Source organism: Haliotis cracherodii, unplaced genomic scaffold, assembly GCF_022045235.1.
Source record: "Haliotis cracherodii isolate W230 unplaced genomic scaffold, xgHalCrac1.p SCAF_43, whole genome shotgun sequence".
Classification (NCBI taxonomy): domain Eukaryota; kingdom Metazoa; phylum Mollusca; class Gastropoda; order Lepetellida; family Haliotidae; genus Haliotis; species Haliotis cracherodii.
The window spans coordinates 79,163-147,381 of record NW_027266301.1 but is presented as its reverse complement, the minus strand read 5'-3'; the positions used below and the strand labels follow the sequence as shown (position 1 = coordinate 147,381).

The following is a 68,219-nucleotide window of genomic DNA, read 5'->3' as shown; positions in this document are numbered from 1 at the left end:
CTTGTCCCCACTGCATGGCCGTCCAGCGTAGACGCTGACAACAGTGTAGACATGCTTGACGGTGGTTTCCTGTCAAAATGGGACTTCTGGTGGGTCTTCTGGCGACAATCCCTGCACATCTGAGGTGGTGAGGTACGGTTTGTGAAGATATTTGCTTCTTGCAGTCACTGTTGCTGGCTGAAATCGATTTCGTAGGTGTATTGTTCAAATCCAGTTGTCTTGTCGATTATTGGTTACGCATGGCCTGCCACTGCGAGGATGGTCTCTGACTGCAATCGTCTGTTGCCAATGTTGCCATAAACACCAAATTGCTCACAGGCGCTCATTTTCGGACAAGCGGGGCATTTCGTAATGTGGAATAATTGCGTAAATTTGTTGTTTTTCTGAGTGGTTGTTGTCAGCACGATGCTAAACAATGCACATGGAATCCAGTTAACACACATGTTTTTATACCCATTCTTGGGTAGTGAAATGCATGGGGCTTGCATAAAAGTCAACTTTTGCATCGAATGCATGCTTTTTCTGTAGCAGTTGCGTTTTTGTGACTAGATTCCATACATGTACTACAATATTGAAAACCAAACTTCACTTGTTTGAAAAATACACTAAAATATTGGTGTCACAGGAACTTTTGTTGTTGAGTATAGTACCTGGCAAATGAAATGAGAACAAAGAAGTACTGCTTATTACCATAGTTAATGTAGAGATCTACTTGAATGTTGAGGTAAAATGTACATATTGATAATCTATGTCAGGCAGAATAGTTTCTTTTTGTCTTTGCTTCAGGAGTTCACAAAGTATTAGTAAGAATTAGTCTTCAGGCGAATCATATGTCCTGTGAAGAAAATATGAGGGCTATATTGAATTTTACTTATCGCGTACATGATGACACTTTCAAAGACATGTTAGGAGGGGTTACTTTGATCAGAAACATTATTCTTCAAGGTCAAATTGTTGGTTCTCAAACTCGCTCCAAGAGAGCATTGCTACCTTTTATTGGTGAATTCTCACACAATTTATTTGGTGCCGCCCTGACAGCGACGTGAACATAATACGACAACATATCAATATCTTATCAAACAGAATGAGAGCTGAAGAAGCAGCTTTTAATGTGTCACAGGATTACATGGGTTTGTACATATTTAAGGCTAATGACAGAATGGATGGTTTGAAGCAAGGTATAATTCAAATAATTCCAGTAAAGTAAAATTATTTTTTTCTGCTACAACATTAACAATATGAGCGAATGACCTTGCTTAAATTTACACTGAGGTTCTCACACCCTTCATAGAGATAGTTCCTCCTTGGAATTCAAGTATCAACAATCTCCTGAGCAGTAAGAGATCTGAACAGACAACTAGTCAGTAGTAATTAGGGAATCATCTTGTGACATGTTTATGGCTAGTGTGTCAGGTCAGTGCTAGCAGTAGCTTGACTGTATTCAGTTGTTTGAGCCCTCAACAGACCAATGAACCCTTCAGTATAAACTATCAATTTCCACTTTCCCCAGTTTGGCTTTAGCAAGTCTAGAAATAGACAAATACACATATCCATGGAAGGTGGTAATACATCAATCTATACAGATGTTCACAGGTCATAATCAACCTAGGACATTTTATACACAATATCATCATACAATCTACACTAAATGGAATGTTAAGATTTCTTCTTGGCTGATGATAGTAAATCACATTTCAAACTTGTGAGCAGAACCTGAGTGTTATGGGTCAATGTCTAATTTTAAGAGATTTTTTGCTATTTTATTACTCATATCCCCTCGACCAGAAATGGGATAACACCTATAAAATCTACAGTTAACGGAATCTGAAGATTTTCTTTTGGCTGCGGATAGTAAATCACATTTCTAGCTTGTGAGCAGATTCTGAATGCTATGGGTTAATATTTCTAAGTTTAAGAGATTTTTTACAATATCATTACTCATCTCCCTTCAGCCAGAAATGGGATAAAGTCTATAAACTCGACAAATAATGGAATCTTAAGATTTCTTCTTGGCCGATGATAGTAAATAACATTTCTAGCCCGTGAGCAAAGCCTGAATACTTTGAGTCAAGATTTCTAATTTCTTGTCGGTTGATGATAGTAAATAACATTTCAAACCTATGAACAAAGGTCTAAATGTAATGGGTCAGTATTTCTAATTTTAAGAGATTTTTGACTATATTATGACTCATATCACCTTGACCAGAAATGGGATAATGCCTTTAAAATCTACAATTAATAGAATCTAAAGCTTTCTTCTCGGTTGATGATAGTAAATAATATTTCACACTTGTGGACAGAATCTTAATGTAATGGGTCAGTGTTTCTAATTTTAAGAGATTTTTGACTATTTTATGACTCATATCACCTTGACCAGAAATGGGATAATGCCTTTAAAATCTACAATTAATGGAATCTTAAGATTTCTTCTTGGTTGATGATAGTAAATAATATTTCACACTTGTGAACAGAATCTTAATGTAATGGGTCAATAATACTAATTTTAAGAGATTTTTGACTATATTATGACTCATATCACCTTGACCAGAAGTGGGATAATGCCTTTAAAATCTACAATTAATGGAATCTTAAGAATTCTCCTCGGTTGATGATAGTAAATAATATTTCACACTTGTGGACAGAATCTTAATGTAATGGGTCAGTGTTTCTAATTTTAAGAGATTTTTGACTATTTTATGACTCATATCACCTTGACCAGAAGTGGGATAATGCCTTTAAAATCTACAATTAATGGAATCTTAAGATTTCTTGTCGGTTGATGATAGTAAATAACATTTCAAACCTATGAACAATGGTCTAAATGTAATGGGTCAGTATTTCTAATTTTAAGAGATGTTTGACTATATTATGACTCATATCACCTTGACCAGAAGTGGGATAATGCCTTTAAAATCTACAATTCATGGAATCTTAAGAATTCTCCTCGGTTGATGATAGTAAATAATATTTCACACTTGTGGACAGAATCTTAATGTAATGGGTCAGTGTTTCTAATTTTAAGAGATTTTTGACTATTTTATGACTCATATAACCTTGACCAGAAGTGGGATAATGCCTTTAAAATCTACAATTAATGGAATCTTAAGATTTCTTGTCGGTTGATGATAGTAAATAACATTTCAAACCTATGAACAAAGGTCTAAATGTAATGGGTTAATATTTCTAAGTTTAAGAGATTTTTTACAATATCATTACTCATCTCCCCTCAGCCAGAAATGGGATAAAGTCTATAAACTCAACAAATAATGGAATCTTAAGATTTCTTCTTGGCCGATGATAGTAAATAACATTTCTAGCCCGTGAGCAAAGCCTGAATACTTTGAGTCAAGATTTCTAATTTCTTGTCGGATGATGATAGTAAATAACATTTCAAACCTATGAACAAAGGTCTAAATGTAATGGGTCAGTATTTCTAATTTTAAGAGATTTTTGACTATATTATGACTCATATCACCTCGACAGAAATGGGATAATGCCTTTAAAATCTACAATTAATGGAATCTAAAGATTTCTTCTCGGTTGATGATAGTAAATAATATTTCACACTTGTGGACTGAATCTTAATGTAATAGGACAATATTTCTAATTTTAAGAGATTTTCTACTATATTAATACTCATATCACCTTGACCGGAAATGGGATAAAACCTACAAACTCGACAAATAATAGAATCTTAAGATTTTCTTTTGGCTGATGATAGTAAATCATATTTCAAACATGTGAGCAGAATTTGAGTGCTTTGGGTCAATATTTCTTATTTTAAGAGATTTTTGACTATATCCTTACTTATCTTGCCTTGACCAAAAATGGGATAACACCTTTAAACTCTACAATTAAGGTAATCTTAAGATTTTCTTTTGGCTACTGATGGTAAATCACATTTCTAACTTGTGAGCAGAATCTGAATGCTATTGACCAATATTTTTAATTTTAAAAGATTTTTTGCTATTTTATTACTCATATCCCCTAGACCAGAAATGAGATAACACCTATAAAATCTTCAGTTAACGGAATCTGAGGATTTCTTCATGACTACTGATAGTAAATAACATTTGAAACTTGTGAGCAGAATCTGAATGCAATGGGTCAATATTTCTAATTCTAAGAGATTTTCTACCATATTATTATTCATATAACCTTGACCAGAAATGGGATAACGCCTTTAAAATCTACAATTAATGAAATCTTAAGATTTTCTCTTGGCTGCTGATAGCAAAGCACATTTCTAGCTTGTGAGCAGAATCTGAATGCAATGGGTCAATATTTCTAATTTTTAAGTGAGTTGGGTTTAACACCGCTTTTAACATTATTCCAGTTATATCACGGTGTGTCAGCTTAATGTGGGAGGAAAGCCCGAACGAAGTGATGGTGCTGACAAACCTAGAAGCATTATTGGGGTGAACCGGGATTTGAACCAACCATCATAGGTTGCTGGCGGATCAAAGGGACGCAACTCTGCACAGTGAATCGCGGCGCCTTAGACGACACGGCCACCTGTGCCCCCTCTAATTTTAAGAGATTTTTTACTATATCATCACTCATCTGCCCTTGACCAGAAATGGGATAACACCTTTAAAATCTACAATTAAGGAAATCTTAAGATTTCTTCTTGGCTGATGATAGTAAATAACATTTCAAACCTGTGAGTAAAGCCTCAACACTTTGAGTCAAGATTTCTAATTTTAAGAGATTTTTTTACTATATTATTATTATTCATATAACCTTGACCAGAAATGGGATAACACCTTTAAAATCTACAATTAATGAAATCTTAAGATTTCTTCTTGGCTGATGACAGTAAATAACATTTCAAACCTGTGGACAAAGCCTCAACACTTTGAGTCAAGATTTCTAATTTTAAAAGATTTTTTTTACTATATTATTATTCATATAACCTTGACCAGAAATGGGATAACACCTTTAAAATCTACTATTAATGAAATCTTAAGATTTCTTCTTGGCTGTTGATAGTAAATAACATTTCAAACCTGTGAGGAGAATCTGAATGCTATGGGTCAATATTGCTAATGTTAAGAGATTGTTGACTATATTATTACTCACATCCCCTCAACCAGAAGTGGCATAAATGTAATGCTTTCAAGAATGAAAGGAATCTTGAGAGTTTTGTTTTCTGAACATTGTCATTCACATTTACAACCTTTGAGAAACATGTACTTTGACAATAAGCTGTGCATATGAAACTACATAGTTTAAAAAAAAGCTTCGTCCCCTTCACACCTGTAATAGGCTAACTGATCATCATGGAGGGACTGACTGCACAATGCATGACATTGTGCTAGGTCTGTACCTGCCTTGATAGAAACCACAGAAAAAAGGTAAAAAGTAAAGGTATAATGACTTACCTACACATTCTCGTCTCTCAAAGAAATATTATCTTAGAAACTTCAGCCACTTGGCCTTCAACAGCAAGGACCAGACGACCATTTTGATCAAGTTGTAAAGGGAGGATAACTCTTACTGTTGCTTTGTCTTGCAAATTTTAATGTCAATGGTTACAGAGCATGAGATAACAAGTTCAGTTCTCTATTAGTAATGGATTTATTAAATATATGTTATCTGTCTTAAGTTGGTAATTTTAAAACCTTTCTAAATATTTCAATCATATTAAATAATATCATTTAGATTCCATATCGTCTCCCCAGAAATATGAGGACATTTTGCTGGCAAAACGGTTATGAAAGCTTCAACGTTTTTATGTCAATAACCTACCAGGAATGGTTCAATGAGTTTCCCAGTTATTTTAATACTGACCAGGAAGGAGATTTTGTCATACCGGGTATTACATATGTATTTTTTCCTTTAAATCAATGAGAAAAAGAATAGTGTGGTGGGTGAATCAAAGGAACATTAAAGAAATGTTTTTTTAACAAGAGAAATCTTTTTCAACAATTTCTACTCTAATATTTCTATATGTAATTAGTTTCTTTTATTTTTTAAGTTAGACTTCTAAGATGAAGCACAAACTTTCTCACATCCTGCATCTGCTATGCCTGGAAGCAGTTACATGTACCTCCACCATTAATATAAGAAAATAGTTGCTTTTATCATCATGTACACAATAATCAAATGGAGTGATTTTTATTAATTGTTACCACTAAAATCTAACATGCTAATGATAGTAATATTTACAAAAAATGACTTTGGGACTTGAGAATACAAACAAAAATACACACATCAGTTGCCAGAGGGCTGTGAGGTGTTGTTGCTTAGAAATCCCTTGAACAGTACAAATTTAACTGTACCCCTTTCAACTCTGACATGTTGAGTATTCATTGTTTGATGTTTAATGACACACTTAGTTATATTCAAAATAATTAATATTATTATATTGATGTACATACCCTCCCACATATATTTTGTGAACATCATGGCCTATTGTACAATGTCATGAGTATTTATTCCTAGACATTTACCTGCTGTTTTACTGTGTATGAGAAGAAATATGTCCAACTCTCATAACTCTTGCAAAATTGCATAACACAAACATCCTAGGAACTTGAATTATTACGCTTGTATCCCCACCAATGAGTGGCATAACAACTTTAAAATACATAAATTAGAGAATAATTTTATTTTCATTTGGCTTTTGCTATTTTGTAGGAAACACTGTGTTCAGAAGTGGCCAAGATATCTATTTAACAGAAAATTTACTCTGTTATTAAACATGTCACCACCTCACAAAGGTTATGATATGATAGACAATTAAATAATACATTTGGGACTGATATCATGGTTAGAAATTAAACAGGGCAATGGGCAGTAATTACAGATAATAAGCAACGCGACCATTTTTATAGGAATTGCATTTTGTCATGAGCAATATGCATAAAAAGAAGAAATTGTATTCCGCTTTAGTTCCGCATTACCACTTTTATACGCTGCTATATTTAGCTGCAAATGTCGGGCATCGAGTCAGTAGCATTGCCATTGGCGCACTTTGCAGAACGGAGTAAAAATACAAAACACAAGAAGTGCAGATGATTTTGGGGAGTAGTGCACTTTACCGGGCGCACTTTTTCAGATCCAATTAGCTCTGTGGGGGCTCGAACGCGCTTCGCCGGCTCACCGGTTCTGCTAATTAATGCGTTAATTAGCCGACGCTCTACCACTGGACCACAGGAGCTATCACATGTAATCAGTGCTCGTTCAACGGGTCATTAGAATCCCCATTGACATGCTCGCGTAATCAGTAAACAATGAATTGCGCATGCGTATGACGTCACGGTCCGCGCTCCCATTCATGTTTTCTTGAAACCACACCCGCAATTGTTTTTGTTAGCATGACCCACCAATGGGATTAAAAGGGTTAACGCTTGTAAAGGTAAGAATTTATGGCTCACCCTTGCCCAAAGCAGGCTAACCCTAATGACCGAAAACGGGTGTTGGATCGTAAAGACGTGTAAGTTTCCCTAAGACCGATAAACGGGTGTTGGATCGTAAAGACGTGTAAGTTTCCCTAAGACCAATAAACGGGTGTTGGATCGTAAAGACGTGTAAGTTTCCCTAAGACCGAAAAGGGGTGTTGGATTGTAAAGATGTGTAAGTTTCCCTAAGATCGAAAACGGGTGTTGGATCGTGAAGCGAGAGTCACCAGAGCGTGAGGCACGGTAACGGTATAACGAGACAGCGGTGGCACTATAGCGCGGTAATTGAGCGGATGGTAGAGCTCGGGCTGCGCCCGGTAAACTGCATTGTTGCCTGATTTTGCTCTTTTTAAATGTTTGTCAATTAAACACATAGTTGCATGCCACAGATATAATTCTCTACGGTGTTTATCCCAGTTCTGGTCGTATCCCAGTTCTGGTCGCTACAGACGCTTTGCTTCAAGTCGGGCCGGGCCGGGCCGGGCCGGGCCAACGTACTTCTTGGCTAAATACTTCATTATAGGCGATCATAATTACATGCTATTTATTCAACGTACATTTGTGACATAAGTAAGTAATAACACACCACAAATCTGAAACATAATTAAGTAATTGGGAGTAAATCACTATAAAAACAGGAAGTGAAGCGGTCTGTGAGCGTGGTCGAGCCGGTTACATTAAAAGCGGAATCGTTAAACGAATTAGGAATTGAAATCGAATACTTTCAACATTGGTCATACAAATTTCCATCTGCTCGGAACAACTTTGTCTTACTATATTCGAAGATACAATTACACGATATACGGCAGTAAATATAAGTGCACACACGCAAGGTATTAAGAGGAAGTCAATTTTCTCTCTCATCTTAGAGGATTGTATCTAAAGTCTTCTACCACCTTACCCGGGTCGCCAAAATCAATTAAAACAAACCAGATATATAATGAAATGTGTTTAGATCTATAAAACAGTATTTAATCTACCCAATTACTACTTGAAAAGACCACAGAAAATCGTATTTAAAACGAACTATTCTCCCTCTTCACTCTCAACATTGTCTCTGTCAGAAGTCTTTGTTCGTTCCGACTAGGATCATGCATCTGCGGAATATTTTGTAATTCTTTAGTGGAAGCTTGTAATGCATGGGTACGCTAAGACAGTTTATTTGTGAAATGTAATCCCAAATATTTATAACAGTATGTAATCTCTCTCTCTCTCTCTCTCTCTCTCTCTCTCTCTCTCTGCTAGTACATGGTACACATGTAGTGTCTTGGCGTGATTTACTCGCATCGGTCAATCCTGTACAAACGTATTTCTGGTATATATATAGGGACGAGTGAGTGAGTGAGTATGGTTTTACGCCGCTTTTAGCAATATTCCAGCAATATCACGGCGGGGGTCACCAGAAATGGGCTTCACACATTGTACCCATGTCGGGAATAGAACCCGGGTCTTCGGCGTGACGAGCGAACGCTTTAACCACTAGGCTACCCGACCGCCCTATATAGGGACGATGTTGATAAAAGGCTTCACTTTATTGGACGTATTGTGATTTAACTTGTATGCATGTGCGTATATGTTGTTTTCTATATGTTCAAATAAAACAGTAAACTTGCTGACTAGTAATCCTTATTGTGTAAACGCCGGATGCGCGATTGATATGTCTTACCATCCGGTATTGTATGCAGCTACATAGTGATAGATACAACCATGTATATATGTTTCATTTTGAATGATGGTAGCACTTTATATACATCTGATTGATGAGAATTACATTTGATTAGTGTATTGTCCTTTATATAGTATTCGACCGCCTCCGTGGTCTAGTGGTAGTGCGTCCGCCCGGAGAGCGTAAGGTACGGGGTTCGATCCCAGGCCCCGTCATACCAAAAGACGTTAAAAGATGGTACTTGTTGTTACCCTGTCTGACGCTCGGCATAAAGGGGCTAAAACAAGGACTGGTCGGCTCGGAATCAGTGTACTGTGTCTGAGTGGGATATTCAAGTTAAACTGCGGCATGGTATCTCAGTTAGCTAGCACTATAAATCGGCATCAGTCCGGACTAGTACATGACTAGTACATACACACACACACACACACACATGTACACGTACACACGTGCATGCACGTCGCTATATAAGTGCAATAATCTTATACGCGACATTAAGCCCCATGTCACCTCAGCTTATAAGGCACCCAGCAGCCAACATGAGCCAAAATACTGAATGTTGGCTGCATGCTGGGTGCGTGGACACACTCGCGTGTCACACATAGGGTGGGCTTCATTGCATTCATTGTTTAGTTTGTTTCAGTATCATGTCATGTGTTGATATGATATTCTCTATGTGAACACGTGATCATCTAAAGTCACCTGTATAATATTGTATTATTGTGTAATAATGTGTTTTTCTGTACTTTGATAATGAAGATGATACGTGTTTACCAGGCGTTACATTCTAGTATGTAATGCAATTATAATTGTGTAATTATTGTTATTACAGAGTGTCTTCAACTACTATTCACGGAATAAACAAATATCACTCTCACAACCCGGCGTAGCCTGTGATTACTGAAACACCTTCACACGCTATGTAATGGCTGCAACAAATTATTTATTTGTTGCGACATTGCAAGGGAATAAGGCATAATAGTGATCAGGAATAATCAACACATTAGGTAAAGCATGTTTAACTCTTGAGTGAATGATCTTTAAATACATGCTTAACTTATGAGTATGTAGACACTTTAGTTTTGTGGCTAAACCGTGTTATCTATATGGGGGGGTGGGGGGGTGGATGGTGGGGGGTGGGGGTGGTGGGGGGGGGGGGGGGGGGGGTGGTAAATTTAACAGGCCTCGAAATTGTTGACGACAGTTGATAAGCAGTTATTAACACTTCAGTCCCTTTAAAATTTGTGAATATCCACCTAAAAAACCTCACGTTGATTAATGGGACGTGAAACGTCAACGCCAGGGAATCACCAATCTCGATTCTTCTTGGATATACAGTTTGATTTTAGGTCAATTCCTTCAGCTAAAGTATACTTCAGATATGTCCTAGACAGTTTTGTAGAACACATTCAAACTGCAGTGTTTGGTTGAATACGTGGCGGATTATGAACAGAAACGATGTCTATCATTTTCATTTGCACAGTTCATTGATTGGCATGCACATCTAACTGAAAATGTATCCCTATCATAGTTTATTGCAAGAACGAGAAAATGCATTTACGTTTCACATTAATAAGGTTATAGTTTCTTCGAGTTTCTTGTTTTACACAAAAATGTTTGGTCCACACATGCAGACACACATACATATATTTGTGTGTATATGTATAACTATTTATATAGACACATACATATCTATACACACCTATCTGTACACACATTCATCTGTATTTGTGGACACTTGATATACTAGTGCATTTGCCCGGGTTTGCACCTTACGTTTTAATAATCTGCAATCCATTTTTAGTACTATCCGATGGCCCGGTCCGGTCCGGTTTTCTTGGCCCAACTCTCAGGCGGTCCCATACTATACAATGTTGTATGTTGTTCTCAGCCGTGATGTGCAGGGTCATCTCTTGAGTGTTTCGACACTATCGGAAGGTAGTCAAAGGTATGGATACTGACTAACACAAGTGAAATCTTTGGCTCCAAACCTTCCAACGAAAGAGTGGAGTGTCAGTTCCCGTTTAGAGAAAATGAACCACTTTCTACAACTGATAGCGATTGTGTCATTGCAGTATGGACCTATCGTCGGTAAGTCACTATAAGTCATTTACAACAACTCATGTTTATAGATTGTACTGCCTAAGTATCCGAATACTGTACGTGGTAAAACTTCCGTCCGTAACCCCTGCCTCGAAACCCTATTTTAAATACAGGGTTAAAATAAAAATTTAAAGTAGGAGTTAAAGGGGCACTGATCTAACGCAATTCCCCGGACTGGTTGTTGCCTTTGTTATTGTTTTTTCCCCCGTGAGTACCCGGATGATACGCAACGCAACTGAGCGTGACCAGAGACTGGTCTACTGTCTGTAAGGACAGCTCAATAAACTTGGAGGCTGGAGGCAGTATTTGTTTTACGCACTTTTGCATAAACACTGATTGGTTAACTGTGATCTATAAAGATTTCGACAAAGGGCGCATGTTAATTAATTTCTTCAGCCTAAACCAGCAGACAAAAAGAACAGCGGAGCTGAGCTTTCGGCTTGCGTCGATAATACGATTACTACTCCCTTGTTGTCATCCACGTGTTCTCGTATAACCTACACTTGTGTATTTGTCGTCATTCACTTGATGCTCAGTTAATGAATTTATTACAGGTACAATTAGTGGCAGCACCACTTAGATTACCTGACAAAGGTTCCCATTTGGCATTTATTGTGTCTGGGGGTAATTATTCAATCTAAATCCAGGTTTGAAGTGAGGTGAAATGTGTGTTATGTAATATGCACGTGGCAGCCCAGCAAGAGATGAATGATCAGTTGATTTATTTTATTTTGTAAATCAACGGATCGTTCCTAGTCATCAAAGGATTAACAGAAAATACGTTGATTGATTAATCACTGTTATCTTGCACAGTGGATATGTCAAGAGTGAGTGTTTACATGTCTAGGTTTACTAAAACAAAGGGAATACACTCATATCATGGCGTGAAGTGCCGATGTAAAAACAACATACTTTGTTCAAAGGGTTAACTGATAATACGTTGATTGATTGATCATTGTTATCTATCACTCAATGTATTTTTTAGGAACCGTGGACGTTATGAAAATAGTTGTCACGTGGGCTTTCTCAGCCGACCATTTAGACTTGACACCTATGTAAAACACCTGAAAAAATCCAAGTGATCTGTTGAGAAACGAACACGGGTTATAATATCCCGAAACGATATATATCTTTTAAAATATTTGATTGTTACTGAGACACGTGACATCGAATAAGTTTTTTTTGTACAGCTGCAGACGAGTGGGATATTGTTCCTTTGTATGGATATTCTACGGATACATTCCTCGAACAAGGAAGCTGCCTAAAATTTATACACATACCTTTGGTAGGTTGTAATTATGATGTTTGCATTTTGTTTTCCTTCATTTGAACCGATTCGTTCTTGTTTCTCTACGTTTTGGTTGGGAAATTCTTCAATGCGCGACAGACATTGTTTTCACAGGTCTTTTCCTTTGTAAGCGTGTATATATTACCGTCAATTTGTAAAATGTGATTCTCTCAGGCAATTTATAAAATGTGTAAATATTTCAGTCATTTTGACTAAAAAGTCTGTGTAGATTGATTAAGACGATCAAAAGGGCCTACAAACATCACAACAGATTATTAGAAGCCAAACAACATAGAAATGTACTTTTCAACGTAACATTTTCAGTCTCTTGGTGATGACATTAAACATCAAAATGTTTGGAATTCGTTATCATAATAATACAGATGGAAATGTTTTTCAGTCACTTTGTAAAATAACTGAATATTTAGACGTTTAATAAATTTGTTACACATTTCACAGTAAAAAAATATACACACTATAAAAAAAGCAATGCTCAGGTGAAATATTTACTTAGTGTTGCAAGTCAAAATAGTGTAAACGAAAATCGCAAAATTACCAAGCAAGTGACTTATCAAAACTTCGTCACCATTACCGATGCTACCCACAAAGATACCTACATTTCCTTATTATCTCGAAAACTGTATTTCATTTTGTTGATCAATGTGACCATACGCCCTTATTACTACCCATAAAAGTGACTAATGCGCTTACGAATGGCGCAGCAGAGGTCGCGAACTAGTCTAGATTTCTGCTCTACATCCGGGTACTCACTGGGAAAAAACAATAACAAAGGCAACAACCAGTCCCGGGGAATTGCGTTAGATCAGTGCCCCTTTAAATGTGTGGAAGTCTTTTTGACGAAATATTTTGTAGAGACTCGAGGTAACATCTATTTCCACCCAGGCTGACATCAGTGAAAGCACATGGTTTGGGAAATTCATGTCAGAAAATTAAACAAAATAAGAATAACTAAAAAAGAGATTGTATATTCAAAAATCTCGATTTCATCTGCTGAAAATAGCTTCTTAAAGGGGCACTGATCTAAAGCAATTCCCCGGGGCTGGTTGTTGCCTTTGTTATTTTTTTTTACCCGTGAGTACCTGGATGATATAACAGAAATCTAGATTAGTTCGCAACATTTGCTGTGCCATTTGTAAGCAAATTTGTCACTTTTATTGATAGTATAAGGACGTATAGTGACATTGATCAACAAAATGAAATACAGTTTTGGAAATGATAAGGAAATGTAGATATCTATACAGTGTATGTGGGTAGCATTGGTAATGGTGACAAAGTTTTGATAAATCACTTGCTTGGTAATTGTGCGATTTTCGTTTACACTATTTTGATTTGAAACACAATATTTCACCTGGGCATTGCTTATTTTATGGCATTTATATTTCTACAGTCAAAATTGTTCAAAATTTTCACTTACGAAATGTATTTAATGGCTAAATATTCAGTTAATTTACAAACTGACAGAAAAATATGTCCATGAATTCCAAACATTTTTATGTTTAATATCATCACCAAGAGACTGAAAATGTTAGGATTAAAAGTACATTTCTATATTTACTATATCCTTTAGTGGTCAGAATGTGCTTGGATCTGAGCAGAGATTGTGGAGTTTCAAGTTACAAAATGACATTCCATTAACAGAATCAGTGCTGGTCCTTATGCAGAGGGGCCTAGGGATGGTGGATCTTTAAGACAGATAACAGAGATCATATTACCAAGCAAAAACCACTACAAAGTATTGTTGGCTTCTAATCCAAGCATAATTAATCTATTGCAATGTTTTTAAGCCCTTTTGACCGTCTTTATCATTTTTAGTCGATCTGTTAAATAAAATGCCTGAGTGAATCACATTTTACAAATTGATTTTAATATATACACGCTTATAAAGGAAAAGACTTGTACTGTGAAAACAACGTCTATCGCAAATTGAAGAAATCCCCAAGCAAGACGTAGAATAACAAGAATGAATCTGTTCAATGCTACAGCAAATGAAGGAAAACAAAATGCAAATATCATAAGTACAACCTACCAAATTTATATGTATAATTTTAGGCAGCTTCCTTGTTCGAGGAATGTATCCCCAGGTAGCACGCCATAATTGGCCTTGCATCAGCCCAACGTTGGCTACATCATAAACTCAAGTTTTGCTCATTGGATCGACATTGGCCCAACGTCGGCAAACTTCATCGGCACTGCACTGGCCCAATATTGGCAAACATTGTCGGGCTGATGAAGTTTTGCTCATCGAATCAACATCGGCCCGACGTCGTAAATAATTATCGACTCAGCATCGGATTGACATTGGTCCAACGTCGATAATAAGTATCGATGCAGCATTGGGTTGACATTAGCTCGACAGTAATTAATTGGTTTAGAATCAGCCTTGTCCAACCTCTCAAATCCTATCACCACTCAAGCATTGGTCATTCAGAGTTCATCACTTTTTCTCTTCTTTGCCCATTTACAATGGCAGTTGGGATGTTCAGTATTTTTACCTTTCATAATATTTGATGGCAATTCTTGATTTTCTTCGAAATAAATCCATGAAGTATGAAACAAATGGCTAACAACTTGCAAGTATCATTCAGAATGATCGATATCTACAAAAATAGTCAAAGCATCCAAACTTTATTTTTTTTCCTCATGCTTAGTTAGTTTTTTCATCTGCCATTGTCTTAAATAGGCTGATGTTCTGTAAAGTAGTTGCCTGCAGTAACATCTCATCCTAATATTTCATGTAAATGATGCCACAATAGAACTTTTCCAAGTGTAGTGTCTGATGTTAAAGTTACATTACAAAGAGAAAAGGAAAAACTAAATTAAATTTGATCATGGTTTATACTTACACAAGAGTTTGAAAACCAACCGTAAGTAATATGATTACGTCTAGCTGTACAAAACAATCAAAATGCTAACACCATGTACACTAGTTTAGTACTGTTTTTATGTACCCTAATACATGTGTAGTTATACTTATAATTAAACACAAAGAGCAGAATAGAATGATAAATTTTATTATTATTTACAAGAAAACAGTGTTACTACCTGTCACAAGGTGGGTGTGAAACATACATTCTCAAAACCAGTTTTAAAACTCAGTCTAAAACATATACTCCTCAAATTGGCCTGCAAAATTTCAATTATGTGGCTTCAATGGTAGGAGAGATAAACTTGTTTCCCCCATTCCATCAAGTTCAAAAAGCATGAAGCAAAGGCCATAACTCCAATACCAAAAATGTTCTTAAAACCATCTTTTGGAGTTTGTACTTTAGATAAGCATGGAAAGTTTCATTAATAACTTCAGTAGTGTCCAAGAGAACCTGGCAGTATATGTACCAAGTTAAAAACATCTAGCAAGGGTCATAACCCTGTGAAAAATAAGTTGTCAACACCAACTTTTTGGATTTCCTTGTTCCTTTGCAATGCAGCACTTTTGTTTGCAGATACCCTATCTGCATCTCTGTTTTTCATTACACTTTCATTATGCGTTATTTCTAAGCCTTGCTCCTGGAACTCGAAGCCATTCTTTTACATGGGTCACCATGTCCTTGTCTGTGACTTGTAAGACCCCAGCTGCAGGCTTCCTCCTCAGCTTCTGTTTACAAATGATAGAAAAAAAGTCAGTGTGCATATTATAAGTAATTTTATGTACTCTGACAATTACAAGTAATGAACTTCACAAGTGTGTCAAAACAAGTTATTGATAACGTAATGGAATAATAGAATAACTAATATCCTGTTCACATGCACCTCCATACATGCGTGTATATATTATTTCAAGTCTTGACACCTGTTAATAAGTAAATTGATGAGAGTATCATATGTGTAAATAAGTAAATTGAATTATATGTAATGATAATTGATATGCAAATAATGTAACCCATCCCGATATCGCATGGTAGGTCCCTAATCAGTTCCCTATGTCAATTAAAAGGAATTTTATAATTGATATATCACACTATTTACATACCTCAATAAACATCCCCAATAACCTCCATTCTTGCTGGAGAACAGTTTTTAGGTGTGCAATCAATCTTGTGTGTCCATCACAAATAAGTTAGCATGAAATTTCCTAAGTAAGTGTCAGGGGCCCTTAATAGGGGAAACTTGATATTAAATATATGCTTATGAATATTTCAATCAGAAACATGTATCAGACTTGGAGTAAATTTCCCATACTTAATACACCCGAAGTAATTTAATCCATTCACTAGTGCTCTCTCAGTTGCTCCATTTTGGAAAAGCTGATTCCATTTTTGCCAACAGGCAGTGGCTGAACATCTGATTTTCTTAAATAGAAATATAAGAATATCATGGGTTAATTTTTATAAGATGCTCTAAAGTTTATGTAGCAGCAGTTAGTTTTGTTCATGATGATAATGAGTTTGAGGGGAATGTTGCTCAAAATAATAAAGTAACATTTGAATAAAGCTTTGGCCATACAGGGATATCAGGTATGTTCCTTAATTCATACATCTTATCTCACATATTTGCATTTGTACATACAGCCCTTGTCTGGAGCCATGTAGCAGAAAAAATAAAACAGATTTCAATTATTAGTTGATACATTATATATGTTTATTCAGTGTGTTTATTCATGTATGGGAGGCCATAGGCCCATGTACATTTCAGTTCTATATAGTAATATACAATTGAGACAATCTACATTGCAAACAATCTTAGGGTATAATATTACGACTTGGTACGTAATAATAGGGCTTCCTTCACATACTTAGCTACATTTCTGAGTATACAGTCATTTTTGCTATTTAAGAGATTACTAAAAGTCTTAATACATGGATTGCTATAGAATCTTACAGGGATAAACTTTTGTCTTAATGTTGCGTAAAACGGGCAGACAAACACAAAATGGACTTCGTCCTCAATACAACCATTGTTACATAGCCGACAAAAGCGTTGTGAAGAATCAATATCCTCTCTTCTGCCCAGATTACTCCGTATAGGCAATTCACTTAATCGCAACAAGCACATCATACGTCTATGGTCTCTATTTCTGAAAGCTGTAACATAATATTCCATATCCAATAATATCTTGACGTGTGAATAATACCTTAATTTACGAGACTCATAAATTTTCATCTGTATACTCTGTTTGTTGCAATCCAACAAACGTTGTCTAAACAGCTGCAAGAAACACTTAACATCACCAATATTCTGTTTGTACCACACATTACCAAATCCATATATGTCGAGTAAATATTTAACATGAGTTGCCCAAGTAATTCTACCACATTCATCCAGCTTCTTCATTAACAAATAACACTGTCGGGGATATCTTTCATCATTCATTCTAATCAGTTTACACCAGTATTTAACACACTTCATATGATAATCCACATGCAAACCATTTCTTCCACTTTCAGCTAATATTGCCGTACTTGATACATATTTACCAACTCCTAAAACAAATTTACAAAACTTAGTATGAAAAGTTTCGACAATTTGACTACCTTTGCAGCCCCAGATCTCAGCACCATAAAGAAGAATGGGCTTTATCTTAATATCAAACAATTTAAATAAAATATTAACTGGCATATTTACAAAGTGAAATTGCAATTGTTTAATGGCAAACAAAGCCTTATTGGCTTTTATCTTGAGAGTATCAATGCATTTAGTCCAAGACAATCTATTTGAAAACAGAACACCCAGATAACTATAGTAAGTACTAACATTTATACATATTCACCCGAAGTAATTTAATCCATTCACTAGTGCTCTCTCAGTTGCTCCATTTTGGAAAAGCTGATTCCATTTTTGCCAACAGGCAGTGGCTGAACATCTGATTTTCTTAAATAGAAATATAAGAATATCATGGGTTAATTTTTATAAGATGCTCTAAAGTTTATGTAGCAGCAGTTAGTTTTGTTCATGATGATAATGAGTTTGAGGGGAATGTTGCTCAAAATAATAAAGTAACATTTGAATAAAGCTTTGGCCATACAGGGATATCAGGTATGTTCCTTAATTCATACATCTTATCTCACATATTTGCATTTGTACATACAGCCCTTGTCTGGAGCCATGTAGCAGAAAAAATAAAACAGATTTCAATTATTAGTTGATACATTATATATGTAGACTATATCATGGTAAAACAAAAGTGCAAATAAATGTTTATCATTAAAAGATCTGCTACTAAGTTATGTATATATTACAAACACTTGTATGCAAAAAATAGCAGGAAAGTATCAGGGACAAGCCGAACAACTTGGTACTTGGGATACAAAGGTGACCTTGTAAGCAAGTTCTGCATATTTGCCATGTATTATTATCCCCCGCCATGAAGTGGAACGGGGATATAGGAATGGGTGCCGTCCGTCCGTCACATTTCGTTTCCAGAGCAGATCTTGAAAACCGTACCATATTTTTTCACCAAACTTGGCACATAGATAGATCTAGTGGTAAAGTGGTGCCTTTTGATAGTTTGGGATTTTAAATTTTTTAAATTTTTTCGAGTTTCCATGGCAACGACTTTGATTTAGACTGATTATGGTGGTAGTCCTCGTTTCCGGGGCAGATCTTGAAAACCGTACCATATTTTTTCACCAAACTTGGCACATAGATAGATCTAGTGGTAAAGTGGTGCCTTTTGATAGTTTGGGATTTTAAATTTTTTAAATTTTTTCGAGTTTCCATGGCAACGACTTTGATTTAGACTGATTATGGTGGTAGTCCTCGTTTCCGGGGCAGATCTTGAAAACCGTACCATATTTCTTCACCAAACTTGGCACATAGATAGATCTAGTGGTGAACTGGTGCCTTTTGATAGTTTGGGATTTTAAAAAAAGTTATTTTTTTAGTTTCCATGGCAACGACTTTGAATTAGACTGAAAATGGCTGTAGTCCTCGTTTCCAGAGCAGATCTTGAAAAACGTACCATATTTCTTACTCATACTTGGCACATAGATAGGTTTAGTGGTGAACTGGTGCCTTTTGATAGTTAGTGATTTTTAAAAACAATATTTTTCGAGTTTCCATGGCAACGACTTTGATTTAGACTCAAAATAGTGGTAGTCCTGGTTTCCGGAGCAAATCTTGAAAACCGTCCCATTTTTCTTCACCATATTTTGCACATTGATAGGTCTAGTGGTGAACTGGTGCCTTTTGATAGTTTGGGATTTTTTTTAAAAGCTATTTTTTCGAGTTTCCATTGCAACGACTTTGATTTAGACTGAAAATGGCGGTAGTCCTCGTTTCCAGAGCAGATCTTGAAAACCGTACCATATTTCTTCACCAAACTTGGCACATAGATATATCTAGTGGCGAACTGGTGCCTTTTGATAGTTTGGGATTTTTTTAAAAGTTATTTTTTCGAGTTTCCATGGCAACGACTTTGATTTAGACTGAAAATGGTGGTAGTCCTCGTTTCTGGAGCAGATCATGAAACCGTACCATATTTCTTCACCAAACTTGGCACATAGATATATCTAGTGGCGAACTGGTGCCTTTTGATAGTTTGGGATTTTAAAAAAAGGTATTTTTCGAGTTTCCATGGCAACGACTTTGATTTAGACTGAAAATGGCGGTAGTCCTGGTTTCCGGAGCAGATCTTGAAAACCGTACTATTTTTCTTCACCATATTTTGCACATTGATAGGTCTAGTGGTGAACTGGTGCCTTTTGATAGTTTGGGATTTTTTTAAAAGTTATTTTTTTAGTTTCCATGGCAACGACTTTGAATTAGACTGAAAATGGCTGTAGTCCTCGTTTCCAGAGCAGATCTTGAAAAACGTACCATATTTCTTACTCATACTTGGCACATAGATAGGTTTAGTGGTGAACTGGTGCCTTTTGATAGTTAGTGATTTTTAAAAACAATATTTTTCGAGTTTCCATGGCAACGACTTTGATTTAGACTCAAAATAGTGGTAGTCCTGGTTTCCGGAGCAAATCTTGAAAACCGTACCATTTTTCTTCACCATATTTTGCACATTGATAGGTCTAGTGGTGAACTGGTGCCTTTTGATAGTTTGGGATTTTTTTTAAAAGCTATTTTTTCGAGTTTCCATTGCAACGACTTTGATTTAGACTGAAAATGGCGGTAGTCCTCGTTTCCAGAGCAGTTCTTGAAAACCGTACCATATTTCTTCACCAAACTTGGCACATAGATATATCTAGTGGCGAACTGGTGCCTTTTGATAGTTTGGGATTTTTTTAAAAGTTATTTTTTCGAGTTTCCATGGCAACGACTTTGATTTAGACTGAAAATGGTGGTAGTCCTCGTTTCTGGAGCAGATCATGAAACCGTACCATATTTCTTCACCAAACTTGGCACATAGATATATCTAGTGGCGAACTGGTGCCTTTTGATAGTTTGGGATTTTAAAAAAAGGTATTTTTCGAGTTTCCATGGCAACGACTTTGATTTAGACTGAAAATGGCGGTAGTCCTGGTTTCCGGAGCAGATCTTGAAAACCGTACCATTTTTCTTCACCATATTTTGCACATTGATAGGTCTAGTGGTGAACTGGTGCCTTTTGATAGTTTGGGATTTTTTTTAAAAGTTATTTTTTCGAGTTTCCATGGCAACGACTTTGATTTAGACTGAAAATGGCGGTAGTCCTCGTTTCCGGAGCAGTTCTTGAAAACCGTACCATATTTCTTCACCAAACTTGGCACATAGATATATCTAGTGGCGAACTGGTGCCTTTTGATAGTTTGAGATTTAAAAAAAAATTATTTTTCGAGTTTCCATGGCAACGACTTTGATTTAGACTGAAAATGGCGGTAGTCCTGGTTTCCGGAGCAGATCTTGAAAACCGTTCCATATTTCTTCACCAAACTTGGCACATAGATAGATCTAGTGGTGAACTGGTGCCTTTTGATAGTTTGGGATTTTTAAAAACAATATTTTTTGAGTTTCCATTGCAACGACTTTGATTTAGACTGAAAATGGCGGTAGTCCTTGTTTCCGGAGCAGATCTTGAAAACTGTACCATATTTCTTCACCAAACTTGGCACACAGATAGATCTAGTGGTGAACTGGTGCCTTTTGATAGTTTGGGATTTAAAACAAAATTATTTTTCGAGTTTCCATGGCAACGACTTTGTTTTAGACTGAAAATGGCGGTAGTCCTCGTTTCCGGAGCAGATCTTGAAAACCGTACCATATTTCTTCACCAAACTTGGCACATAGATATATCTAGTGGCGAACTGGTGCCTTTTGATAGTTTGGGATTTTAAAAAAAGGTATTTTTCGAGTTTCCATGGCAACGACTTTGATTTAGACTGAAAATGGCGGTAGTCCTGGTTTCCGGAGCAGATCTTGAAAACCGTACCATAATTCTTACTCATACTTGGCAAATAGATAGGTTTAGTGGTGAACTGGTGCCTTTTGATAGTTAGTGATTTTTAAAAACAATATTTTTCGAGTTTCCGGAGCAGATCTTGAAAACCGTACCATTTTTCTTCACCATATTTTGCACATTGATAGGTCTAGTGGTGAACTGGTGCCTTTTGATAGTTTGGGATTTTTTTTAAAAGTTATTTTTTCGAGTTTCCATGGCAACGACTTTGATTTAGACTGAAAATGGCGGTAGTCCTCGTTTCCAGAGCAGATCTTGAAAAACGTACTATATTTCTTTACAAAAAGGCCCAGTGAACAAAGTTCTATCATGGTATAACATTTATACTATGTTATCGTATGATAATTAGATCCACATCAAGTGCTTTTATGAGTTATCATGGTGTAATATTTATACATCATTTCATATAATTATAGTTTAGCAAGTAATACTTATCATCAGGTAAAATGAATATATTAAATATCAGTAGTTTCAGTTATAGCTTTTGGTAATGGGAGCGCATCTCCTAGACATACTATTCAATAAAACAAGTGTTACGTCTACATAGTTTAATTGATTTGAAGCTTTTAGATAAATGCTAGCCTAAGGTATCAAGATCCCATCTCCCAGACAAAAGATATGTCTACATAGTCTTATAGATTACCTTGAACTATTTTATTTAAGTAAATCTGTCATCACCTATATTAGAATAACATTCAGCAATTACTTCAATTTAGACTAGGATTAATTTAAGGATTAGCCCCCATACAAGCTCGTCTATAGTGCATTAAGGATTAGCCCCCATACAAGCTCGTCTATAGTGCATTAAGGATTAGCCCCCATACAAGCTCGTCTATAGTGCATTAAGGATTAGCCCCATACAAGCTCATGTACAGGGCATTAAGGATTAGCCCCAACACAAGCTTGTCAATAGTGACACCCTAATCTCTTTCAAAGCATCCAGTAAATATGTCAACAAGATTAGTGCCAGTCCAACAGGATTAACAGGATTAAGTATTCCCCTCTGTCTAGCCATTCATTTAGCATAGGACAGAACCCATCGTGTATCAACCAATCATATTTCATTTTATTGTTCTAATTTTTGTTAAATACATACAGAAACCTTGTTAGGGCAGAGAAGGGGTTTGACTCTCTTACAAAGCAGACCTCTCTCCCACAGCCCAGAGTGTTCTACCGACTCTCTGTGGCACCCTCAGTTATTTTCTAAGTATATTGGAAATTGTTAATTGTTCTTGTAAATAGAATTGTGATTAGTCTCCTGTGTCTCCGGCTCTTTGCTGACTAATTCCCCAAGAAAACCAGCACGCCATTTGGAAGGTATTGTTCACCCAGAACAGTTCCATGATAGTTCACAGGAGCTAATGGATTGCACACACCCGACATGTCATATTGTTTGTTTTTTGTTCCAATCCTAACGTCAAGAACCAGTTCCCAGAAGCCCTTAAAAACATTACCAAGGTCCCTGTGGTCCTGAAGTTATATCCACAAAAAATCTCAAGGCTCTGGGCTCAAGGACTAAGGGCAGATAATTCAAAATCAATAAAAGAAATGCAATTTTACTGGTCATATCTCAGAAACTAAAAGTCTGAAAGCTTCCAAATTTCTTGTGCAGCTGCGGAATTAGATGCCCAACAATTTCATCTGGACATCCAAAGACGCTAAATGGCACTGTTTGGCACCAATAGTGGATTGAAGGTTTGGGCTTTGTTTTTCACCATTTTTCTCAATACTTGTCTCCCAAATTGTGCTGAGATCAAACTAGCTGCTCAAATGCTTCTAAACTTTCCATACTCTCTGTCCTTGCACCACTTTTGACAGGACTTCTTTAGGAAATTCTTGCATTGGAAACTTATCAGGTAAAGGACTTGAAGAACCTCTGTCATATGTTGCTATGGTTGCTGAAGTTCTGTTCTTCAACTTATGTGTAAAGTGTGACTGATAGCCCAGGTCCTGGCAAATCTAACCCACTCAGCCACCGAAGCTTCCAAAAAAATGAAAGTCTGACAACTGGTAGTCTAGATCACGTACTTTGAGTACCCCTCTGACAAGTGTAAATTGGCACGGCTCCCATGGCCGAAAACTATGAATACACAATGCCATTTAGAAAGTGGTCAAATGTAACATTTGTTATATTTGGGATAACACTTTCTTACTAAATATAACATATGTTACATTTGACCACTTTCTAAATGGCATTGTGTATTCTTGCTATAAACTACCATAAACCAGACCTCTGAACACCTGTAACTCGGCTACCACTGGCACGATTGCGACAAAATTTTCTATGTGTATGTAGATTAGGCTTCTGGAGGACTATGGAGAGATATAGGTAAGCAGCTTTTAGTAAACAATGACTTGCACATGCATATTATTGATCTCGAAGCTTGTCAGCTTGCCTAAGAACCATGAAGATGGGTCAGTCGAGTGCATATTGGAGCGGGAGTACGGTCTAGAAAGGTCTGCGTAAGCTAGTATTGGAGCTACTGTCAATCTATACTTTAACTCCTCAATTGCTGTATCAGATTGTTCTGTCCAGTCAAATTTAGCGTGTTTTCTCGTCATTGCCGTCAGTGGCTTAGCTAACTCCGAGAAGTTTGGGATGAACTTCCTGTAAAATGATAGGAAACGACCTGATTTGTTTCACCGTCTGTGGACACTCTAATCTCTGTATCACTTCTACCTTTCCAAGATTGGGTTTTATTCCGTCCATTGAGATTTGGTGCCCCAGATATTTAATTTCTTTCTTGAGTAATTCACATTTTGATGTTTTTAATTTTAGCCCCGCTTCCTTTAGCCTGGCAAATACGTCTTCCAGATGTTTGAGATGCTCCTCAAGTGTCCTTGAGTATATCAAGATGTCGTCAATAAAGACTTTCACATATTTTTTCAAGGCTCCGGTCATAATTTTGTCCATCAAATTTTGAAATATAGACGGTGATGTACATATACCAAAAGGCAATCTATTAAACTCATATAGTCCATACTGGGTAGTGAATGCAGTTTTAACCTTCGATTCCTCTTCTTATTCTATTCGGAAGTACCCGCTTTTTAAATCCAGAACAGTGTAATACATGGCCTCGCCACCAAGCAACCAAGTCTGACATCACATCGTCCATGTGTGGGAGAGGGTAGCTGTTTTGTCTTAACTGACGGTTCAATAATCTCATGTCTATACAAACTCTCAGTGGTTTGTTAGGTTGTTGCACCAACACTACTGGAGACGCATATTCGCTAGTAGATGGTCTGATAATACCTCTAATATGTTCAAGGTTAACATACGCTCCATATTTTGCGTTCTGTGGGTCAGAGCATCCGCCTGCCTTTGCAAGACCTCCTACCTAGCATCTTTTCCTAAGGTATCTACTTCTATTGGGGTTTCCTCCCTGTGCCACCTTAGGTTGTAGGTCCGTGAGGCCTGCTTTTCATAGGAAGCCTTCCCTACAGCATCCCTTAGGTCTGTAGGTCTTTCCCTAATAAGCCTTCTCGCCACATGGTCATCCCAGAGACCATCCACGAATATATTTACCAATATTCCTTGAATGATCGGAGAATTCTGGTCTGCCATGCTGTAGCACTCATCGCAGCTAGCAACATGAGTTTATCAGCAAACCCTTGCACTACCTCTCCCGACGCTTGTTTAAGCTTTTAAAGTTTTTGTTGTGCATACAGCAGATCACTAAGGTTGCTAAACCTGACTGACTGACTGATATAGAAGATTTAACGTGCGCTTTCCGACTGTAGCGTATTTCGCACACAGGCCTGGCCAGACCATTTAGTGTATTCCGAAAAGGGTGAATTTGGTGTGTGCAACACAAGAGGGGGCTTTTAGGGGTTGCTTAATTATATTGAATTTTTGGAATTTTTAAATTTGGAATAAATGCTGAGGTGGGTAGAGGAGGGAACTAAGGGAGCCGGGTGAGGTGGGTGTTTTTATGTTTATTGGATTTTGGATTGGTAGATTAATTAGTTTTTAGATGCGTTTAATTAGGTCTGTTTTGATTAGGAATACGCCTAGGGCCTTGAAGTTTTTCTAGTTTATTTTGAGGGTTTAGTATTTCATCTAGAGTAGGAACCTTATTTAGCTTGAGGGTGGTTTGTAGTGTGGTTCTGTGTGTATTGTAGTGGGTGCAGTGGATGAGTGCGTGTTCTGTGGTTTCGGGTTGTTTGCAGTGGGGGCAGTTGCCTGTGGTGTTTTTTTAGGTGGTTATTTAGGTTAGTGTGTCATGTGTTTGGAGTTTTGTAATTGATCTGTCCATTTTTTTTTGAGGGGTGTAGGAATTTTGGTTTGGCTAGTGGTTTTCTGAGCACTTTTTTGATTTGGCTATTTGTGTTTTGATATTGATTATGCCTTTTTTTGTTTATTTTTTGTTTGTTAACACTTTTAATTTCTGCTTTTGAGATGGGTAGGTTTAGGCTTATTTCTGGTATTTTGAGAGATAATTTAGCTGCTTTATCGGCGCTTTCGTTGCCGTAAATTCCTACATGGGCGGGTATCCACAAGAAGGTTATTTGTTTGCCTGCTTTTGTTAGGTCGTTGGAGCTTTTAAGTATTTGGTTTATTAATTTAGGTCGTTTTTTGGTATTTTTGTTTTGGAGGGCTTGTAGTCCACTAAGGGAGTCGGTGAGAATTAGGATTTTATTGTTGTTTTTAGATTGTTGGTTATGCAGGGCTGAGGCAATGCCCATAAGTTCGGCCGTGAATATAGATTGGTTGTTAGGGAGTCGGTAAGATTGTGTGGATATAACTGGTTGTGTGGTATGGACTCCGAAGCCTGTGTGGTTGGAGATTGGGTCTGAAGATCCGTCAGTGTATATGTGACACCAATTTGGCCAATTTTCGTGTATGTATGCGAGTGTGGTGGTTTTAGCTATGTTTGGGTCGGTTTGTTTATTTATTTGGTTTGCTAGCGTTGTGTCTATTTTGGGTATTTTGAGTTTAGGGGTGAAGATATTTGATTTTTTGCAGTTTTGTTTAAGATTTTGAGTTTGGTGTTCATTGAGGTAGTTAGTTATTCTTTGGGATATTGGGGTGAGTAAGGGGTGTTTGCGAGCTAGAGCTTGGTTTCTTGGGCTAATGTTTTGGTTAATTAAGTTTTGGATGAGAGGGTTTGTTTGGGACGCGGCCCAGAAATTAAGGCTTAGATGTTCCCTGCGTAGATTTAGTGGCATTTCCCCTGTAAGTGCTTGAAGTGAGGTGTAGGAGGTGCCATGTTGGGTGCGTGTAATTAGTTTAAGGGCATGGTATTGTATTGAGTCATGTTTTTTAGATAGAGAGTTGTTAAGGGTATTGTATATGGGGCAGCCGTAGTCTAGTTTTGATCTAATTAGTGTTGTATATAGTGAGAGGAGGGTATCTTTGGAGGCTCCCCAGTTAGAGCCGGTGAGACATCTTAGTGTGTTAAGGTCTTTGCTGCATTTAGTTTTTAGGTTTTGGACATGGGCCTCCCAGGTGAGGTGTTGATCGAAAATGAGTCCTAAGAATTTGGTTTGTTTTTGGAATTTGATTGTTTGGTTGTTTAGCTGGAGGATTGGGAAGGCAGGTTTCATGTTTTTATGTTTGAATACTACTCCTGTTGTTTTATCTGAGCTAAGGGAGAAGCCCCATTTGTCTGCCCATTGTTGTATTTTATTTAGAGATTTTTGGATTAAGTTTTCTGCCATTTTAATGCTTTTAGTGCGGATCCATAGGGCTCCGTCGTCCGCGAATTTTGAAGTGTTTAGTTTAGGGGATAAGCCCACGAATAGATCGTTTATCATTATATTGAAGAGGGTTGGGCTGAGGATGCTGCCCTGGGGAGTGCCATTTTCTAGGGGACACTGGTCCGATAGCGTGTGGTCTATACCCACGGTTATTTTGCGATTGTTTAGGAAATCTTGGATGAAGTTTATTATTTGGCCTTTTAGTCCTATTTTTTTAAGTTTCTGTATTAGCCCGTGGTGCCATACCATATCGAAAGCTTTAGAGAAGTCGAGGAATATGCCTATGGTGTATTGCTTGTTTAGCTGTCCTGTTTTTATATCCTGTTCTAGTCGGGCGAGGTTATCGAAAGTTGATCGGCCAGGAGTGAAGCCGCTTTGGTCGGGGTTTATGATGTTGTTTTGGTCTAGGTAGTGCTGTAGCCTATTTTTAGTCATAAGTTCCATTATTTTGCAGAGATTTGAGGTTAGGGAGATGGGCCTGTAGGAGTTAGCCTGATCTGCTGGTTTATTTGGTTTAGGTATTGGGATTACTAGAGCTTCCTTCCATGAGGATGGGACATGTCCGTTTAGGTAGACTAGGTTGTATAGTTTAAGTAAAGTTTGGAGTAGTTTGGTAGGTAAGTGTTTCATTATTTGGTAAGAGGTGAGGTCAAGGCCAGGGGCTGTTCCTTTTTTTCTATTGTTTAGTACGTGATTTAGTTCTTCTAGGGTGTAAGGCTGGTTTATTTCTAGGTTGTCTTGTCTGTTTTCTTTGGAGAATTTGGTTTCTTTTTTTAGTTTATCTTGGAATTTCTTGCTGAAGTTACTGTTGCTACTAACTTTAGAGAAGTGTTTGGCTAGGTTGTTTGCCTTTTGGGTGGGGTTAGTTGAGTTGTTTATATTGGGGCTTTTTTTGTGCCGTTTGATGCATCTGATGGCGTGAATTTTGCGCCACACCTTCCTAGCGTCGGTGTGGTGGTTTAGCTCCTCACAGAATTTTTTCCAGTTTTTGGTTTTAGCAGTTTTAAATAGGTTTTGGACTTGGTGGTTAAGTTCATGGGCTGTTTTGAGATGAGAGGGATCTCGTTTAGCTCTGTTGAAGGCCGATTTGCGTTTTAGTCTAGTTAGCTCTATTTCCTCATTCCACCAAGGGACGGTGGGTTTTCCTGGGTTGGATGATTTGAAGGGGATTGCGGATTTGGCTGCGTTGATTATGAAGTTAGTTAGGTTTTGACAGAATGTTTCGGGGTCTTTTTTTCAAAATCGTTTAGATTAGCTTGGTTGCATAATTCTTGGAATTTGTCCCAGTTGGCGTTTTTGTACTGAAATTTAGGTTCCTGTTTAGGGGTTTGATTTGGTATTTTTAGACTTCCTAGGGTTATATTTATGGGAAAGTGGTCGCTGCCTAGAGGTACTGGGTGGACGTCCACATCAGACTTTGTGCTAAGTCTGGCGTACATATTAAGTCGATAGCCGACATGGTGTGGTGGATTTTGTCGTATCTAGTTGGTTGGTTATTGTTTAATAGTATTAGGTCATTTTTTTCAATCCACTCTGATATTAGTTGTCCATGGTTGTCTAGTTTATCTGCAATGCCCAAGGTAGGATGATGGGCATTGAAGTCTCCTAGAAAGATTGTTGATTTATTTCCTAATTGGTAAAGGATGTCTAGGTCTGTATCTTTAATTGGTTTTAGTGTTGAGTGATAGATGTTAATGATTTTTATTTTTTGGTTATTGATGGTGATGCTAAACCTGTTTTTAAGGGCCCTTTATAAGTCAGCCCAGGAAATATTAGGATTCTCCCTTACTTCCATCACAAGGAAATCGGACGCGGGTCCTACCACTGTCTGTATGGCTAGCGTAGACTTAGCCTTATCGGGAGCACTGACTGAGATGCAGGCTTTTTCCACTTCCTTTATCCAGTCAGTTAAACGTTTGTATCCCTCCCCCGAAAAATTCCTTACTTCTTGTGGTAACCCTTTTGCCTGAATAGCTTTTTCCACTCGTTAGATGGGTGGCTACTAAGTCTGCGGGAAGATCAGGTACCCTTTCGTTTTCTTCCGCCATTCTTGTTATCTTTATTACTGTAAAACAGGAATTTAATGCGACATGAAAATAATCCGAGCTCTTGATTTTAGACATAAATGCGCATTTTAAAAATGCGGGTGCTCACACCCCTTCCTAAAAATTTATGCGCTGGATTTATGTTCTGTGTTATTTTAATTAATGTAACCTACGTAAATAAAAGCCTTACCTGAAAATGCTTCGTTTGTTTCAAATAATGTTTTGAGCAGGAACTGTGAGTAGACAGAGATTAATAAAATAACTGTGCACATTAAATCCCCTGTCCATGTTTTTTCAGTGTGAGATTCCTTCCTTATTTTAATATCATTTAAGCTAATTGCCCATCTGTTTGATGGCCAAGCATGAGAATGGTTTCCTTGTAGCTATCATTGTGTTAGTGTTGTTTTAGTTGACAGTCTGTTGGTACTAGTATATACGTTCGGCCCTTTGATGAAAAGAAGTGAAAAAACAGATCAGTGTATCAAATCTTCGATCAGGTGACAATCCTCACACTCCTGTTGACCTGCGGAATAGTGTCATGAAACCCATTCATGCGCGTTGGCTCGTGTCTGCTCTTGATAAGCTTTTGAAGGACACTGATGGGATAATTCGTGGCTGGTGCCAATCTGGGCTGCTTGACAGGATGTGAACTGACCACTACTCAACTTCACTTTCTGTAGGTGACTTTGTTATTTGAAAAATTAATGTGCATAAAATTGATACGACCTTCCGTCACTCGCATTTTTCGCATTATTATTCTGCTCGCATTAATTTCTTATTTTACAGTATTTAAATATTAGGTTACTTCTCTTCCTTACCCTAACCCTTAGGTTATCTTTTCTTTCTTTCCCACCTTTGTATTCTTTCTCTCGCCAGCTGCTCATCTGCAGGCAGATTATTTTGGTGTTCCGTGACTCTAAACTTTTGGTATAATATCCAAAGTTTTAACATGTGAGACACCTCTACCCTCTCTCTCAAATCCCTCTCTATTAAAGCTGCACTAACCGACTAAATCTTGTTATAGCTTCAGCTACATTCCTGGGTAGAATGTACTACGCATTCATACTATTTCCCCCCAATTATACATCTAAGCCTTTGCATTCCTATATAATTCATCTATCTTTAATTTATTTTCTTTATTAATTAATCTTAATTTTCCAGGTCTCTATTCGCCAGGTATTCCCTTCGTTTTCCTATCTCCTTATCCCTGCTTGACATTTCTCCCTTTTTTTTCTTTGTCCTTTGTAACCTTCATTTTTCTTTCTCTAATTCTTCCGTCGCCCTTCTCTTTTTCAACAGGGTCATATAAACTGGCAAATTATCAAACAATAGTTATCATTGTGAATAATTCTAAGAATACCACCTCTATTACATCAGTTGCCATAAATTCCTGTTTATGCTGAGAACCACACTATAAATTTTTATAAATTCATCCACTACACTGCCAACATATCCATAGTTGTGAGGGAATTCTATCTCTTGCCAGAGGCTCCACCGCGCATGTGCATGGCGGATATCTAGTCACTTCTTTCAACCCATTACTCTCATCAACTAGACGCAGATATTTGGGGAGGTGGGAGGGATTAATTCCTGATGTGATAGAGGTGGTATTCTTAGAATTATTCACAATGATAACTATTGTTTGATAATTCTTGTGAATACCTCACCTCTATCACATCAGTTGCCAGTATACACCAGAGGGACCGGTGGGTTCTGGTATCTAGCATCCCTTAGATAGTTGGCTAGTGAAGTGGTAAAACCAAGGATTGTATGCCCAAAGGGGTATAAACGGATGTGTCTAATAGTCTACTTACAAGACTTAGACATAGAGAATTTTCAAAACGTCATATGATGGGTATATATATATATATATTCCCTTGTGATACTTAGACATATTATGATGTCACTTCTGGTGATGACGTCATCTGTGACGTCACTTCCGGTGTTACACCATGCCCATTGTGGTATATGTCTTCTTTTTTCTCATATCACTATGATGTGGTTTAGCGTTATGCCCTTTTGGATAGTGATATTTAACGTATCTTGACGTTATTCCGGTGCAATGTCTCCTATGACGTCACTTCCGGTGGTAGTACATCGATATTTCCTATCATGTAGATTACCGTAGGTCACTTAATCCTTCGATCTCTGATATCAGTGTTGCCATTTGCCCTGTTCCACTAAATCAATAGCCCAGCCCAGTAACAAAAGTCAACTGTTCATGAGGTACTTCTGAAATCTTCCAGCCCCCCCCACCCCCCCCGGCAATTTCCCAAAATCGGCGTGGAGACTTATGCCAGTTTATAGCTAGCTGTGATAACTAATTTTAGCCATCCCGCTACAGTGCCCTTTGTGATGTCCATTTCTGGCGAGGGCTTGCAAGAGATAAAGAGATGTTTCCTCTGCTTTCTGTGGGGTTGAGTTGCTGTAATGAAGTATCTCAAGGCTCTTATATATGGAACAAAGCGGTCTGTCTGGGAAGTCCACACTTTTACTTAAGGCTGGTATTGTGTATTGCCTGTGTCTGAATGGGCCGAAGGTTGACGACTGGTTTTTGGCAATAAATTCTGGGAGCGATCTGAACGACACTGATTTCCATTCTTGGGTATGAGTTACAGTGGAGATGTCACTAGCGTGTAGTTCTGATACACGAGCCGCAGTAGCCATGGCTAGGAGAAATGCAGTCTTCCTGGAGACTAATAGTAATGTCGCACTACTCATGGGTATGGTGCTTTCATTAATGCTGACAATACTATAGATAGATCCCATTTTGGGAAAGTACGTGGTATTTTTATGACTTCCAGAGCAAAGGACTTCATGAGTCGATTTAGTACTGGGTGGGGTACCTATAGATAGGTCATTGTGTTGTAATACTGATGCCAGGGCGGATCTATAGCCTTCGATATTGCCATGTCGTAATTTCTTGTCGTTTCTGAGATGGAGCAAGAATTCGGCCACTATAGGTATCGTTATATCTCCATGTAACTGTTTTCCTCTTCTCCACTCGACGAACTTGTCCCATCTGTTATTGTATAATGCAGATGAGGTTGGTCTCCATGAGCTAGTGTCAAAGGTAATTTTTAACGCCTTATAGACCGGTGTTAATTGTTGTTAATTACCAGGGTATAGCCAGTCGCGTACCTCTTCTTCTGAACTACGGTAATTCCCCTCGTTCTTGGTGCTGACAGCCAGGGATGAGCGAGAGGTACTATGTCAGCATATCTTTGGTCAACCACCTTCCCCCCCTACACTAGATCATTCTAACCCACTCTTATCTAATAACCAGCACTTTATTCGGACTTGCCATGATGTAGCTTCTCACCCTTTTGGAATTCGAACTATTTTCCCCCCCAATACCATATATGTCTCAGGTCCCTAACATCTCCGTCCCTCTCATCTCCGTTCCACTTTCTATCTACTTCCCATCAGGTTAATCGTTTTTCGTTAATGTATAACCCTCGACCTACTCCCCTCACCCCTGGTTATTCGTGGCAAAGTATGTTCCCCGTAGTCTTCAACTATCGGAGTTGCCCGTCTCATATATATATATATCTATCAATGTGTTGTGTTCATATCTTACTGGTCTCAACTCCTCTTCTTGACCTTTTTATACAATCACGTAGGTGTCTTAATGAATTGTTAATTACTTTAATTAGTTGTTAATTACTGTACTTTTATGCCTATAATACTAGCCACTCTTCGCGCATCTGATTTAGATAACCGGCAGCTTGCATCTTATTCGAGATAACTACCAAGCGTGAAGATGGAGGCTGTCGAGGCAGCCATAAAATATGTCTGTCTTTGGTTGTCTCAATAGGTCGTGACGTATTGGGAGTTTCAGAGGTACTTCTACCAGGAGTTGTAGAAGTCTCGGAAACGAAGCCCTTTTCGGCCAAGCCGGGGCTATGAGGATTATGACACAGTCTGTTTCCTCTATTTTCTTCAGTACTCTGTCTAGGAGAGCTCTTGGGGGAAATGTGTACGCAAACATTCCCTCCCATTCCATGGAGAGCGCATCGACTTGGAGTGCTAGTGGGTCTGGTACCGGGCTGACGTAGACTGGTAGTTTGTTGTTGAGACATGTGGCGAATAGATCTAGGTTTGGAGTATCCCATAGGTGGGTTATCCACTTGAACACCTCGGGATGTAGTGACCATTCTGTGGGTACTATCTTGTTCTTCCGGGATAGGTAATCTGCTAGGATATTTAGCTTGCCCGGTATATGTCTTGCTTCGAACTTGCAACTCACTGAGTCTACCAAGGCATATAAACGTGTAACCTCCTTCAGTAAAGGCTGAGATCTTGTGCCTCTTTGGTGCTGTATGTAAGTGACCACGGTTGAGTTGTCTGTAGCGATCTTCTCTGACGAGTGGTGTAGACGATCTATCCAAGCTGATAATGCTAGATATATCACTCTCATTTCTAGACAATTGATGTGCAACTCTTTCTCTTGGGAGGACCATTTTCCCTGTATGGTAACATCATCCCCAACCCTCTCCTGATGCATCTGTGTAGAGTTGATGTAGGGGGGAGGGGTAATTTAGTGGAATACCTGGCATGACATTTTGATGATTCAGCCACCAAATTCGAGATTCGAACTTGTGGAGGTTGGATTAATGCTTCCAGCTCTAGGTTTTTGGTGATATTCATCCAAATCTGCAGGGGCCGTAATTGTAGCCTGCCTCTGTAGGTTAGGTCCTGGATAGATGTGAGCGTGCCTAGGAAAGACATCCACCACCTTCTCGACTTGACGGGCTGATCGAGTGCGCTTGTTATCATGTACTCTACTCTTGCATATCTGTCCTCTGGAGGTGCTACTATGCCCTTGTTGAGTAGAAATCTTGCGCCTATGTAGGGAATGTCCTGTGTGGGTACTAGCTCTGATTGTTAGGGTGAACCAGGAATCCTAAGTGTGTGAGAAGTTGGATGAAACACACAGTGTTTAAACTGATTTGCGATTTGTCCTGATCGGCCGATAGGAAATTGTCTATGTATCCGTGAAGCCTTATGAGCTTTAGATGGGCGAAACTGATGATGGGATTGGTGATCCTGGTGAATAACCATGGGGCGATGGATATGCCGAAAGGTAGCACCCTGAACTGGTATCTCTGACCGTTGACTGCAAAGCGTAGGTACCGACAATGACTTGGATGGATGGGGACGTGAAGATAGGTGTCTTGGAGATCTATGCTTATCATCTAATCTGCTTGTCTTAGGGAATTCTTCAACTTCTTCATAGATTCCATCTGAAACCTGGGTGTTTTTTCCAGATAATCTTTGTTCAGAACTTTTAGGTCTATTATTAATCGCATCTCTGAAGAATTCTTCTTCGGTACCAGGAATACTGAGGAGTAGAATCTGTGAGTGGTGTCTGACTCCTTTAAGATGCTGATAGCTCCTTTTGCAAGTAGTTTTTGTATGGCCACTTCTGCTGCAATTAACTTCGGTCCTGATAACTGGAATCGGGGTCCGGTAGGATGGATGGCTAGTTTTGGTCGTTTTAAGAAATGAAGTTTGTAGCCTCTTCTTACTACTTCGAGTAACCATGAGACCATCTGTGATGGTCTTCAAGTTGCTGCCTACTGCGTAAGGCGGCCTCCGACTGGTCCCGGAATAGGATGAGAGCTGAACTTGTGTAGTCTTGGGTCAATGTCTGTGAGATCGGCTAGTTTGACTGGATTTGGTGTTGTCGTGTCCTTGGTCTACCGTAATTTTAAATCGTTTTCCGTAGGGCAGGCGAAGTCGGTAGGATCTGGACGGGTCTGTAGATTCATGGTTGAGTCATTTCCGGAGGGGGCCGCTACGGGAACTGTCTCTTTCTCTGCCAAGTCCTCTCTGCGAAGTGGGAAGATCAATTTTGGAGTTCCTGTACCTTGGTTGATGCGATCTGTTTCTCTGTGTAGAGGCTCGAAAAGAATCCCGGCTAGACTGTTCACGCCAGTGTCTAGGATTCTGTTGTTGCTGCTGAGTAACTGCCGGCTGTCTCTGTAACTTGGATGCTAACGAGATGGTGGATTCCTGAAACTTCTGGTTAGTTGACGACATAATGGCTTCCTTCACCGACTTCAGTCTACCGTTGAAAATCTGCGATGACGTAATCGGCTGTGACATCATGGATCTCTTTAACGGGTCCGGCATCACATGATGAACTTGCTGTAGTAAGTGTCTTCTTTGCGTGAGCAGGAACTGCGCTGACATCCAGACTTGTGCTGATTGAAGGTCTTCCTGCCACTTCAGTATGTGGTCCAGTGAGCTGTGGATAAATCCTGTCTTCTGACTATAGTCATCTCCGTGGAAGCGTCTAAAGGCAGATCATCGCTCTGGTTGTACTGGGGTATGACATGGGGAATACCAGCTGCTAACCAGTTAATGTAAGAACTGCTATTAATCATCTGTTTGTTGTCTTTATCTAAGTTCCTGATCTTGGCCATGTCAATGCGCATATTGGGGTTAGGTTTCTTAACCAGATCGAAGTAATCTTCGTCAATGCTAGGCTGTAGTGCGAAGGGATCATCGTGTGTCTTGTAAGCAGACTCATTATAGATAGGCCTCAGTATAGGACTAGTTCCCGCTGCAAAATTCAATTGATTTTTCGGTTTTCTTGATGACATCGTCCATATATGACGTCCGGGGAAGGGTATGGAATTGTTGTCCCCCTGACGGGTCCCTCATACCCTGCACGTTCAATCAAGGATTTAACGGGCATACTGTCCTAATCTGGTTTTAAGGAGGGCATTAGCTCATAAAGTCCTGCAATGATATCTCTAAGAGAGTATTTGTTTGGTCTATAATCATCCTCCATAGTAGTGTCCCCATAGCATGAATAATCAGTGTTAGCTGTAGATCGGCACCCCCTACTCTGGCTGCGCTGGGAGTGGGTCGTATGGCTGAGGGTATCGTTATCCCGGTCGTCTGATTTACAGCAAGCTGTGTGGGAATCACGTGATCTATAACTGTATGGAGATGTCATATTTCCCTCGCTTTCTCCTCCAGAATAACTGGACTGTGTGGCAGTATGAGAGGGCGCACGCTTAGGAATACTATCCTGATATGCACAAGCTTTGTCAGTTCATCTTTCATAGTGGCTTGAGGGTGACTGGTGCTTATTTCTGTGCATACTGCGATGTGAAGACCGTGATTCACGATGTGCCCTATGGTGAGCATGGTAGGGAGATGACCTATGAGATTCTCGGTCTCTTAGTATAATTCTCCTACTGTCCTCATAATCTGCTTCAGCGTAACCTTGTGCATGTCTGCTGTATGAGGGTGTACTGCCATATTCAGCCTTAGATCTCTGTTTACTCTCGTGATCAATCCCTGATTGGCCAAGCCGGGTTTGATTAACTGATTCTTTTAGATCTGAGATTTCCTGAGACATAGATTGCATGCGTGTGTCAATCATAACAGACATTGAATTTGTTATTTTTTCCTAGAACTCATTTAAGTTAAAGGGGGAAAACGGCAGAGGGTGAAGATCGTTAGTTTCTGGCCAAACTCGATGATAGACCATACCAGACGTTGCCGGATGCAAGTTAAAAGCTGTGTTAAGGTCGGTAAAATGCATCTGCAACTCTAGTTTCAAGAGAATGGATACCCATATCATAAATTGTGACATTGGTTACTTTTTAACTGAATCACAGGTAGATTGGGAGGAAATGTGTGCACAGCTGATTTCTATTTCTGGCTTAGTTTAAGGGGAAATACACACGGTAATCTTAAACTCTGCATATAAAACAATGCCTTTGAGAGCAGGAAATACATTTTAGATGGTAAATCATCATGTCTAGTGAAGTTTAATATCAAATTTCATACTCTTATTGACCAAGTTTGTTATACATGTTTATTCATCTGAATTCGCTGAAGGGATACGATGTGTTTTTTTAAAGTGCATATTGATACTGGATAAATTTTTTTTTACACTATGAATCATAAACAACTTCTATTCTAATCTTTTTTAAACTCTGAAACATGCAATGTAGATCGTGTTGGGTAGGCAGAGCTTATGTACTGTTTTGTTGGTCATCTACCACCTACGACTTGACCTTGGTTAAACCGCTGATCATCTTTGACGCTCATCAATTATATGGACCCCGTTGTAGCGATTGATCACTGTATTGAATCATAAATACAACATGTTACTGTGGAAACGCAAACACATACAAATATAAAAACGTCCTTTATAGAAAAAGGCACCAGCATAGAGTATTCCTGATGTGTATACAAAGATTCATGAAGACATGTTGCGTTATGCTCCAGAATCAAAATGGGATAGATGAATCCCATTTCTATATCCCGCGAAACACTGAGGGTCATACTGTATGGTCATGTTTTGACTGTAGGACCCGATTACGGAGCTAGTAAAGAGCTGCGCCTGGTAGATTGCGTTGTTGCCCATCCAGTGCATAACCGCCCACATACTAATTCCTTCAACCGGCACTGAGAATAGGTAAACTAGAGGATAAGTAAGCAGTGTTCTCGGCTACAGCTGTTGATACTGGTGGACGTAGTGGCGGGTAAAGCGGGCTCCAATTGCCAAGGGGGCAAATAGACAACAGGGGGAAATGCCTTATAACCTAGGAAATGCCTTAACCATTAAGAACTTGGTTTCATTGTTTTAGTTCTCTGTATAACCAAAGTGTAATATTGTGAATGCAAACCAGAATCCGCAACTATAGTTCAATAAAGCACGGAGCCCGACATGGCTGCTCACATCTCTATTTAAATTTTGTAACCATATTATAAAGCTTCTGCTTTCTCTAAGTGAGTCCTTATTCTGCTTCTAGAAAGCCCTTCCTTTTCCTGTTTAGCACAATTCTTGTGTGAATCTCCTTCCATCTTTGTTATTAAACCTGATTCAAAGTTTCTTTACTGTGTAGTTATTCATGGCTAACCCTGGCCTCATAAACCATGTGTGTAAATTTGATAAAACCAGATGTGTGTCTTATTTTTTCAGTGCAGAATGAGCAGAGCTATGTCCTCACGTCATCTTGTGGAGGTGTAGTCACTGAGGGAAGCAGCTGTGTTTTAACTTGTGAGACCAGTGCTGTCACGGAGACTCCTATTGTGTGGACAAGGGGTACAAATCCCCCATATGGAGTGAAGCGTACAACATGTACAACATCTGACCCAGCAGTCCCATCTGATTATGTCCTCGCCTGTCCTGGAACCAGTTTTACTCTCACTATCACGAATGCATCTGTGATACGGGATAAAACTACTTGGAAATGTGGTGGTAGTCTTGGTGGAAAGGAAAGTGATGCTATTAATCTGGATGTCAAAGGTTGGTGTGAGAGTACATTATAGAATATAAACTAACGTATACATGGTATGGAAAACATGTCCTTCTTAATTTTGACTGCCATTTATTCATTTTTACAGCCCGTCATCATATGGTGATACTCTCTTCACCAGCCCTTTTTAGGGTTTGTTCAAATCCCTGTAGGTCAGCTAATTACCACAATGAAAAAAAGTAGAGATCACTACACTTCGTCAGTAATGATTCAAAAGCTATGCCCTCCTTGTTCCTTACAGTGATCTATGTTTTCCTTCTGTGTTCCCTCCCAAGATCACCCAGCAAGTTTTTGTCCCCTGCCATGATGTTGGAGGTGGATATAGTAATGCGTATTTGATTGTTGTTATGTCGGCCTCAGTGCATTGTAGGGTACCAATGCCTCAGAAACTGACAAGGATATCATTACAAGAGTCATTAGAAGATGACAATTCCTTCCGTGTATATTCACTACTATGGCCGATGTTGGGGGATAGTGATAACACTGTTTTCTTGTCACTCATGAAGAGAACGACTGAAAACGCTGCTGTATAGGCTCATTCCTCAACAATCGGTATCTTGTAGGTTGCTAAATGGCATTGGGATCACTGGTGACTGTCCGTAGACTGAAGTCAGGACACACCATACCCACCTGTAACATTTGTAAGTGTCTGTCACCTATTGACCCTTTCCATTCACTTCTGTAACAGCTTGGGCATGATCAGGCACTACCTTCAATTATGATGGTGTAGCTTAGTGGTTTAACTGTCGAGCTCACAATCCAAAGGTTGCGAGTTGTTTAGTTCCTCTTCACCGTCAACTATGCATGATTTGTTATACCTGTGATAGCATAAAGTACTTACTTCTCTTCTTTGTGCAAAGGCAGAGAAATCCTCATTTCCATCCTTCATGTGCTAGAGGAAGCATCAACTTTCCTTAGGTTTGTCTTGCTATTTGGTAGCATTTCACACTGTGATATTTCTGGAATATTGCTAAAAGCGGCGTAAAATCAAACTCACTCACTCACTCCTACCCTAGGAACTAAGAAGACACCTACCCAGTCTCAGCCGACCCCTAGCTTCTCCATCTACAACACTTGTTTTCAAAACTGAAGTCAGCCATGGCCTTGACACACGCTCAGAAAAATCCCCCGGCCAGGAGGCTGCATGTGGGACAGTCACAGGACAAGTCTGATTTGTTGTTATCAACAGATGCTACAACAACCAACAAAGCAGCACGGTCACAAGGCAAAGCCACAACAAGCGGTCGCTAGGGTGGCAGTTCCCATGTTTTACACAGCCGATTCCCCACCGCCATGTGGTGCTCAAGACCGTCATGCTACAGCCCCTGTTAGCTGTGACACTCTTCCTACCATAAACAGGACCATCCTTGCCACTGCACGGAACCTGAATGGACTCTGCGGGTTGCAAGTCAACTACCGTCAAAAGCCCATTCCACGCACCCCACAGATTCTGCAGGGTAACAAGTCATCAACTTTCATGGGACTACGTCGGCCAATGAACAGACCCCACATCGACTTCTAGGGTAGCAAGTCATCAACATTACGGGACTATCCCAACCACGGCATGGACTGAGCACAGGTACCAAGTCCTCAACTGTCAACACACCACAGTCACCAGAAGAGATGCAGCACTCGCCATTGGCAATCCCAGGGGGTTAATTGACAACCAAACTACCAGGCCTCAAAGTTTAAATTTTTACCAAGTAGCCATATGGCTACAAGTATTTTGTTCCAGGTAGCCAGTGGTAAAATCAAGAAGTCAAGCCAATATTGTTGGTCGCCAAAATCATTTGAAATGATCTTTTACCAAATAACTATTATAATATGAACAAGTTAGTCTTGGAATGGCTTTTAGGGCAAGATTGGGAGGAAATGTGTGCACAGCTGATTTCTATTTCTGGCTTAGTTTACGAGAAAATACACACGGTAATCTTCATCTCTGCATATAAAACGATGCCTTTCAGTGCAGGAAATACATTTTAAATGGTAAATCATCATGTCTAGTGATGTTTAATATCAAATTTCATACTCTTATTGACCAAGTTTGTTATACATGTTCATTTATCTGAATTCGCTGAAGGGATACGATGTGTTTTTTTGAAAGCGCATATTTATACTGGATAAATCTTTTTTTTACACTATGAATCATAAACAACTTCTATTCTAATCTTTTTTGAAACATGCAATGTAGATCGTGTTGGGTAGGCAGAGCTTATGTACTGTTTTGTTGGTCATCTACCACCTACGACTTGACCTCGGTTAAACCGCTGATCATCTTTGACGCTCATCAATTATTTGGACCCCGTTGTAGAGATTGATCACTGTATTGAATCATAAATACAACATATTACTGTGGAAACGCAGACACATACAAATATAAAAACGTGCTTTATAGAAAAAGGCACCAGCATAGAGTATTCCTGATGTGTATACAAAGATTCATGAAGACATGTTGCGTTATGCTCCAGAATCAAAATGGGATAGATGAATCCCATTTCTATATCCCGCGAAACACTGAGGGTCATACTGTATGGTCATGTTTTGACTGTAGGACCCGATTACGGAGCTAGTAAAGAGCTGCGCCTGGTAGATTGCGTTGTTGCCCATCCAGTGCATAACCGCCCACATACTAATTCCTTCAACCGGCACTGAGAATAGGTAAACTAGAGGATAAGTAAGCAGTGTTCTCGGCTACAGCTGTTGATACTGGTGGACGTAGTGGCGGGTAAAGCGGGCTCCAATTGCCAAGGGGGCAAATAGACAACAGGGGGAAATGCCTTATAACCTAGGAAATGCCTTAACCATTAAGAACTTGGTTTCATTGTTTTAGTTCTCTGTATAACCAAAGTGAGATATTGTGAATGCAAACCAGAATCCGCAACTATAGTTCAATAAAGCACGGAGCCTGACATGGCTGCTCACATCTCTATTTAAATTTTGTAACCATATTATAAAGCTTCTGCTTTCTCTAAGTGAGTCCTTATTCTGCTTCTAAAAAGCCCTTCCTTTTCCTGTTTAGCACAATTCTTGTGTGAATCTCCTTCCATCTTTGTTATTAAACCTGATTCAAAGTTTCTTTACTGTGTAGTTATTCATGGCTAACCCTGGCCTCATAAAACATATGTATGTAAATTTGATAAAACCAGATGTGTGTCTTATTTTTTCAGTGCAGAATGAGCAGAGCTATGTCCTCACGTCATCTTGTGGAGGTGTAGTCACTGAAGGAAGCAGCTGTGTTTTAACTTGTGAGACCAGTGCTGTCACGGAGACTCCTATTGTGTGGACAAGGGGTACAAATCCCCCATATGGAGTGAAGCGTACAACATGTACAACATCTGACCCTTCAGTCCCATCGGATTATGTCCTCGCCTGTCCTGGAACCAGCTTTACTCTCAACATCACAGCTGCATCTGTGACACGGGATAAAACTACTTGGAAATGTGGTGGTAGTCTTGGTGGAAAGAAAAGTGATGCTATTAATCTGGATGTCAAAGGTTGGTGTGAGAGTACATTATAGAATATAAACTAACGTATACATGGTATGGAAAACATGTCCTTCTTAATTTTGACTGCCATTTATTCATTTTTACAGCCTGTCATCATATGGTGATACTCTCTTCACCAGCCCTTTTTAGGGTTTGTTCAAATTCCCTGTAGGTCAGCTAATTACCACAATGAAAAAAAGTAGAGATCACTACACTTCGTCAGTAATGATTCAAAAGCTATGCCCTCCTAGTTCCTTACAGTGATCTATGTTTTCCTTCTGTGTTCCCTCCCAAGATCACCCAGCAAGTTTTTGTCCCTTGCCATGATGTTGGAGGTGGATATAGTAATGCGTATTTGATTGTTGTTATGTCGGCCTCAGTGCATTGTAGGGTACCAATGCCTCAGAAACTGACAAGGATATCATTACAAGAGTCATTAGAAGATGACAATTCCTTCCGTGTATATTCACTACTATGGCCGATGATGGGGGATAGTGATAACACTGTTTTCTTGTCACTCATGAAGAGAACGACTGAAAACGCTGCTGTATAGGCTCATTCCTCAACAATCGGTATCTTGTAGGTTGCTAAATGGCATTGGGATCACTGGTGACTGTCCGTAGACTGAAGTCAGGACACACCATAACCACCTGTAACATTTGTAAGTGTCCGTCACCTATTTGACCCTTTCCATTCACTTCTGTAACAGCTTGGGCATGATCAGGCACTACCTTCAATTGTGATGGTGTAGCTTAGTGGTTTAACTGTCGAGCTCACAATCCAAAGGTTGCGAGTTGTTTATTTCCAAATTAAATGAATGAAAACAGATTGCGTAACTGTAATCACACTATAACTAAATCTATAGATTTTCAACTGAAGTCCTCTTCACCGTCAACTATGCATGATTTGTTATACCTGTGATAGCATAAAGTACTTACTTCTCTTCTTTGTGCAAAGGCGGAGAAATCCTCATTTCCATCCTTCATGTGCTAGAGGAAGCATCAACTTTCCTTAGGTTTGTCTTGCTATTTGGTAGCATTTCACACTGTGATATTTCTGGAATATTGCTAAAAGCGGCGTAAAATCAAACTCACTCACTCACTCCTACCCTAGGAACTAAGAAGACACCTACCCAGTCTCAGCCGACCCCTAGCTTCTCCATCTACAACACTTGTTTTCAAAACTGAAGTCAGCCATGGCCTTGACACACGCTCAGAAAAATCCCCCGGCCAGGAGGCTGCATATGGGACAGTCACAGGACAAGTCTGATTTGTTGTTATCAACAGATGCTACAACAACCAACAAAGCAGCACGGTCACAAAGCAAAGCCACAACAAGCGGTCGCTAGGGTGGCAGTTCCCATGTTTTACACAGCCGATTCCCCACCGCCACGTGGTGCTCAAGACCGTCATGCTACAGCCCCTGTTAGCTGTGACACTCTTCCTACCATAAACAGGACCATCCTTGCCACTGCACGGAACCTGAATGGACTCTGCGGGTTGCAAGTCAACTACCGTCAAAAGCCCATTCCACGCACCCCACAGATTCTGCAGGGTAACAAGTCATCAACTTTCATGGGACTACGTCGGCCAATGAACAGACCCCACATCGACTTCTAGGGTAGCAAGTCATCAACATTACGGGACTATCCCAACCACGGCATGGACTGAGCACAGGTACCAAGTCCTCAACTGTCAACACACCACAGTCACCAGAAGAGATGCAGCACTCGCCATTGGCAATCCCAGGGGGTTAATTGACAACCAAACTACCAGGCCTCAAAGTATAAATTTTTACCAAGTAGCCATATGGCTACAAGTATTTTGTTCCAGGTAGCCAGTGGTAAAATCAAGAAGTCAAGCCAATATTGTTGGTCGCCAAAGTCATTTGAAATGATCTTTTACCAAATAACTATTATAATATGAACAAGTTAGTCTTGGAATGGCTTTTAGGGCAAGATTGGGAGGAAATGTGTGCACAGCTGATTTCTATTTCTGGCTTAGTTTACGAGAAAATACACACGGTAATCTTCATCTCTGCATATAAAACGATGCCTTTCAGTGCAGGAAATACATTTTAAATGGTAAATCATCATGTCTAGTGATGTTTAATATCAAATTTCATACTCTTATTGACCAAGTTTGTTATACATGTTCATTTATCTGAATTCGCTGAAGGGATACGATGTGTTTTTTTGAAAGCGCATATTTATACTGGATAAATCTTTTTTTTACACTATGAATCATAAACAACTTCTATTCTAATCTTTTTTGAAACATGCAATGTAGATCGTGTTGGGTAGGCAGAGCTTATGTACTGTTTTGTTGGTCATCTACCACCTACGACTCGACCTCGGTTAAACCGCTGATCATCTTTGACGCTCATCAATTATTTGGACCCCGTTGTAGAGATTGATCACTGTATTGAATCATAAATACAACATATTACTGTGGAAACGCAGACACATACAAATATAAAAACGTGCTTTATAGAAAAAGGCACCAGCATAGAGTATTCCTGATGTGTATACAAAGATTCATGAAGACATGTTGCGTTATGCTCCAGAATCAAAATGGGATAGATGAATCCCATTTCTATATCCCGCGAAACACTGAGGGTCATACTGTATGGTCATGTTTTGACTGTAGGACCCAATTACGGAGCTAGTAAAGAGCTGCGCCTGGTAGATTGCGTTGTTGCCCATCCAGTGCATAACCGCCCACATACTAATTCCTTCAACCGGCACTGAGAATAGGTAAACTAGAGGATAAGTAAGCAGTGTTCTCGGCTACAGCTGTTGATACTGGTGGACGTAGTGGCGGGTAAAGCGGGCTCCAATTGCCAAGGGGGCAAATAGACAACAGGGGGAAATGCCTTATAACCTAGGAAATGCCTTAACCATTAAGAACTTGGTTTCATTGTTTTAGTTCTCTGTATAACCAAAGTGAGATATTGTGAATGCAAACCAGAATCCGCAACTATAGTTCAATAAAGCACGGAGCCCGACATGGCTGCTCACATCTCTATTTAAATTTTGTAACCATATTATAAAGCTTCTGCTTTCTCTAAGTGAGTCCTTATTCTGCTTCTAGAAAGCCCTTCCTTTTCCTGTTTAGCACAATTCTTGTGTGAATCTCCTTCCATCTTTGTTATTAAACCTGATTCAAAGTTTCTTTACTGTGTAGTTATTCATGGCTAACCCTGGCCTCATAAAACAAATGTATGTAAATTTGATAAAACCAGATGTGTGTCTTATTTTTTCAGTGCAGAATGAGCAGAGCTATGTCCTCACGTCATCTTGTGGAGGTGTAGTCACTGAGGGAAGCAGCTGTGTTTTAACTTGTGAGACCAGTGCTGTCACGGAGACTCCTATTGTGTGGACAAGGGGTACAAATCCCCCATATGGAGTGAAGCGTACAACATGTACAACATCTGACCCTTCAGTCCCATCGGATTATGTCCTCGCCTGTCCTGGAACCAGCTTTACTCTCAACATCACAGCTGCATCTGTGACACGGGATAAAACTACTTGGAAATGTGGTGGTAGTCTTGGTGGAAAGAAAAGTGATGCTATTAATCTGGATGTCAAAGGTTGGTGTGAGAGTACATTATAGAATATAAACTAACGTATACATGGTATGGAAAACATGTCCTTCTTAATTTTGACTGCCATTTATTCATTTTTACAGCCTGTCATCATATGGTGATACTCTCTTCACCAGCCCTTTTTAGGGTTTGTTCAAATTCCCTGTAGGTCAGCTAATTACCACAATGAAAAAAAGTAGAGATCACTACACTTCGTCAGTAATGATTCAAAAGCTATGCCCTCCTAGTTCCTTACAGTGATCTATGTTTTCCTTCTGTGTTCCCTCCCAAGATCACCCAGCAAGTTTTTGTCCCCTGCCATGATGTTGGAGGTGGATATAGTAATGCGTATTTGATTGTTGTTATGTCGGCCTCAGTGCATTGTAGGGTACCAATGCCTCAGAAACTGACAAGGATATCATAACAAGAGTCATTAGAAGATGACAATTCCTTCCGTGTATATTCACTACTATGGCCGATGATGGGGGATAGTGATAACACTGTTTTCTTGTCACTCATGAAGAGAACGACTGAAAACACTGCTGTATAGGCTCATTCCTCAACAATCGGTATCTTGTAGGTTGCTAAATGGCATTGGGATCACTGGTGACTGTCCGTAGACTGAAGTCAGGACACACCATAACCACCTGTAACATTTGTAAGTGTCCGTCACCTATTTGACCCTTTCCATTCACTTCCGTAACAGCTTGGGCATGATCAGGCACTACCTTCAATTGTGATGGTGTAGCTTAGTGGTTTAACTGTCGAGCTCACAATCCAAAGGTTGCGAGTTGTTTATTTCCAAATTAAATGAATGAAAACAGATTGCGTAACTGTAATCACACTATAACTAAATCTATAGATTTTCAACTGAAGTCCTCTTCACCGTCAACTATGCATGATTTGTTATACCTGTGATAGCATAAAGTACTTACTTCTCTTCTTTGTGCAAAGGCAGAGAAATCCTCATTTCCATCCTTCATGTGCTAGAGGAAGCATCAACTTTCCTTAGGTTTGTCTTGCTATTTGTTAGCATTTCACACTGTGATATTTCTGGAATATTGCTAAAAGCGGCGTAAAATCAAACTCACTCACTCACTCACTCCTACCCTAGGAACTAAGAAGACACCTACCCAGTCTCAGCCGACCCCTAGCTTCTCCATCTACAACACTTGTTTTCCAAACTGAAGTCAGCCATGGCCTTGACACACGCAAAACGTATAAATACGCTTTAACAGTAGTGGATGTGGCTAGTCGATACAAAGAGGCTGAACCATTAACCTCGAAAGATTCAACAGAAGTAGCTTATGCACTGAGTCGTATATATAAACGCGGACCACTAAAATGGCCTAAGCTATTTCAAGTAGATCCCGGTCGTGAATTTATGGGATCGATAACTAAACTGTTAACAAAACACGATGTCGAAATCAGGCGTGGTGAAAGAGAGGCCCACCGCAGTCAAGCTATCGTTGAAAGATTTAACAGGACATTAGCGGAACGTTTGTTTGGCTATCAGTATGGGATCGAAATGAAATCCGAGCGATTGAGATCAACCGAATGGGTGACACGATTATCAGCCGTTGTATCAGCGCTGAATAATGAAGTAACGAGATTAATAGGGAAGAAACCATCCGATGCTATTAAAATGAAATCCGTGAATTCCGAATCTTCAGCACCGAGGAGAGGCAAAGAACGAAAACTTCTGGATAGAGTAAGGGTAAGATATTTATCCCAGCCCGGTGAACTCGTAGGAGGCCTACGTCGCGCAACCGATCCCATATGGTCCCTTAAGACATATAACATTAGTCGATTGGTTACGAAAGAAGGAGAGCCTATTCTTTATTATCTTCAAGATGGACCGGGTAGGGCATTTGTACGAGAAGAGTTGTTCATAGTTCCTGACGGTACGGTATTACCACCATAACCATAAGCATAGGTAGTTAAACCATCATTGTCAATTCATCTCTTTGTATCTAAGGGGGATAATGATGTCTTGTTCATTCTTAATCCATATATCCTATGATTGTAACTTCTTAAAGAGTTCATCTCGTGTTTGACCGTTCTACCGTTGAATAATGATTCTTTATACTGTTCGTGTTTGATATGCTTTTTTACAACGTACTTCTTGACACCCCTAGCTATTCTTATCTCCCCATTATCGGACTTCTTTATAGAATACATCTTAGGTCTTAATCCTACATACTCCACTATAGGAGTCCCAGCACATTCATCCTTCATCTTACCTAACACCTTTTTATTTAGTACGCTGTGCAGTGCATTATCTTTTGGGTAATCGCTCGTGTCGTACATATCTATTTTTTTCTGCCATATCTTTATACACATCCTCGGTTTGTATTTCCATCAACAAAGAATCTGTGTCGGTATATAACACCTCGCATCTATCGCCGTATTGCTTCTTAAGTTCGTTGTAATAAAAGTCACACATTATGTGTTTTGACAAGTCGAGAATACTCATACCAACGTACACCGGTCTGTTGAAGTTTGTATTACTCTTTTGCATATGCAACGCTGCTAAGTCGTTATCGAATATCTTGCTTCTGTTAAAAGCCGGACTGGCTATAAGTTTCCTGAGTCTTTCTTCCTCATTAGATCTGACTAATTTATTATCAACACGCTTCCTTAGATTCTCCATAGTTTTACCAAATACTGAGTTATTCATGAGCTTATACAGATTCTTATCGAAATCGCTGGTAGCTATCTTTCTTAAATCTGTGTTCAGCCTTATATAGGGCTCCATCCAAGGGCTTTGATCAAACTTTAGAACTCTGTGAATTTTCTTAAGTTTCATACCTAACGATAGATACAACTGGATATTTCTGTTGTGAACTATATATTTTGTCTTATCCATCAAATTTGGTACGAGTTTTTCTACGTTAGCTAACCTACTATTACCCATCAAGGAGCGTTGATATTCCGACATCCAATCTTTATTAACCATTAATCTTTCGGGAGCTAGCGGATAACTGTTATGGTCTTTATGTAATGAACTTGGATATTCCAAGTCAACTTCTAGTATGTACCCTTTATTCGCATCATTATTATGGATATCATTCACATTGATATTATCGATATCATCGACCCACTCAAAACCACCCGTGGGTAAAGGTTGACTCATTGCCCATCTGTACAAATTGTTAGCGTCGAGATATAATATGTGCGTGTCGGGTTTACTCGGATCGTATCCTTCCCCTAATTTATTATTAGCCTTAGAATACCTTTTCGCTGCCATCGATATACCCCCTCTTAATCCTTTCTCAATAAACAAGTGCCTATCGTAATCTATGAGTAGTTTTAGTTCTACGCCGGTCTTCTTCAACAATGCATCCCACGATAGTCCGGGACTGGAATAGTACCATGCCGGGTCCAAGCCGTATTGTTTTAATCATGTCTTTCTAAATATCTCGAATATATCGGCGAGTAACAGTACATCGGTTTTTAAGTACAGATCATGATAATCGCCTAAATTCTTACAACCTAATTTATCCCAGACCATCAGAGCGTGTTCATAATCGGCATCTGTTATTTTAGATTCTGTTAAGTTACTATAGAATGATTCAAGGGGTGGTAATTCAGTTTCTTCGAATCTAGTCCAATCATCCATATATTCGTAAGGATATACACCTTTTCTCAGCAACAAATGACAAGTTATCTTATCGGTATATTGATTTGTTATCGCGAAGTGATCAGGATTGTTCGCATTAGCTAAATTGTCCAGGGAAGATAACAGAAACTATACAGAGTCTATGAATCTAAGCCCATTACTTTGCTTTATTCTAGATTTCCCATCCTTGTCCCTATAATGTATAGGTTTAGTCAACGAGAACGATATGTATTTTTCCATATTGTTAGGAATGCACGTTAAACCGCCGTCGGTCTTTGAGATAGCTTGCATAATGAGATGTTAATCGTATCCTCTAAGGTTGTGAAACACAACGGGGATGGGTATTGTTTGAGAATTCATTTTTAGTTTCAAGTTACACTCGTTATATGATAATTACCCTTGACGTGGCAATGATCTCTTACGGAATCCCCATTCAGGGGTTTATTACAAACGTGACAACTCGTTGACTTCTTATAGGCCCTCCAATCATCCCTCGTCATACACATGACATTGTAGATATTCTAGGAACTTTCCCGCTGCATCGAGACCTCTGTAAATCACGGGCTGGTTTGTTTTCCCATCATACCTTACAACTATATATCCAAACCCACAAGGAATATGTTCTTGAGTTTTGTACGTAAAACTATCTATATTATCAGTATTGCGTTCAGTATTTTCTATGGGTTTGATAAGCGCTTCGAAGTCGGCGTAAATTACGTACGGTACTGGGATTTGATTACAATAATGTTCAAATTTTAATATATTTTTTCCCTCTTTAGGCATATCGATCCTGATAGCGGTCTGTCCAACACCTCTACAGTCTTCTTTATGCGCTTCTAATATATCTTGTCTGCTGTACCCATGTAGACATCTTTCACAGAAATATTTCTTTTCTTTATGTTTTGTTTGATCGTATAATAGCCTGTTTAAACTCTTTATCCACGTAGAATGATATTTACCATCTTTTTCAATCAGAAATGAATTGATTCTGGGGATATGTTCCGGAGCGGAGCTTATCCTGTGTACAACAATTCCTTTAGAATGTCCGAAAACATTTATAGCTAAATCATTTTGCTTTTCCACCTTATCAATTTGCGATATTGGTGTAGGTTCGTCTATACCATCGAAGTTGAGTCCATCGTTTTGGGGATAGCTACAAGGTCTATCCGGATGCTTGTCTACGGGGAACAATGCAGATCTTATTATCATTCTTAAACAGTCATCGGATTTATTTTTTACGTTAATTATGGCTTTTTTCTTCTTATAATACGGGGGTAAATCTATATAAGATCCACCTTTGCATATAATTTGCTATATCTAAATATAAACTATCGATTTTATCCACACCCCAACCTGAACCTCTATTAGTCCAACGTTCTAAAGTTTCCAGTATCCTCTGAATTGATGTATCTAATGATGCGTTTATAGTATCGGATTCGGTTATAACTTCTTGATTGCTACGGAAATATGGTTTGGTATATTCGGTGCTATCGTCTGCGCTACTTTTACTCAATAACATTTCAATTGTCAGCTGGTATTTTATACTATGTAAATCATCTAACTCCTCGTTAATTTTACTCGATATGATGGGCTTAATATCGTTAACATCCATGTTTGAATTAATATCCATCTTCCAACCTCTTAGATATTTACCAATGCCGGCGGATGTGGGTACAAATATTAATTCTTGTTGAATATTATCATCATCATCATTATTATCTAGTAAAGCGATCAATTCAGCTCCTCTCATTCGAGAATAACCTCTCAGCCCACTGTTTCTCGCTTGAGCTTTGAGTTCTCTAACAGTCTGGGGTTTGTTGTATTCCAAACCGAGTAAGGTAATCAATTCAGCTTTTCTCATTCGAGAATATCCATGTAGACCACGTTGTTTTGCCATAGCCTTCAACTCTCTGACAAAAACCATTGTGACCATGGTATATACAAAATGATTCATTTGTCTAAATGGTTGTTTTTTCATATATAAATACGTATTCTCCCCAACCTATTCCTCTCATTGATGTAATCTCTCTTCCTAGCATAAATAATCTGCTTCCTGACCTTATCAGCACCGTGACTCTTACATAAACTGTAACTACATTTGACTCCAATCCCACATACAGAACAAACGTAATTTCTAAAACCCTTTCTGATGTTATAAGCGTGAGTGCCACAGTAAATACCCACAGATGACATTGAATCGATTTCCTCATGAGTGTATATTTGCACAGATTCATGGTTATACACATATCATATCATTTGTCTAGAAGGTAAATCACATCTACACTAACTAGGTCATGGTATAGCTGACAATTGCAACAGCTGATAACCCAATTATCACAAATGCGACCTCGCGGTCTTTCTGAGCCTCTGACGGTGTATAAAACTGACTCATTGTTGGTCTCGGTATTGGGTCAAGTTTCTTTCCAGAAACGAGGAAGTATTCATGCATGGCAGATTCGACATCCTTAAACGTTTGAATTGAATGTCCTTCCTTACGCAGTTCTTCATGAATAAAATCTAATCTTAATGTCCTATTTCTGGCCCATTGTGACTGAGCTTTTTCTAGTTGTTCTAAAGCTTTATTATGTCTTTTCTGCTCCGAACCTCTCACACTAGAAAATAAAAAATTACTTCCCGAAAAAGCTAGAGCATTAACAATAGCTCCACCGACCATCATCGCAATTGATGCCATAGTTTAATAATATAAAATATTCAAATGTTTAATTAATTACTTCATTATGTCTTCCGGGATAAGTTTTTGTTTGATGAGCATATCTTTTGTAGCCATAGCCAATCCAATATCCAGAATCATCATACCAATATCATATCCATTAAAATCTAGCTTGGGAGGTGTGGCTTTAGTAATCATTTTAGCTATACGGGCATAGCCAATGGCCATGCCAGTGACCACCGCTGAATGATACGTTGTGTTTACCAACAGTTTACCGTCTGTAACTGGAGTAGTCATGCTTCTTATAGCATCATATGGGGGCTAACCTCTAATTGAACTTGTTGTTGCATTGGGGATGACGTTTTCTTTTCTCCGGTCTTATAAAAGAACCATACAGCCGCTATACAAGCAACTCCTACTAGTGCCCATGTCTTAATCGGATTAATATTTGAATTATTTATTAATTTCGCTTTCCTCGCCAGCCCTCCCTTTCTTCCTGCGGCTATTTTCAAAGGATTCTTTGTCACTCTGGCTTTTAGTATTTTCTCATTCACTTGTGGTGGTTCCTCATTCACTCGTTGTTCCACAATCTGTTGTGCAGTTATTTCCTCGTTCACAATCTGTTGTGGTTGTGCAGTTTCGTTCGCTATCTGTTGTGGTGTCACCTGTTGAGTCTCCATTATTATTAAGTGGGCACGTATGTTTAAATTGACAATACCTAGCCGTTATTAAAGCTGTGGTGAACGGAGCTAAGAACATTCCGTATCTATGATAAAACTCACAGCTCACTGAGCTCATAGCGTGTTCGATGAATGGGTCTTTCTCGAGAGATTCACATAAATACATGCGATGTTCTGCCGGGATAGGGAGAAACGTACTAGCTACGACTGTGTATAGTTGTAATATAGCCGACCCTATCGTTTTAGTCATGGTAGCTCCCAGTCTAGACTCATAACGTGTGTACAGTATTTTAATTTCTTCGTCGGTCATGTTATCAATTTTTTCGATGGTATATTTTTCTCCCAAATATTGGGAACATTTTCCAACGGCTACCAAAGCCGCGAGTCTTTCTCTATGTTTATCTAAAGATTTATCTGTAACATGTTGATCAGGCTCATCTTTGAGCATTTGTTCGATGAGTTCGTCGCATTCCATAATGTAATACCTAAGGAGATATTTAAGTCTAACATAATATAATATGGCATATCCAATACATCCCGTAATAATGAACTGTTGCGATAGAATGATGATTTCGAACCACATTATGTCATATTAACCGCTAATGTTCAATTTGCTACATTTTGCTACATTTTACTATAATTTTGCTATAATTTTGCTACATTTTGCTAAGCAATTGCATAAGCAGCTGGTTGATCGGTTTTTAATATGAGTTTACAGTGCTTCATTGCCGATAACAGTTTTCTGACTTTATCTCGTTTGAGCTTGGTATAAATAACATCATTTTCACGTAAACATTCCTCGAATGAATCTTTGCAATGAAAGAGTGCTACACATTTGGTCTGCTCTCTGAGATCTTTCAGGACAGAGTTGTATTTTTGAGTAAGTACCCAAACGCTATGTTGTGTATGCTGTCCGGAGAATGCTAAATACGAAAGCATATCTTTCTTTTTTGTGAGTTCTTTACTCGCACTGCAGTCGTCTATTACGAAAAGGGTTGATTCTACTTTGTATTTCTCGTGACATACTCGTAAACAGTCTTGTAAACGATCGCCCGGATCGACTCTGTGTACCCCGTTGTCATTCATTACCCAATCATTCGATAAGTATGTTTTATTAACGCTTATAGTCGGGCACAGAATAATAATATGATCGAAAACGTCCCTATGATGACTTTGTAAAATATCTAGATTAAAGCTGTTTTTCCACAGCCTGTTTGCCCGCATATGATAGCGCAGTGCGGATCTTTAGGTAAAAGATTATTAATAGATTGCATCCACGAATCGTCCATTCTGTATATTAAGTTGCGCATCCATAATCACGTACAAATATATGTTTAATTTACCAGCCGTTTCCTGGAGCTTCGTTATCTGTATAGTGACACCCTCGCTAGCATTTTCTATTCTCCTCCATCGTCTGTTGTTTTCGCATGTCGAGCCATAGCGCGTACTTCGTGGTGAGGTATTCACCCATCGATACACTCCCGAGAGACAGATCTTTCACGACCGGGATAACGTCCGGGCTTCGTTTTATAGAAGGAAGTTTTTTAATCTCATCCCAGTGGTGATACGCTAGCATTCCTTGGCTATATAGTTGATTAGGAATGCCCTCGATAGTCAATTCTACTTTTGTAATCTTGGGATTGTAGAACTTCTCGGTATTTCTTTTAAACGCATCGGAGGGGTCCTCGAACAACATTAAAATACCCTTCAACGACCTTGATATTCCACATCGTATCTTTTTTGTCCCTCGTGATCTTTCAGTGTCGCAGCACGCGATCGTACAAAATGGCTAAACTTCCGGTATAATGGTCACAAATTTGTCTGGCTAATTCGGGATCTGTTATCATATCGTACTCCAGCGAGATATTGTCAATGGAATAGCTAGCATCTTCACCAGCTCTGATTACTCTACCGTAGTCATTAAAAGTGAGTTCGTATTCTAACCTATCGCCTAGGGATGCTTGATAAAAGGGCATGTGGGAATCTAGTAATTCAAAGTCTAGGGGAATATAGAATCGGTTACCTAATGCGTCTTTTACGACGGTACTATCACCATTATCAGCGCCTACGCGCAGTCTCAAACTGTTCCGATTACAAATACCTTGGTACTGTAAGTTTTCCCGCTCTTTATCCATTCTCCAGAGATCCATGTAACAATAGTATACATCGCTATCGTCGATACTCAAAACCTCATTACCGCTAATTTTAATGGCGATTTTCTTAACGATAGCACGACCTATGTTCTGAACGGCCTCCCTCTTAATGTCGGTAGAAGTCAAAATAATCGTAAATGCTAGTCGGACAGTTCCGGGAACTAACACATCGTGTGCGCCAAGATTAGGAAAGCGAACCAGAAGTGTTTGATTCTGATCGATGGTACTCGGGTTATTAGTTATAGTTACAGACTGACGAATTGCTTTGACCCCTAATGGATCTCGAAGTCTATGTTGTGGGTTTAACTTGCGTCCGTATTGCGAAGACATTGTTATATTGAAATTATATAACCATATGTTTAATATAAAAATGACTGATATTGATCTAGATTATTTCTATAACCCGAATCCAATCGAAGAGGGTACTGATGAAACCAGCTTTACGAATCTTAACGATGAAATTTTGATCCCATCCGTAAATGATGAACTTTTGAAACCAGCCGTCAATGATTATTACGATACCTTTAAAGATGATAGTCCTATTGTTCGTGACTATTCAAAATTTGAGATAGATAGTAAAGGAATATTGCTACTGCGTGGCGCTCCGGATATTGATCTTATGCATTCTCGTACTCGTAAGCCCCTAGCCTTGTCTACGATAGCCGGTAAACACGGTATCAGCACTTTTCGTGATAAATTAGGTATGTAGACTACACACGACTTTCCGCGAAGACTATTAAGGTTCTTAGGACTGTGCGTACTGAACTCAGTAACACAGATAATTTGGAAGCTTCCTCGAAGGTGGCCTTGGACGGACTCGAAGAAATCTTGGGTACCTACTACGATAATTCCATGGTCAGTGTATCACCATATTCGGAGTTCAGTATTAGGGAATTACGAGGTCTTGACAAGGCAATGCGAACAATGCGGGGAGAACTCACCAATAATATGGCCAAGATATCCGATATCGACAAGCATATAGTTAACGAGAAAACAAAACTTGAACAGGCAGGCGATGAGTTCAGTAGACGCCGTGTAGCGGAAAGATTTAGTAACTTAGAAGACGAAAGATCGGCCCACCTCGAGGCTGCTTCCACTAATAGAGAGGCACTTCGTTCGAAAATCAGTCGAATTCGAGAAACTAACGATGACACTACACTGGCCGATAAAATTAAAACATTGTTCAGAGAACAGGGAATAAAAATTGCAGGTATTTTAACCGTGTTGGGATTTATTATATCGACTTTGACTCCTGCGTTAACCGGTGGCACAGGTGGCTGCTTCCACTAATAGAGAGGCACTTCGTTCGAAAATCAGTCGAATTCGAGAAACTAACGATGACACTACACTGGCCGATAAAATTAAAACATTGTTCAGAGAACAGGGAATAAAAATTGCAGGTATTTTAACCGTGTTGGGATTTATTATATCGACTTTGACTCCTGCGTTAACCGGTGGCACAGGTGGTACAGGTGGTAGTACACCGCCTACGTCGGATGGTACAAAAGAGTGGATAAAAAGCATTTAAAAGCATTAGGTTCAGCACTGGGAAAGTTCGATGAGAAAGCCGCGGCTGCACTTCCTGGTATAATAGGGAGTATTGTTTCCTGGCTATTGAATTTATTAGCTAAGACCACCACTTGGCTTAGTCAAAACTTGTGGGCACTAATCGTAGCAATTGCAGGGTTGTTGTACGTATCCGCTAAGAACTATTTAACCAAATCATGAGTAAACCAGCCGCGACTCCACCTAATACAAGCGCCGTTTTTTCATCGATATGTTGCTTTTAGCCGCAATATGCGGTGGCACTTGTGGTTGTGCGATAGTAGATGGTTGAGCGATAGTTGGTGTTTGCGGCTTGACTATTCTCGTTTCGCCTGTTATTGTTTGCGTTATTAATTCGGCATTCATATCTGAATTTATACCTGGTTTTTTGTTGATCGGTAGCGATAACAATTTTATTATCATAGCCTATCACTTGACCGATCTTAAGTTCCATATTACTCAGAGACATGTATAGCCCCGGAGCATAAACGTAGTCAACTTTGGATTGAGCGTACTGTAATACATCTTGAAAACGCTTTATAGACGATGGTATGTCAACTGGTGAATTTAACGATAAATTCAGCACCAGAGGCAGTTACTATAATCAATTGATTAGTAATGTATCTCGATTTCATATTTAAGTTATGATATAGTATCATTGTATATTTAATATGTATGTTACACTCCCGGGAATAACAAATGTTCAGTCTATTCAACTGCTTCATACTATCGATAACTCGGATGGTCAGCTCGAAGTCGCCATCTGTGACGCAACGTATTACCCGCGGTGGACCAATATAAGTGCTGTGAGAGGTAATACATATGTAATAAGATATGGATATTAGATGTAAAAAATATTATTGAAAAATTCATTATTATACCTGATGGGTATTACAGCGTATGCTCACTCAGTGATGGAATTTTTAAGCCTAATGGAATTAGTCTAACACAAGATGAGTCGAATGGGACAGTGAAAATCAACACTGGAGAAAAAGGTGTACGGATTTTAGGGAACTTATCAGCTACACTTGGATTTACACGCGGAATTATAACAATATTCAGGTCAACATTTGATGGAGATACATTGCCCGATTTAGTTCCCTATAAAGAGTTGTGCATCCATCTTGATCAAATAAGCACGACGGATAATATTCAACTAGAAAGTCCTTCAACTCTGCTCAGATCTATTCCAGTGAAAAATGAAAAATATAATAGCGGTAGAACGGAATCTTTCTCACCATTACAATATAAAAAATTAAAGTGGGGTATTATTTCAGACCTCAAAATTTCTGTATTAGATGTAAAACACCAACCTGTACATATAGGATACTTAAGTGTAACACTCCATATTATAAATAATGGTTGATGCATCAGGCCCTGGAACGCTCAGAAAATGTAATACAATTGCGCTTTCCGATCTCGGAGACACAGAAGGATTTGATAAACCCGGGTACCGATGGTAAGTTATACGCTTTACACTTACACGATAATGTATACAAGCGGAAAGAAGTTACATTCACGGGTAATCTAGAAGATTTAAGCGAAGTCGATGTTAGTAGACTCCTTAAAAACACTTCGTACAATATTACTCGCAACGACGATAAAAAATGGACTATGGTCGACGCAAAAATCGAGTGGCTATTGAATATTGTCATTACCCCACCGTATGTGATGATGGGTAAGGGACATAATTTAACTAAGATAATAAATAGTGGCATCGTACTCACGGCCTATATCCCATCAAAACGAAAAAGTGTGTTAGTCTCTCCCCTGCCAGAAGACCCAGGTCATATGTTATTAAGTCGTCAGGCAATCCAAAATGTTAGTTTAAATTTGGTTACAGAATTCAGTGATATTAAAGTTAACTTGAGTGCAATACCTAATATTTCTACGCTTATTATTGAAGTCTTGTTCAGAGATGCACTGGGGGTTCCAAATTATTAAAAGTGACAGTATTTCTCTTACTAAGATATTCTTGCCGTATAATATACATTTGATAAGGTTGATGTATATTCTCAAAACATTTAAGCAAGACCAATTAAAGACTATTGTATGACCGTAATATACACTATGAGTTTATATCCGGCGCTCAGTTAGGCATTTGGAAAGATGGAAACTGTTGATGGATTTCGATTACATCAAATAAGCGACATAAAACATTGAATAGAGAAGGAGAGGGAGTTTAGACTTGGATTGTATAAAAAGTATCGCAGAGCCGTGAATGCTCTGGACGGAGTTGACACCGCGCTTGTAGCAGCTGGCATGGGACTCGGTGTAGAAGGTGTTGGTTTATTATCAACTATAATCGCCGCGCCTATCGTGCTCGGCATGGAAATAGCTGCTGGAGTCTCGGGACTGGCAGGAATAGAGATAAAATTCATTTCTCGTAGGTTGCAAAAGAAATCATTAAAACACGATAGTATTCGGATACTCGCCGAAGCAAAGTTGAACAGCATTGAGGATCATATTTCGACAGCAATGGTCGATTGTAAGATATCCGAGGAGGAGTTTCGTTTAGTGCTGTCGGAACTCACCAAATACAACGCAATGAAGCAGGAGATTCGATCAAAATCTCGTAAGACCAGTGGTATTAGCGAAGACGAGAAAAAAAAGTTCATAGAACAGGGGAGGCAACAAGCGCGTCAATTATTCCGTGCCAAAACCAAAGAACTGGTTGGAGATTAAAAATAGATTGCTTACTATCGTTAGATCACATTTAGACAAATGCTTACATAAATATATATAATAATGGAGACAACAATCGAAAAAGCTATTAAATGGAGAGAATTACCACAAGGTTATATCATTCCAGAGTCTTGGTCTCTGTTGCTTAACAAACCGCATGGATCCCATGGACCTTACCAACACCACTCATCACCATGCCTGCCTCTTGGGTTTTACCTTTGACCAGGGGTCCAGAAATAATATGATGAATTATGAATTGTTTCAATTTAAATTGTTTAATTCACCGGACAATTTATAACAAATAATCATTTTAGATATACATGGGAAACATAGGTTTGTTTCTGTTATAATAACGATCTGTTAACGTAGTGAATGGTCTAATTAATATTCATGAGTTATATTCATGAGTCTGCTCAAGTATACGCGTTGTAGCATTTGGATCGAAACTATTATCCCATATTTGGTTATAATTTTTTTTTTAAACTAAAGATTATTTAAAAACAAGACAGATAATATAATCACAATACGTAACCTCAGACAAGAAGCAAAAGTGTGACGACAGCCAGTCGACCGATGAAGATCAGTCAAGCGGATCTGCCAAACCCTCAAAGTCTGGACGATCATTTTGTAAGTCGTGGCTAACGACCTTCACTTGGTTGACATACGATGAGGATTTGCAGATTTTATTGTTTTCAGTAGCTAGTCGTATGTTGAATCTTGATTGACCACCATTTTGCTTTCTGTGATGATCGATATCCAATTTTTTTATGGTCAATAATTAAGTATGAAAAGATGAAAAAAGTATTCAAATAACTATTACTATCAATGATAGTTTAGTATTTGTGATTATATTATCTGTCTTTTTTTAAAATAATCTTTAGTTTTAAAAAAACCCTTTTCCGGTGAGGTCACTTAAAAACCAAATATGGGATAATAGTCTTGATCCAAATGTCACAACGCGTACATTTGAGCAGATATAACTAATGAATATAAATTAGACCGTTCACTACGTTAACAGATTGTTATTATAACAGAAACAAACTTATGTTTTCCATATATATCTAAAATGATTATTTGTTATTAATTGTCCGGTGAATTAAACAATTTAGATTGAAATAATTCATCATATTATGAATACGTAACAACTTGTAATGTGTGTGAAAAGTCGTACTAAAATACGCTATTTCAAGGGGGCGTGGCCTAAATGCAAATGTCCGATTGGGATTTTAAATTTTCCGGACCCTGAACTGAAGTATAACCTAGGGATGTAAGGAAATATAGAAAAAAGAGAGATTGGGTCAATATCTGTAGTAAATTGCAAATGTATTTCTCGTTCACAATACGACTACGACCGATATAGCTACCTATGTTTGAGAATTATCACCCCATAAACAAAGCAAATTGACACTATCACAAAATGTATGATGATCAAACAAATATATGCTGTTAAGGCATGTTTCGTTTCGTTTTTGTCTTCATGTTCTTTCCGTAATTGAAGACCCGTGAAGATTCCGGGGTAGAATAGGTCCAGCAACCCATACTTGCCGTAAAAGGCGACTAATCTGATCGGGTGGTCAGGCTCCCTGACTTGGTTGATACATGTCATCGATCCCAATTGCGTGGATCGATACTCATGATGTCAATCACTGGATTGTCTGGTCCAGACTCGATTATTTTACAGACCGCTGTCATAAAGCTGGAATATTGCTGAGTGCGGCGTTGAACAACAAACCAACCAACCAACCGTTATTGGATTTATATTTTGGTAGATCAAGGGGAACTACTCTAATTTGTTAACATCTTATTTATCCAGAATGTGTTGTACTGTTTTTCCTTAGAATGAATTAAATAGTGCTTATATCATATGCATACATTGATATCAAACTACACATGCGCAAGCAAATAAGGTAGGTTACAGTCAGAGGTAACAATAGTTTCATAACCATTTATGTTCAGAAATTTCATTATACAATTATGAAAAATCATGACTCATCAAATGCACATCAATGGGGCGTAATTCTGTTCTTGCTGACAACCGCTTCCATAACCTCTCATTAATCAGAGTAATCGCCCTCCATTGTCCACCATAAAAGGGTACAACAAGTACTGTCCTGACGACCAGTCACAAAATACCGAGTGCAAGACATGAATCCTTGCAACCCTATCCTTACATCATTCACTCTCTCGGCTATCAATTAAGTCCCATTAATAGCCTTCACTGGTTTGGGTTAACTGGCACAGATCCACCAGCATTACCTACTACAGAACCTCTGCATCTGAATTGGCATGCCCTTGCCAAGTGATCTAAAGCTCCACACGCAAAGCAAGCACCTACTTTCTCAGAGCACTTATCCTCAGCATGCCCAATTCTCTGACAATAAGCACATTTAATCCTTACTGACCATGTCTCACTTTGTCCATTCCTGCATTATCTCTAGTGACAAAGTTTCAACCAGTGTTTTCTCTAGTGTCTTTCTCTCATTATGCTTTTCAATCAAACCTGTAGTTGCCTGAACTTACCTACCTGCACGTACAGCTATCTTAATTTCTGTTCCATCAATTCCCACTCTTTTGCAAAAGCTACTACTTCATCCAAAGTTTGAAAACTAAGATGTCTTAACTTTAACCTGAGATCCTTTTGTTCAACCTAGGAAACAAACTCACTGATACACAAAGCTTTCCCAGATCTGACATCCATTATGGGGCAAGCTACCTCACATTAAAGCCTAAGGTCAACTGCAAAGTCTAAACAACTGACTGTCAAACTCTTGATTTAAATTCAACACCCCCAAATGACTGAGTGCCTTTGGGTCTAAATCAAGAAGTAAGAGCATCTTTCAGATTTCTCTTATTACCTCTGCTATCATGTGGCAAATCAAAGTAGATTTTCCTATCCCTGCCTGAAAGCAGAATTCCTAAGAAACAACACATATCTCCATAAGTCCACTGATTTAAATCAGAATACCGGTACATCTCAAAGGTCCTAAACCAATCAGGCCATTCATCCATGTTTTTCCCCAGTGAAAATTTCTGGTTACAAAGCCTTTTCCAAACTCAACATATTGCAACCAGTCCTACTGACAGTACTAAATGACTGTGAAGATCTATTCATGTCAGAGTCAACTGAAAAAAAGTGTACTCTTCGTGCACTCTCATCTAAACATGGTACACCAACTGGCCCAGGAGTAGACTCGTTGGGTGTACGACCAACTGACACAAGATTAATTAAAACCAAGAACTGAAATGTCCTTGCTACATCACCAGCAGCCTCTTATCGCTCTCAAATGTAAGGTCTATTCCTTCTGTAACTAAACCTAAAACAGAACCCCTGCCACACAATGGTCAATTATACAACATCCTGCCAATGAGGCAATTTCATGATTTGTAAGGCTTCTACTTTCACTGGATAAACCAGAGCTTATGGTCTCAGTTTGTGACCAGACACAGGTTCTATAGCAAACCAACAACAGATTGACAGGAACCAATCATGAAATAAAATGCAAAAGAAAAATCTATGCACACATGAATTTATCAACATATAATGCACACATATATACAATCGTCGACTTAGCTGACTACGTGGAAAAATGGCCACTCATCTTGGAGAGCTAGACCCGACCAGTTTCACAATTCACACCATAAATGTGACACCGACTGGAACAAGGTATTTAGATTTACCAAAACAAAAAGGTAAGTAACATCACTGGCGGTGGTGCACATAAGCATATGGAAAAACCCAAGCCACAATGGTGCGTATACACCGGTATCTATCAACTGTATTTACAATGCCTCAATTATTATACCTTGCGCATAAACAGCTACATACCACACATCGGATTTCATTACACTTCTGTACTGAATTATAAGAACATGTGTGTTTTGCTTAAAAAAACCCATATGTATCAACTCCAATTATGATGTCTTTGAATGATTGAAGACTGCAATTCATATAAACATTACTATTGCCTTTGTCCATGTGCATTTACTTCATTTTAAGGCTTTCGTTTGGAATTATACAAATGTATCATTATTATCAATTATAATCATGTACTTAGAGGTATTTGTTCTGTCTATTTTAGGATCACCTTCTACAGCAACTGCACAACCCCCGAAGCTATTATATCTTCTTTTCCTCATTCCGGTCATCATTATCGGTATCAGTATCGGTATCGGTATCAGTGTCTTTGTGTTGAAGGTCAGAAGACGAATAAGGGAGCAAGTTTAATGAGTTCAGACAAAATGAAACCACACCTGAAAAATACATGCATAACAAATCATGGGTATTCGAGTGCTGTCCCACCCTTATAGTTTGGCTGGTTGAGTTGACTGTCATGTAGTTGAAGGCCTACCTCACTAAGTGCAAAAACACATCCATAATCAGTGAGCATGGCTCACCCTAACCAGCCAAACTGAGCCAACGAATAACTACCACCTCATTAGTTTGTTATTCTTCTTTGACTAGAAGATCATGAAGATCATGAAGATCAGAATTATTTGGCATATTCACATTTACTTTCAAGGACCAAGACAATTCAGGCATATTTAACTAACCAATTGGTGTCAAACCTGTTTGCTCATCTTGTTTAAACTTTATTCATAATTGTTTTGAACAAAGTAAAACTATTTAAAAGCCATTCTTAACCCCCCGGTTTGAAAAAAAAATGAGAGGATGTAGTGATCAGCATGTCCATCCGTCTATCTGTTTCTGTTTCCAGAACACAACTCCAAAACTATTGAATATTTCTTGATAAAACTTGGGGGAACTCATGCAGCTTGATTATTGTGGATTTTTTTATGTTTTTAGGATGACAAGTTGGACAAATGTTTGAAATGAGGGTAGTACTCGTTTCTGGTGCAGAACTCCAAAACCGTTGAATAATTATTTATCAATATTTATTTACTTGCTAAAGATTAGCCTAGTGGTGTTCTGGTGCCTTTTGATGATATAGGATTTTATTTTTGTTTTCATTTGACAAGTTGGATTTCTACTGGAAATGAGAGTTGTGCTTGATTCTATAGCAGAACTCAAAAACCATTGTATATTTCTAAATGAGACTTGCTTTGATGAATTCAGATTTAAAAAAATAGTGAACAGCACTGATCTGAAGGTATTCAATGGTAACAAGCCAAAAGTGAGGTATATTTTTCCTTATTCATACCCACTACAACACAACTTTGGAATATGTTTCCAGAAAACCTAACCGTGGCAGAGACTGTTACACAATTTAAGAATTTGCTACATGTTAGGGGAGATAATGATAACAGGTTACATTAAATTATTCAGTCGCCGCGGGCATGGCTGCAGTGATCTTAAAGCCGATAAGTATGATAGAGATATTTTGGATACTAAAACTTGTTCCTGTGGATATCATAGCGAAGATGCTTTACACTTCTTCTTTGTGTGTAAAAATTACGATGTTCTTTGAAATGAAATGTATTTTTACCAACATGGTTACTCTTTACAAACAGTGCTATACGGAGTCAGAAAAATTGAATTCAAACATTAGATTCTATTCTAATAAAAACTGGCAGATTTTGTATTAAGAAAATTAATATATTTATTACATATACACATCTAGCTTGGCATGTACAATTCATTTGTAATATTTAACCTTCATTGGAGTGGTAATAACAGAAGCGCCTAGCTTGTTTACAATCCATTTGCACATTTTTGTGAAAATAAATATGTTTAAATCATTTTCTTATTTCACCAGATCGGGGTGGAGGTGGGCTCTGTCATCTTGTGACAACTCTTGTTAATATATATTGTCAATTCTTTTGCTATGTTTCCAGTGAAAATGGTTTTAAAAGGTTACATTGTACCAATGGACAGATTTGCCTGACACTAAGAAAAGTATTTGAATATTAATGAATTGGTCAAACAATTCCACAACCATATGTACCCGTTGTAGGCTTTGTGTTCCACTTTAATGATATATTTCATGGGAACATAAATTAGGTACATGCAGTGTGACCTATTTCTATCTTCTTTCTCAAGTTCAGAAGAGTTCATTTTATACTACTATTTTAATGTATGCCTTGGTAAGGATTTGCATGAAGGTAATTCCAGGAAACTGATAAGTGACATGTTAGTAAATATCTTTTTGTCATTTTAGTCCTGAAAAAAGGTGTTTTAACATCCAATTTGTTATACTTATTCCTTAGAATATATAAAATAAAACAAGTACAATTGGAAATACTAGAAAAATGCATTTTGCCCTTCAAAAAAATCTTAGCATTTAACTCAGAATGCTACAATTGAAATATTAAATACTGTAAATCAGGGAAGTTTTGCAAGCAGGAAAGTAGTGCGAAAACAACGAGCGACACACACTCGCAATAGTTTCGTGATGCTGTTAGTTTTGCAGACCAACAATGAACAAAAGATATAATGATAATAATAATAATAATAATAATAATAATGATAATACAGTTTATTAATGTGTCATGTGTACATAATACACCTGGCCATTACTGGCCTAAACGACACCTAAAATTATACAATCAATAAAATACATAAATATAATATTATAACTAACAATATCTTCATATGTATACAGCAAACCCCACCCACCCACCACCCCTTCCCCCACCCCACTCCACAGACACACGGACATATACTCTCATGCAAGATCAACCTAGTCACCAGTTCACACACCTTAGCACACACACCCTCCCCCTAAAATTATACAATCAATAAAATACATAAATAAAATATTATAGCTAACAATATCTTCATATGTATACAGCAAACCCCACCCACCCACCACCCCACTCCACAGACACACGGACATATACATGTACTCTCATGCAAGATCAACCTAGTCACCAGTTCTCTCTCACAAACACAAACACACACACAAACACACACACACACATTATACATGTCCCAGTTCAGTGAGTCACAGAAATCCAACTCGATCACTCAATTACACACATTATTGAATATGACCCCCACATATTCAATCATGCACAAGTTCAACCGTGTCAATCAACCATTCTATTTTCAATCTGCCCACCCTTCCTAGCACACACCCGTATACGCCCCAAGTCACACCATGTCACACAGTCATGCATATACTTTAATCCAGTCATTCTGTTTATCCCCAATCCCCTTAATGTCTGTCATATTTCAAAAATTTCTAATTAATCACCTTCTCTCCCAAATAATATACAACATATGAACACAGAATTATACATAAGCATATTGTTCACTAAAAACATATATTTTTATATTATGGTAGTTTGGATAGGCACAAACTACTAATCTGCTTAATCACATTCTATCACCGATAATGTACAACATATGAACATAGAATTATACCTAAGGATATTGTTCACTAAAAACAGATATTATTATATTATGGCAGTTTGGATAAGCACAAACTACTAATCTGCTTAATCACATTCTCTCACTGATAATGTACAACATATGAACATAGAATTATACCTAAGGATATTGTTCTGTAACCTTAGGTTCCGGGTACTTTACCCTTCTACCTATGGTCACTTCTACTTATCAACTACTCCTTGGTTCTAGGGATGATGTAGCTCTCTCAAAATCACAAGTCAGATGGTTTGCTCCAGTCCTTTTTATTTATGATAGAGTTAATCATAAATACACACACATGGTCCTCAGATATATTCTTGTTGTTGCCTGATATAAATACAACACATACCTAGATGATGGTTGAAGAGCCTGATGGTTTTTCTGATGAACGTTAACTCTACTTCTTTTCTGACTCGGGATCCCAAAACCTACAGAGAACCTTTCTGTTCAGCTGTATGCTCCCGACTCCCCACACCACTCTCGGACAACTAACAAAATACTATCGATGATAATTTTAGCTCCTCCCTCCAAATTCACATTTGACATCATGAGAAATGAGTCATAATGGTCATTCCCCAATTTCCATAGTAATTAGTTTTACCATCAAGCTTTTCGGACAAACCAATTTGATTACCTCTTTAAGTCAATGGTCAACTTGGACATACTCATCTTATCAAATTCCCTCAGCTACTTCTGTTAGACTGGAAGACGCCGAAAAGATACTTATTCATGTTATTTAGACATTCCAATCAAGCAGTAGTACTCAGAAATGTTTGATCACCACAAGTCTAACCATTTTGTTCCATCTATCTATCTCCCTTCTGACATTCCCATTTCAAGACCAATTCTACTAATTCATTGTACTAATGAAAAGTTTATACTCTATCACTTAAGAGAAGCAAAACCAATAATCACTTGCCCCAGGGGTGATGCCTCACACTGCTCAATCACTTCTCTCATATGCGTCTATATGTTACCCAAAAGCTTAGTTTAGTAAACTACATTTTAAGTAAATACCAAAAACCCTTTTTCTAAAATACCCTGGTAATAGTTCACTAAAAACAGATATTTTTATATTATGGTAGTTTGGATAACCACAAACGCCTTTTGCTGTACATAGTGTGCAAACATTGAGATAACTGGTACTGAATGTTGTCATTTTTAAGAAGCCACAGAAACTTTTCAAAATTTGAAAATTCAGTGAAATTTGTTTCTTGTATTTTAGCTATGTTAAATACAGATAGTCTGATATCTTTATAGAAGTTGCATTCTACAACAAAATGAAATTCATCCTCTATGGCTTGCTTGTCACAGAGAGTACATAGTCTTTCTGAAAGAGGAGTGATGGGCTTGGTATATCTTCCACATTCTATATTATTGGCAGGTTACCACAACGCAATGATGCTAATACACTTCTATATTGCCTTGGTAGAGACATTTTAACATAATGGCATGTTTCAATTTCTTCATGGTTCAAATAATCTATAAGCTCTTAACTTGTTTCCATTTGAATTATTTTTATCATTAAATAGATCTGAATACCACTTCTCTCTGTCTTTCTTATCCAGCTCCTGCAATGTTTTGATCAAGGAACACTGGCCGGCTTGTGTTATTACAGTAAT

The 68,219-nt window shown here is 38.5% G+C and overlaps 1 protein-coding gene across 1 annotated transcript; it reads left to right on the top strand.

Moving 5' to 3' along the window:
• Positions 1-10,974: 10,974 nt before the first annotated feature.
• On the top strand, positions 10,975-64,812 carry LOC139441743 (uncharacterized). The gene is made up of 5 exons (XM_071222528.1): positions 10,975-11,163; positions 38,505-38,831; positions 42,009-42,335; positions 45,591-45,917; positions 63,347-64,812. The coding sequence occupies exons 1-5, from the start codon at positions 11,106-11,108 to the stop codon at positions 63,490-63,492; spliced, it is 1,185 nt and encodes a 394-aa protein (XP_071078629.1). The 5' UTR covers positions 10,975-11,105; the 3' UTR covers positions 63,493-64,812.
• The last annotated feature ends 3,407 nt before the right edge of the window (positions 64,813-68,219 follow it).

What these genes read in the sequence shown, in the direction of transcription:
- LOC139441743 (XM_071222528.1), top strand. Translation starts at nt 11,106, where the DNA reads ATGAACCACTTTCTACAACTGATAGCGATTGTGTCATTGCAGTATGGA. An exon ending in TATTAATCTGGATGTCAAAG is followed by an intron (nt 42,336 to 45,590) that starts GTTGGTGTGAGA and finishes TTATTTTTTCAG; the next exon opens with TGCAGAATGAGCAGAGCTAT. An exon ending in TATTAATCTGGATGTCAAAG is followed by an intron (nt 45,918 to 63,346) that starts GTTGGTGTGAGA and finishes TGTCTATTTTAG; the next exon opens with GATCACCTTCTACAGCAACT.